The sequence below is a fragment of the Leopardus geoffroyi genome, chromosome B1 (assembly GCF_018350155.1).
Source record: "Leopardus geoffroyi isolate Oge1 chromosome B1, O.geoffroyi_Oge1_pat1.0, whole genome shotgun sequence".
Classification (NCBI taxonomy): domain Eukaryota; kingdom Metazoa; phylum Chordata; class Mammalia; order Carnivora; family Felidae; genus Leopardus; species Leopardus geoffroyi.
The window spans coordinates 173,386,542-173,458,630 of record NC_059327.1 but is presented as its reverse complement, the minus strand read 5'-3'; the positions used below and the strand labels follow the sequence as shown (position 1 = coordinate 173,458,630).

The following is a 72,089-nucleotide window of genomic DNA, read 5'->3' as shown; positions in this document are numbered from 1 at the left end:
TTCAAATGAGGAGTCTCCAAGAATCAGGCTTGTGGAGACTGGATCCAGACATCTCCTAAAGCTCAGGTTCTCAAACTTGGCTGCACGTTGGAATTCCCTGGTCACCTTTTTACACTACTAACTCTGGCACCCCCCTCCCCATGCCCAAGATTCTGATTTCATTGGCGCGGGGTGAAGCCTGGGCATTAAGAGTTGTAAAAGCTTCCCAAGTGAGTCTAATATGTAGCAAGTATGAGAACCACTGACCTAAGCAATCTAATGAGCAAAGGTTGTTACTATCTGTGGTATTAATTAATGGTATTAATTATTTATACTTGGAGTGTGTTTTTACTGGAAGAAGTTACAGCTGTGAATGATAAAGGCTAACATGCAAATCACTGAAGTCAATATATGGAAGATATTTTTCAGTCAGACCATAGGCTGAAAAATAAAATGGTATGCAAATTACATGAAAGCAAATACAAGACAATGACATATGTGTGTATGTGTGTGTGTGTGTGTGTGTGTGTGTGTGTGTGTGTGTGTAAATAAAAACTGACAAGTATCCTGAGGTTGGGCTGATAGTCATTGGGGACTTAAGCCTTATCTATAAGAGAATATATTGTTGTGTGACTTTGTAGTTAGGAACGAGGCAGGTTTTCAAATTTATCGTTTTGGAGATTTTGTCTTTCTTTGTTTTTTTCTTTGTTTCTAAGAGAAGTGTTTTTGCTCCTTTCAGCTACAACCTCCACCAGGTGGATGCTGACTTAGAGTAGGCAGAGTCCTCAGACAGTTGAAGATAATGTGGGAAAGAGGAAATAAACAAAGACTAATTTAATTTTATCCCAGACATTGGCATAAGCACAAAAAAAGAAGTCATTCTTTTTCCCGAAAGAAAGGGCACTATTTGTACCTCTAGTGACTGTCTTGTTCTGAATCATTTCCCATCTGTTTTGTGGGAGAGGTGCAAGCTGACTTTTTCCCCAACCACCATAGATTTTTTTTTTTTTTTAACTGAGGCAATATTTGAGTGACTAAAAAAAATGCAGGGAAAACCTCTTCAGGTTGCATAAGTGAGCAAAAATGTGACAGAGGGGCTTTACTGTATACACTTATAAGATCATAAATTATAGGGAAATTAGCTAAAATGTTTGCACAGGATTGCCAGTCCCGGGATGTTAGTTATTGCCAAGGCAGAGTACTTTGAAGACATTGCACACTACAAAACTGAAGGTGACCCAGAAGACCATAAGAAAAATAATAATACAACTGTCACTTATTGAATGGATATAATATTCTAGTTATTATTCTAAGCACCTTGCCTCAATGACTGTATTTTGCCCTTATCAAGCGATATATTATGATCAGCCTGATTTTACAGATGAACATGAGATCGAGTAACTCACATAGGGTCACGTGTCTAGTAAGAGGCAACGTGGTTCCATATCAAAGTGCTTAGCCACTGTAGGGCACTGCCTCCCAGCAGTAAGGGCAGTGTCCCCTCCCCCCCCCCCCCCCCCCCCCCCCCCCCCGCCGTGGGCATTGCGGCACAATGGCAGCAACGATGGCAAAAACAGCTCCGTGGGCATATTTGCAGAGCAAAACTGGTTTCCTTACTGGCAACATGTCTATAATATGTTAATAGGAGTCAAGAATCTGAAAGAGATGGAGATCACATAACTCGACCTTGGAGTTCTATTTTCATAGATCGTATTGTGGAATATGCTATGGAAATGCTATTTAAGGAGACTGAAGGGTTTCCTCACGGAGAAAGGTAATGATTGAGGGGATATGGCGGTGATTGGGGTACACTTGCCCCTCAGGGGCTCAAATGAGGGAGACCCAAAGCTGGGTATGGGGAGGGTGAGGCACTGGAAAGTAAGACAGAACAGAAACGGATACCGGGAGGAGCTAAGACAAACAGCTGGAAGCAGCAGCTGCGGTCAATGCCGAGGGAGGGTATCAGTGGCCAGTAGGTGACTATGACTCCACACGACGAGTGGAATGAGCTCCCAATGGCCAAAGCCAGAAGACTTTGAGCAACAAAATAAAGTAGTATTGGATTATAACCCGAGGTATAAAATAAATATCCATGCATCCATATCTATATAAACCAATGACTGGATAAATAGGGAGAAGACAGAAATTGCCTCTGCAGAAAAATTCCAAATAATTTATGTAGGTACTCCACTTTTGAAGAAGGAGCACATAAATCTCCACTCCGTACGTGTAGGTGGTACATAGAGACGTCTTTCCAAAAGGTAGAGGAGGGAGAGGGAGGGAAGAACAACTACCCAGTGATGAAGCTGACAAACACAACCTCCACTGGGCTGTCAAGGTCAATACCAACAGTGACAAATCGTGTTAATAGGATGTACTCTTGACACAACGTAACAAGAATGGCACTTTACCTCTGTGATCTACCTCTAAAGGTGCATAACCCCAGTCTAATTATGGAACAAAACATCAGACACTGGACAAATTCCAATAGAGGGATATCCTGAAAAATACTTAATCTGTTCACCTCAAAACTGTCATCAAAAGTGATCAAACACAAGGAAAGTCTGAGATACCGTCACAACCAAGAGGAGCCTAAGCAGACATGACAAGTAAATGTAAGGTGACATCCTTGGGGAGATCCTGGAATAGAAAAAGGGCATAAACCAGAGAAATCTGAGTGAACGATGCACTTTGGTTAATGATAATGTATCAGTATTGTTTTCGTTAACTAACAAATGCACCATCAGAATGTGCGATATTAACTAGGGGAAAATAGGTGAAGGGGCATGTGGAAACTTTGTCCTACCTTTTCAATTTTCCCGTCACATAAAACTGTTCTTAAAAAGTAAGGTTTAGCTCCTAAAAAGTCTGAGTTTTCAGTTTCACCCACCCCCCTGTCTTATGTTTAGGCATGTTATGAGTTGAATGGTTTCCCCCTAAAACTTTGTATGTTGAAATTCTAACTCCCAGTACCGAAGACTATGACCTTCTTTGGAAAGCAGGTCTTTACAGAAGAAATCAAGTTACAGTGAGAATGTTGGGGTGGGCCCTATTCTAATATGACTGGTGTCCTTATAAAAAGAGGAAATTTTTTGACACAGAGTTATGCACAGAAGGAAGAGACACAGCATGAAAGTCAACTACCAGCCAAGGAGAGAGGTCTGGAACAGATCTCTCCCTCACAGCCTGCGGAAGGAACCAACCCCACCTCGATCTCAAGACTTCTGGCTTTCAGAGATGCGAAACAATAAGGTTCTGTTGTTTAAGCTACCCAGCTTGTGGCATTTTGAGGTAACAGCCCAGGCAAACCAATACAGGGCTGAAGAGAAGGACTTACACTGTACTGGCCCAGAGCTGAAGAAACAGGAGCTGATGTCGAGGAGCCCAGTTAGAAGGATGTCGCAGTCTTGGCCTGGGTGGCTTATAAACAACAAACCTTTATTTCTCGGTTTTAGAGGCTAGAAATCCAAGATCAGAGCACCAGCATGGTGGGGTGCTGCAGACTGCCAACTTCTCCCTGTGTCTTCACACGGTAGAAGGGGCAAGGGAGTTCTGTGGGGTCACTTTTATAAGAACAATAATCCCATTCATGAGGGGTCCACCCTCATGACCTTCCAAAGGCCCTACCTCCTAACGCCATCACGTTAGGCATTACAATTTCAGCATAGGAATTCGAGGGGCACACAAACATTCAAACCGTAGCAACGAGGCAAAGACCAAAACCCTGGAGGTTGATTTCCCAGCCTTATAAAGGAGGGTGGAGGTTTGGAGTTATCTTGAAACTTTTGCCTCCCTTGCACACAGCATCCCAGACACAGAGTCACTAGAATACTTGGACCCTACATGAGACAGCCTCAAACCCTAGGAGAATTTCTGTGATAAAGCTTGCACGCAGCACAGAGGGCCACCGTGAAGTGAGACCATCTGGTGTTCAGTGTCCCAAAGACAGCTCAAGATCAGCAGCAAGGATGGTGATCATCAACGAATGACAAATGGCCTCCTTCCTCATTTTTAAAGTACTAGGTAAGCCCCCAGGATCATTTGATAAACTTACCGAAGAAGATGGTCTCCCCCAAAATATGCTTTTGATAAAATTTTTCAACCCTTGAAAGAAAAGGCTCAGATCAATGATTTGATTTAAAATGTGAGGTTCTTGATCCAGTGGTTGGGGTGAAATTTGAAACGATCAAAAGTTTTTAAGGAAATCGAAATCACCTACAATTCCACTTATCCTATAATTCCACTTATCCTATATGGTTCCAGTTACTCTCCATCTGTCCAGAACACAGGTTGGTTCTTGCAGACAATTTTACACCGGACAGAAAGCTAGCGCCCGCTTACAGGCTATGACATGCTTTCTCTAGGTTCTTTGTGCTAGTACATTCATGGGAAGTCCAGAATCAAGGCTCAGACTGGGAGTTGTTGCCTGAGGCTTTGGCCAGGGCTCAGCTCCCATCAGCCAGGTACAAGTCATTTCTCACACCTTCTCTCTCTCTCTCTCTTTTTTTTTTTTTAATTTTTTTTTTAATGTTTATTTTTGAGACAGAGAGAGAGAGAGAGAGAGAAAGCAGGGAGGGGCTGAGAGAGGGAGAGACACAGAACTTCAAGCAGGCTCCAGGCTCTAAGCTGTCAGCACAGAGCCTGACGAGGGCTGGAACTCACGAACCATGAGATCGTGACCTGAGTGGAAGTCGGACGCTTAACCAGCTGAGCCACCCAGGCGCCCCTCACACCTTCTCTTTTTATCTGTGCCAGAGTTCATGTCCACTCTTATAGAGAAAATGCAGAGAACCCACCAGGACCACCCTGAGGCCACCCTATGGAATTCCAAAATGTGATGTCACCTGGTTTCTCCTATCCCTCAGGACCACCGGATTATTACTGATCGAAGGTTCATCCTTATCCCAGACTTCAACAGTGTTCTCCATCTTCTGAGAGGGTAGGGGCCCGGCACCCATGCCTCATCATTTTTCCCATCTGTCAGCACATAGTTGTTCTCACCATTGGAAGTCAAGGCTGAAAAATCTGATTTGGTTACACCTGGCTTACTAGCACTGTTTACTGGTGTGCACAGCAGATTTGACTTACGATAAGTATGTTGACAACATCAGTTTGGTGCTTTGAAGTGTGGTGGGGGTAAGGGGGCAGCTGCTGCATTGTGTTTTAGAGAAGAGGGTAGAACTTTTGTCTCTGTGTTTCACATGAGAAAGAATTAAATCCACGGTTTGATTGCAAAGGAACAGTAGAATCAAGCCAGATAAAAGTCACCCAATCAGGGGCGCCTGGGTGGCGCAGTCGGTTAAGCGTCCGACTTCAGCCAGGTCACGATCTCGCAGTCCGTGAGTTCGAGCCCCACGTCGGGCTCTGGGCTGATGGCTCAGAGTCTGGAGCCTGTTTCCGATTCTGTGTCTCCCTCTCTCTCTGCCCCTCCCCCGTTCATGCTCTGTCTCTCTCTGTCCCAAAAATAAATAAACGTTGAAACAAAAAAAAAAGTCACCCAATCAGACATTTGGAAGAACCCAAGCCTTTTTCTTTTCCAGGAGTACCTCAAGTTGGAGTTTTGGAAATGAACCAAGTGCTTCCAAGGATGTCAAAGTGAGCCTTCCTTGTGGACCCTCCCTCTTCCCCCATCGCTCTTCCTCTTTTCACCCTTCTTCCTTCCCCATTTCTTTTTTCATCAGCCATTCCATTGTCATTTGTACTGGAGGACAGCAGGGGAAGACCAAAGCTAAAGCAGTGCTCTACTCCACCTCTTATAAGCTGAGGAGCAAATCCTCTTAAAAACGGGTTCCATTTCCAGACCTCTGTTTCAGCAAGGGCTCTAATTTCTGATAAAGGCAGAGCTTTCTGAGATCGTGGGATAGCCCAAGGAAGGAGATTTAAAAACCCTGACAACCACCAGTCTTGTTTCATGTCATGATTGCACCACTGGTTTACCCTGATGTTGAATCAGCATTCTGCAGACCACGTAAAGTCCAGGTCTATCTTCGCAAAGTGAAAGTGCTGAATTATATTGAAACTGTAGAAAAAAATAAACCAACCTTGCCTCAAGTCTCTAAGTATCCGCTCTGAAAGTTTTGTTTTTATCTGGAATTACAGTAAACTCATTTCAGAATGGTTGAGGAATGCGGTATTCTGAGTCATTTACTCTTCCACTTAATTGCAAGTTACCACACTTACTATCAGGCCCTTCTTTTTTCCCCTGGCGTTTGCCTAGCCTGGGCTAGGTCTCATATTGGCTCCATCCACTTGCAGGCCCAGACATGCCTCAGTTTCTGGTTGGGGCAAGAGGTTAGCGGCTTCAGACACACCATGGTGCATAGGACCCCATAACTCAGCCATAAAGTCAAGCATTGGTATGCACCCTGGGTGTTCTGGAGCCCCTTAGAGTGCTATTGCCCACTCTTTGTTGGGGAGGAGGGTCAGGCAGGTCTGGGTTCAGTTTCGACCTTGGCCTCAACCACACCAGCTGCAATGCTATGGGCCACGCGGTCTAGTGTCCTGGCTGACTCCCAATTGTTAAATTATACTCACTGATGCCAGTTGGTGCCAAAGCTGGTCTAGACATGGCTGGGTACCCACTGTCCTTTGACCACTTATGCCTTAAGCCACTTGGTCTCTTTCCCAGTCTGGCTTCCATATCCAGAGTAGCACTCCGGATCACTCCCTATATCTGGAGCAGCCTCACATCTTGTCTCACCAACACACCCTGACCCGGGGCTGTAGCTTCCCCCTCATGCCCAGACTTGCTCCTATATGTCGCATGCCCTCCATGGACATCTAGCTTTCAAAGAATGAAACACACACATATGACTTAAATATGTTGACTTAGTCATCTTCTTGATTATTTCAAAGGTACCTCACAAACTGTCGTGCTTTCGACTCAGCTTCCCGAGTACCAATGCTTTTGAAGGATTGAAGATCCCAGAGTAGAGTTAGGAGAATGATCTAAATGGTTCCGATTCCAAGACACTCTGGAAAATTGGGTGACCTGTAGCAAATTGCTTAACTTCTTATCTGAAAAGAAGACGATTCTACTTACTTCATGAGCTTTCCATAAGGGTTAAAGATTCTGTATATAAAAAAGGCTTGATTAATTAAAGAATTCCTAATATCAGCCTGACATTGCATTCCCATACAAACAGAGATTTGGGCTTATTTAGCTATTTACATCCTGATGGGAGGAAACGCAAATTACCTAATTGTTATTCCACTATAAAGTTCTGTATGCTGGGGTCCCCCTGCAGACTATTAGCTTCTTGAGGCCAAGGGTAGTATCTGGCTCTCTACATACCTGTGCCAGCACCAACACAGCACCTGCCGCATGAGTGTTTGTTGAGTACATGACTTCCATCAGCTGGTCACTCTCGGAGCCAAGCCTGGGACCGGGTCTGCACTGAACACTCCTGGGTATCTCTGAGGCAGGAGTTGTGCCAACTTTGCAGGAGTGACAGTAAGAGGGAAGAACTGCTCCTCTTCTCTTCTGCCAACTACTCCCTACTGCCAATACCATTTAGACAGGGTGAGGCTAATTGGTAGATGTGGGTAGGGCAACAAAACCAAAGGACATTTCCTGATCCTTCCTGGTGCCACTCACACAATTATGCTGTGGGCTGGGCCACCTGGACCTCAACTAAGCAGCAAGGTCAGCTGAGTGGCAAAGAGACCCACTTTTGAGGGCACCCGGGTGGCTCGATCAGTGGAGCGTCTGACTCTTGATCTCAGCTCAGGTCCTGATATCAGGGTTGTGAGTTCAAGCCCCATGTTGGGCTCTGCAATGGACCTGAGGCCTACATTTAAAAAACAGAAAAGAGATGCTTTTTTCCTACCAGTTCGGCCTCTACCACCTGACCCTCCTTCATCAAGGCACTGTGTTTCCAGGAGGCCCAGTAAGTGCAGTACTGCTTTCTAAAAGACAAAGGGAAAGGGGCACCTGGGTGGCTCAATCGGTTAAGTGTCTGAGTCTTGATTTCGGCTCAGGTCATGATTTCATGGTTCATGACATTGAGCCCCAAGATGGGCTCTGTGTTGACAGTGGTGGAGCCTGCTTGAGATTCTCTCTCCCTCTCTCTCTGCCCTCCCCGACTCACTCTCTCTCTCTTTCAAATAAATAAACATTAAAAAAAATGAAAATAAAAGACAGCAGGATGTTAATGAGGTCTTCGTTCATTCCTTCCCTGGTTCATTCAGTCATTCATTCTACAAACATTGATTAAATACCCACTGTGTCCCAGTCGTTGTGCTAGATTTTGAAGAGGCAACATCCAGGTGCTCAAAGAACTCTGGGACTCCTGGAGCAAACAAACAAGAAAATAGGCAATGATTATCCAGTGGGGTGAGAGATGGAACAGAGGGGAACAGAAGGCTCTGAGCACACATGGGTGCCTGTGGACAGGAGTGTGTAGCCTGTGAGTGGAGGGTGAAGCTCGAGAGAGTTTTAGCCAGGATGGGATTTAACTTCTTGAAGGGTGAGTAGGCATTAGGCAGATAAATCATGAAAGTTGGAGGGTGAAGGGAGAATATTCAGTAGGATACAGGGACAAAAACAACAGTATGTACAAGAAAGAATACAGGGTCTGGAAGAAGCAAACAGGGATCTGGTGAGGATGAGCCCAACAGATGGATCAGGGTGAAGTTCCAAACTCCCAGGGACAGGGAAAAGAATGTCCCTCAGTGGAGTCTCAGGGTACTGGAAAGGTAGGTGGGAGGTTATGTGAAGCCTTTATCCACCTCTGGCTTTATACACGAGGAAGCCAAGACCTGGAGACAGGAAATCATTACGGTCACACAGCAAGTGATTGGCTTAACGGGACCTAGAGTTGATCCTCTGGATCTATAGGAGTGAGAAGAAATCAGCTTCCTCAAATGGTATTATCACTCCAGCCCCACCCCACCCCTGTTGGAATCCACATTCCCACACCCCTTCCTCTGAAGAGCTGCCTTGTCTTCAATCAGTCAAACATATGGATGACAACCAATGGCTGCTAGAGGTAGTGATGAAGATTCAGAGGATCCTTAATAAAAGAACTAGAGGACTTCCCAGCTGCCCTCACAAAGCTTATCAGAGGTCCTTCATAGACCATAAAAGTTCAAAGCCCAGACACAGTGTCTCTTGAATGGCGTCCTTGTGGATGCAACGTCGCACCTGCATCTTTTTCCTTTGGGATTCATTCTCTTTTGTATTGCTTTTACTACTCAAATATTCCTGCTGATGTTTATGCACCCTAAAGAAGTAGAAATCTAGGTAGCATCCACTCTCTACAGAATTTTTCTTGCTCCTTTGTCTTTCTTTTTAAAGAAGTTATTCCCACCTTTCCAATTATAATGAATCAGGCACAAGACAAAGTAAATCATTCTGGACTCAGTTTTCTTTTTTTCTAATTCATAAACATTGTGGTTGAATAAAAAGTAATTTTAAATGAAAATACATCTCACCGAACAGAGAGTGCGTATCTTTCAGGCATTGCTTCTCTTTCCTCGTATAAACAAGCAATATGTGAAAAATAGCAAAATACATCATAAAGATGTCTGCATTATGCATTACAATTTCTTCCTAAAATACTTTTTCTTTCTTGAAATTAGGACTTCAGAATCCTTAATTTCCTTGGTTCAACAAATTGTGAAGACTAATATATATTCATTAATTCATTTATTCTTCCACATGGGATCGGTTTCATAATTTGTGAAATGTGCAAAACGAAGATGTGGTGCCCCTTGTCCCCAGTTATTAAGGATTTAAAAAACAACAAATACAAATCATTAAACCAAGCAATAAGCTCACCTTTTCTGAGCATGAGGCCCTTTGTAACTACACAGGCTGCACGCTCGTAAAGCCCACCAAATTATGGGCCAGACCCTGGACCACAATGGTGAACCGAAGAGACGTGGTCTGTGCCCTCTCTCTGGAGCTTACAGATGAAAGGAGTGGAGGGAAGAATCATTTGAAGTTTGATGAGGACTAAGATAAAGGAAGTAGTGCGTCACCAGGGAGTTCACTCATCTCAGGTCAGTGAAAAACTCCCTAAGCTGAGGATGGATGAATGACTTGGATTCAGCCAGTCCACGAGTAGAAGGAAAAGTGTTTTTGGCCAAAAGAAGAGTATAAATAAAAGACTGGAGGGACATCTGGGTGGTTCAGTTAGGCGTCTGACTCTTGATTTCGGCTCAGGTTGTGAGAACATCCTGGAGAGTGCGACACGCTTGAGGAAATGTGAGGAGTGTATGTGGCTATAGCAAAGAGAACATGGCTGTGGGTGGCTGAGGGCAAGACAGAAACAGATGAGGGCCAGCCCTGAAAGGAGTTTGGATTTTATCCAAAAGGCAGTGAGAAGCTCTTACGGGTGTCTCAGTCTTCTCTTAGTTGCACAGTGGGCCAGGAAAGGAAAGAAATCAACAATGTTGTCTCTGGAAGAAAGACAGCCCCTCCTTCCTGGTTCCTGATGAAGAGTAAGGCAAAAACAGGAAGTTAGCCTGCAGGGTTGCATTAGCAGGAAGTGCTGGTTTGACAAGTCGTTTGGACTTTGCTCCGGACCACTGTCTTCCTACCATGGAAGCTGGTACTTCTTCACAGTCTGAGCAGCAGATCAGAAGAGTAGGGGGGACAGATCCTTCCTCTTCTACCCCCACAGCTCTGTCAGTGGAAAACGTGTTCCAGGCTACTGGCTTGTCCCTTAGCAAAAGTGCCCACATGCTCAGTAGGGTGGGAACCAGTGCTCTCTATGAAAGCTTCCTGGGACTTATTTGGCACCCATTGTGCATACTGGTGGTTACAAGTTTATTGGTGTGCCTTCCCTACTCAGACTATGGGCTGCTGGAGAGCAAGAAATATGTCTCTTTTTTTGTTTTAAGTTTTATTTATTTATTTTGAGAGAGACAGAGACAGTGCAAGTGGGGGAGGGCAGAGAGAAAGAGAGGGAGAGAGAGAGAATCCCAAGCAGGCTCCATGCTGCCAGTGCAGAGCTGGATGTGGGCTCCAACTCACAAAACCATGAGATCATGACCTGAGCTGAAACCAAGAGTTGAAGGCTCAGCTGAAGGAGTCACCCAGGTGCCCCCAAGAAATGTATCTTATTCATCTTTGTATTCTTGTTTCTTACAGGGTAGGCAGTAAATGTATTGATAGATTGAATTAAATTACACTAACTGTAATTATACCCAGGGTATATTATTAAGTCATTTTAGGGAGACTGAACTTGAAAACTATTAAACATATATACATTTTATAAGGAAAAAAAACTTTGGGTTCTGAACCATTGGCATTAAAATATACTTTTGGAGCCCAATATTTTTTCTAGTTTGGGGGCAGTCCAGAAATGACCAAAGCACATGTCCACTGGATCACAAGCTTCTTGGCAGATAAGACTATGTGTTTTCAACTTTGATCTCCCATAGCACATAGCATTTTGTAATTGGCTCATCATTATTTGATGAATGTGTAGATCATATACACACATGGATACACACCAACTCATGCATAGTTTTTGCACCATTAAAGGGTTTTACAGGCAGTTTGCTTTGTTTAAATGTACAATAAAAGTACACACAGGAAAGCACACCATAGTGTACATGAGACATATTAAAGGCATGTGAATGAGTAGTTATTATGCATCAAAAAATCATAAAGGTAGATGATAACATCAGTTAGATAGTTGAAGCATTTCTCCATGTGATGCTTGACAGAAAAATACATAAGGAGGGAGATGGGATTAAATGCTACATATCTTTGAACTCTAAAAAGAAGTGTGAAATGATTTAGATAAAATGTTACAACTGTAAAATCAATTCAGACAGGAAATGTTCAAGAATAAGTGATTTTCAAGAAGTCTCATTTTAGGATCTGACATAGAAGTAGTCGAACCAAGGGAAGAATGGCCCTGCTCGGGAGTGTTACCAAGGAGCCAACGGGAGGGTGTCTGGTGAGGCACTTGTAACTAGAGAGCCAGCCGGAAGAGGAGGGGGTGGAGCTTCTGAGGAACCAGACAGAACTGGGATTTTCTCAGCTGCGCTTGCAGTTTCACTTAGGTTCTGTTCCAAGTCATCTCTAGCATTTCATAAAAACAGACGCATTTTTTTCTTACAGCCCTTCAGTGTCTAGAATACAGATCCCTCTGCTTGTCACTGACCAGCTTCTCCATCCTTAGGAATCCCTTCTACTTCTCCTCCTTTGTTCCTGGGATCTGCAGTTTTCACCAGACTCTGCTAAACTCCCCCACCACCTGATAACTTCCTCCTGTCTCTCCATTCCTATGGCCCCCTGAGGCCCGGGGTAATGGGCCCCTGGAAGGGGATGAGCACAAACGTTCCTCTAAGCTGGAAGACACCTGGGAGGTTGTGTGATGACAGAGGCCAGCCAGCAGATTTGCAGTGACTTCCACGACATCACAGAGCTGTTTCAGTAGCGAAGTCAACTTAAGACCCTTACTCTTCCATCTCCTGACGCCACCTCTCCGGCTTCTCTGTGTCTAGTTCAGGAGAAGCAGGTACGATTGGTTTTCCAAAGGGAGTTTTCATCAATCCCTTGCATTAGAAATTGAACTCTAGACCACTCTCAAAGGTAACCTTTAAACTCACCTGCTGCGTTTATTTCCCTGGGAGAAATGATTGTAATGCTTCCTTGTCTTGACTGATCCGTATCCATGCATGCGTATCATTTTTCTGTTGGTATAATCAGAGCACATGTTTCTCTGGCTACTTTTGGTTCACTTGGACAGTCGTGTATAAACACTTCCAGCTTTCTAGAGCAGCACTTTCTATGATAGAACTTCAATAGAACGTTCCAGTAGAACTTCCTATGAAAATGACAATGTTCAAAACCTGCATTTTGATGGTAGCCACCAGGCACATGTGCCCCTTGAGCACTTGAAGTGGGACAAGAGTAACTGAGGAACTGAATTTTGTATTTAATCTTAATCCATTTAAATGCAAATGTAAACATCCATGTAAAGCTAGTGACGCTAGGATTGGCCAACACAATTCTAGAGTCATCATACCTCTTTCTTACCGTGATATGTAATATTCATTGTATTGATATCTTGGTTTATTTTTGTCAATTCTCTGAAACGCTTTTCATTTTTACTGTTATAGCAGATATAGTATCATGTACAGTTATATATATATGTGTGTGTATATATATATATATATATATATATATATTGCCATAAAAACCATTGCTCAAATGGCATTTTTCTTCTTTCGATATATTGTTTAATTTAACCTTCTGTAAATAACATTATAAGTGAAGCTATAACTACCTCTGCAAATAAAATTACAAGAGTGTTTTGACTGAGATCATCTTCAAAATCTCAGAGAAGCCCCCAACTAACTCCGTTATCGTCCTATTATATACCTTTGGGAGCAAGAACTCTCTGTCCAGGATCCAGGCCTTCCACTCCTAAATCTTCTGAAGAGGCCTCACTCTCATACCCCCCCTTTTTTTTTTTAATTTTTCTGTTCTCCCATCATCCCCCACTCATGTTGTGGGGCTCCTTTATCCCAAGGTAACTTTATTCTCTTTTATTGTTCTTAGGAACAAAGATGCAGGTCACACTGATTTAAGGGATTTGTTGCTAACCCAGGCAGGCCAAATCCAAAGCACAGAGATGTTCCAAAAGTTCAGAGTCTGGGACACAACCCACAGCACCAGTCCCAATTCTCCACTCCTGGATAAGGAAGTCGAGTGGCTGCAAATGCAGTGTTTGGAGCCAGAGAGATCTGGTGACATTAGCATCCCTGAGCAACCTCAGCTCACTATGATGCTTGCCACCTTTTCTTAGACCCCAGTCTCACATACCAGTTATCTCCACAGACAGGCAAGAAATGCTGCAGAGAACATCCACTCGACCCCATTGATTAGAGAAAATGAACAGACCACTCTCCAGATCACTTTGATGGTGAAAGGTGCGAGCCCTTTGCAATTCCACTCAGATTTTCAGGTTGGACGAAGCCAGCACCAAGGAAACACGATACGGAACCCCATATTCATAAGACACTAGGAAGAAAACATCTCAGGTAATGCTTCACCAGAAAAGGAAGAATGGGAAAAATAAGGAAATTTGTCACAAGATCATACAAGATAATTAAGTTAAAGAGATATTTTTAAACTGTGAATAAGCACAGGCATGGTAAAGAGAACATTCAGTAGTCATCAGGAACACAAGACAGCTGTCCTTAGAGACAAGGACAGCTTGCTACAGTTATTGGTTCATAGGTGGGTTGATCACAGCAAAGGTCAAGATTATTTCATGATTTCAGTATCTTCATGCTTGTCCCCTCAGACAACCACCATGTCAGAAAGCAGACTGAGTTAGCCTACGGGGAGCCTAACTTACGGAATGATAACCCTGATCAAATAGAACCTAAAGACCATCTACCCCTGGAATTCTCACTTGCATTATGTCCTTTTCCTCTGTGACTGGAGTTAGTAGCCTTGGATCATACCTTTTATGAGTCTTATAGGTAAGAAGCTGTTCCAAAGAAATCCGGCCTTGCAGAGATGAAAATTTGGAGGAAATTCCCTCTTTCATAATCTATGGAAATCAAGCATGGAGTCAGGAATAACAATATACTGGGAACAGAAAGGGAGGGTATTGGGGAACTCAGTTGTAGTCTGTCACTTGATCAAGTCATTGGAACTTTGCTGGATGTCACCTTCCCTTTTTATAAAATAAGTATATTGGGAAAGATAAGTGGTTTTTAAACTTAATTTTGACTAAACACGTAGTTTGAAACTTCATTTGACAATGTGAATTAATTGTGACAAGGAATTCCAGGGGAGAGCACAGGGCAAAGTGAAGGTGTCCTTGGCAAAACCAGGATGGGGCTGGAGCCCCTCTACTCACCTTTCCTATATCCCCCTAGAAGCACTCCTAGGAAGACACAGTCTGAGAACCCCTGGATTAGAAGCTCCCTGAGTTCCCTTCTAGCTTGGACATTAGGAATAGTGAGGTGCTGGATACAGAGGTCCATTCTTCAACCTGTTCTCAGTCTTCCAGCCCGTTCCCTCCCACACTCCCATTTAACTTTTATTTTTTTTTATCTTAAAAATTTTTTTTTGTTTATTTATTTTTGAGAGAGACAGACAGCACCAGCAGGGGAGGGGCAGAGAAAGAGGGAGACACAGAATCTGAAGCAGGCTCCAGGCTCTGAGCTGTCAGCACAGAGTCTGACGCGGGGCTCAAACCCACGAATTGTGAATTGTGAGATCATGACCTGAGCTGAAGTCGGACACCCAATGGACTGAGACACCCAGGTGCCCTACCATTTAATCTTTAATATGTGTTAATACATATAATATACATAAAGTATAGCTTTATAGTATACATAATATACATAAACTATAGCTCCTGATAACCAAAATTCAATATTTTAGGGTTTTGATACACAGTGCCTTAGTCCCTTTGGGTGGCTATAACAAAACGCCATAGACTAAGTGACTTATAAACAATGGAAACTGATTTCTTACAGTTCTGGAGGCTGAAATGTTCAAGATTCGGTGTCTCGTGAGAATAAGCTTCCTAGTTCATAGATAGCTGGCTTTTCATTGTGTCCTCACATGGGGAAAGGGGCAATAGAGCTAGTTTCTAGGGCTTGTTTCATAAGGATGCTAATCCCATTCACTTTCCAAAGGTCCCAGCCCCTAATACCATCACCTTGGGGTTTGGATTCCAGCCCATGAATCTAGGGGACACAAGCACTCAGACTATAGCACACAACAAGAACCACACCTCATTTATGGATCTTTGAGACAACTGATCCTGATCCCATTAAGGCACTCCACAATGTCATCAGGGATCCAAGAACTTTCCAGCAGTGCTCCATTCTTAGCAGGTGGTCCTTTTTCATCCCTGAATGTGTTGTCTTCTCACGGCAAGATGGCTACTGCTCCTCTGGGCCCCATCTTCATACTCCAGGCAGGAAGATAAAAAAAGAACAAAGAACCAAAAATATTTTCTCTTTTAGAATAGCTCTGCCTTTTAGATTGGGAATGGCATGCTCCCCAGGAACTTTCACCTACATTTCATCCAAAACCAAAAATGTCACATGGCCACCTCTCACTGGAAGGTGGTCGGGGAGAAGGATGGTGGAAGGGGATTGGTCAGCTGACCAGTAGAAAGAGCCACAGAGCTGATGTACCGGAAGGCAAAAGAGGGGACTTCCGCTTCTAGGAAGCCTCTGCCTTCATCAGAGGAACTGGAGATGGTGAAGAAAAAAGCTGAGGAGACAGGGAAAATTTCCTCTGCAGATTATAGGGAGCCTCTCCTGTGATTCTAGATTGATCTCTGTGGGGGCAGAGATAGACAAGAGAACCTTATTACTCATTCCTGACATCTTCATGGGGAGACACACCCCTTGGTATAGCTGCAGCCTTCCTCTACGAGGTAAAGCAAATCTCTCCTAATCCAGTCTATTAGCTTGCTCCTTTGTCTCGCAGGTGTTACAGGGGCAGGCCCTGTGTTGACCACCTGGTTATTAGTGCTGCCTGAGATTGGCTGTGAAGATTGCCCAACTTGAGGATCCAGTATTAGGAAGCCCACTATCGCCCTATACCTAAGCCACATCCTAACCCAGCCTTCACCAGTAATTTTCATCTTCATTTGCTCTACTCCTTTATTTTATCTCTGAGTTGGTCTTGAACCGAAGCAGTGAAAAGACGTGTTCTTTATCCAATCTCCTCTCTGCACGTCTAACCAGTGCCTAGAATAGATTGAGGACTTACTGAATACTTTGTCAGATGAAAAAATGCTCCACCATTCCTTCAGGACTTCTATGATTATGTACATTTATGTTCCCAGGGATGAGTATCTAAGCAATGGCATGCATGTAAAACCTTTGACGAGTAAACAAGAGCATAGAATTATAGGAGTATTAGTGTTACTAATGAGATACCCACAACAGCACATGGAATTTTTTATTGTACGAATGAATTTATACACATTTATACACATTCCAGCTTAGATTTTGCCACAGTATAAAGGAGAGAACCAGAAGCTAGGGAACTTGTTCTCTCATGGCTTGTAGTTAATAGTTAAGCAAGAAAATCATTACCAAGACAGCATAAAAGCACGCCAGTAAGAATATTCCTTGATAGCAAAATCCTCTTCTCATGTTAGTATTAAAGGCAGGACTGACCTTTGTGTGGCAGACAAATGATGATGCCAAACTTCTGCTTTATTGATGTTAGATTCAGGGGTCTAATTTGTGAAATGACTGTATATAGGCAACATTTCCGTGAAATTCTTCTGAATTGATGTTTTAAAATAATGATATTACCATCACTGGATGCAAAAATGTAGGATTCTTCTAGTCACAAAAAGTACGGAAAAGCAGCTGAAAATATGACATCAGTAGAGAGTGCTGTTGAACAACTTTCCATATTTATTTTCCCCTCTTCCTCAGTTTCAGCCGAGCACACTGCTGCCCAGAATGAGGACTACCTATTGTAGCCTTCCTTGAAGCTTGGTGTGACCTCGTGACTAACTTCAAACCAAAGGTATAAAATAGAACTAGTATGTGAAATCCTACTTCCTAGAATGCAGATGTGATGACTGGTGCTCCAGCAGCTATACTGAGCCAGAAAGTGACTCCAGAAATAGAAGCCACCCACTGGCAGAACAACAAGATAATTGAAGCTGGAATCCCTAATACTGTGGAATGCCAAACCAGCTTTGGACTGACTCTCTTCAGACCCCCTAAATACAAGGGAATGGATAAAATAACCTGCTATCCTTTTGAATTTTTCTGCTCCTCTGTCTTGCCTCTGATCCTAATGAATATATAGGCGAGCGTTCAGAGTCGTACTTCATCTAAACAGTCTCTGGACTCATACAAATCAGATATAAATGCAGGCTGTGCATTAATCAATCAGTTAATAGTTATAATACTGGGTAAGTTACGTCTCAGTTTGCTAATTTGTAAAATAGGATGAATAAACGTATATGCTTCTTATGCTAGGATTAAATCTAATAATGCAAGTAAAGCACTTTGTACATTATCTGGCACAAGTAAATGCTAAATAAATGTTAGCTATTAGACCTGATGTTGATGGTCTAGGAACTAATGTAATTGGCCAAAGTGAATGCACTTTCAACCCTGCCATTGGACATTTTATGGTGATCTTTCTGATATATCATCATTTTTAAAAGTATTGGATGATTTTCCTGTTTCTTCTAAGACATCTTAAATTTGACCTATGGGTAAGTTAAGATCCTGAGACAAAAGGGTTACTATTTCTACAACAATAACATGATCGACATTCCTTTTGTAATATGCAATGGATTTTCCAAAGAGCTGGAAATAGGTAGAGGTTTAAATGGTATTTGGCTCTCCTGACTGATCGCTAAAGCCCATAAAACTATTTGTTATAAATTCTCTTAGCAATTGTACTTGAATCACTTGAGTAGGACATCTGTTAGCTGATTGTGGGGAAACGTTACACTTAAACATAAAAGGTTAAATGAAAATCCACAGAATAGGCTATTATCATTGATTTTTGATTGATACAGGCAGGAAATTAAGGCAGTTAGCAAAAGGAAGCATTGTTCTACTGAGAGAGGAAAATCTGTAACTGCCCAGTGACGTGCCATTGTGTCAGCTCCAAGATCTCCTGGGTATTCTCTTAAATGACAGAGAGACAACTCCCAAAATAGCAGTGTTTGACAATGCTCAGAACCAACCAAAAATATCATTATTCTGGAACAACTAAGAGAAACAAAGATGCCAATGGAAAGCTATGAAGTCAGGAATCACAGTTACATGTAAAATATTTAAAATGTGTAAAAATAAATCACAATAATTTACCATTATTCATATTCATAATATTTTCAGTAATAATAAATTGACTAGTCAGCACTCTGAAAATATCCACAAGGAAGAAATCCCAAATAAAACTGGGCTAACCTCCAAGCTCAACCCTAGGTCCTAGACAAATGCATCTCAGTCTTCAGGCATTTAGTCCAGGATGGGAAATACACACAAATTCAAATCAATGATAGTGGTGGCCTGGAGCTGTGTGTTAAGAAGAGTAAGGTTGTAATGGTTTGTCTTGACATTGTAGGAAAGAAAGCAGTGATTGGTCACTGATATCTTCTACAAGTGCAGAACGAGGATGGTCAGTCCATGTGCTGGCTCTATTTGGTGTTCCCGGTCCAATATTATCTTCTGGTCCTACCAGACCAGATGATACCCCAGGTTTCACAGCTAAGCATCTGCCTTCTTCCCCTGGGCCTGAGTTCTTGTCTGACAACCTGCCTCGTCACAGAATGGAGAGACCTCTCTCCATGGATGGACTCTAGAATGGAAAGTCTCTCTAGAATGGAGAGACAGAGTATTCATTGTTTGCCAGTAATACAAACTCAGCTCAAATTAGCTGAACCAGAAAGAATATGTATTGGCTCAGTTAACTACAAAGTCCAGGGGTACAGCTAGTGTCCAGCACAATATCCAGAGCCTTCATCGTGTTGTCAGAAATGTTTCTCTCTTCCTTCCTTTATCTATGAGACAGACAGCCATCAGCAAAACTAGACCCAAATCTCCCTGCCTTGGTAACCACAGTGGAAGGTACAAATCTTTCCTGGGGGCTTTTGAAAACAAAGCCAACACAAGATTCTGATTTTTCTTGATTCAGTTACGTTGACATACTGAAACCACTCAAGCCAAGAGGACTGTGCACCTCAATTGGCTAGTTTGGCTTCAGTGTCTGCCCAGGTAGCTATTAGTAAGAAAGGGCTCTGTAAAAAAGGGGATACATACACACAAGTGATTTCTTAAGAAAAAGTATCTGTGGACATTGGGAGTCTGGAGATTATCTTAAAACCACTTATGGTCACAGATCCTGAGAAAGTCTTCACCTGCCAAGGAACACATCACCCAGGATTGGGTCACTTTAAAGGCTCCTCAAGTGATTCTGTTAATCAGCCAGGTTTGGAATCCTTTGCATAGGGAGTTCTCATAAAGAGGTTTCATAGGGAGGTTTAATTTTCTTTTGGCACAGTAAAGCTTATCTTGAGTTGACCAGAAAGAGCAACTTCTACTTCAAGTACTGAGATCCAGAAGAAGACATGAATCCAGAGAAGTGAGTCTGGCACGGGTGCCACTTCTGTGGAAGAAACATTTGCCAACTTGGAAAATAAGGCTGAGACGATGAGTGTGTTACTGACAGCCTCTCAGGGATGAGGAGGGAAAAAAATCAAACAAGGCCATCCCAGTTCTCTGATAAAGTACATCGTCCACCCCTACTTGGAGTTAGGACCCCGAAGGACTACACACCCTGGGGGAAAGGTAAACTGGAAGTAAATCAGCCCTCACACAGACTTCTGCCCAGTTTCATATCATCCATGGGGGAACAAATTTCTGTTAATACATACTTGATTGAGGTGATCGCAGATTGTTTAATACACTCATGTGATGCCAAAAAAAAAAAAAAAAAAAAAACCCAAAAACCAAAAACCAAACAAACAAAAAAATTTGTCTCATGATGAAGATAACACTATTTCAGACCTCATATGATTTCTGCAAATTTTTAAAATATGATGTTTAGAACACAATCAAGAGTAACTAGTCACACAAAAAGACGAAACACTATGAGCAAGAACCAGCAGAAATAATAGACAACAGAAACAGACACAGAGATATTCCAGATTCAAACAGATATAATACAGATTATTAAAAAAACTATGTTTACTGTGTTCAAAAGATAAAAGACAAGTTTTAAAGTTTTGGCAAAAATCTATAAACTATAAAAATGACACTGCAGATTTGAAAATCAAATAAATAAAAATTATAATACAATGATCAAAATTAAGAACTTGGGTTTAATAACAGATTAGACAAAGAGAGAGAGAGAGAGGAAATCCCAACAGGGTCCACGCTGTGGGCACAGAGCCCGATGCAGGACTCAGTCCCACATACCGTGAGATCATGACCTGAGCTGGGATCAAGTGTCAGATGCTTAACCAACTGAGCCACCCAGGCACCCCTGCAAATAATTTTTAATAAAACAGAATATATTTAATTCTAATGTAAGATTTTAAAACCCGCAAGATGCAAAATTATATAGATAGATAAGTAGTTTGGTTTTAATGAATTAAAAAAGCTTGGGGATTTGGGGAGGAGCTCCTGGGTGGCTCAGTCAGTTCAATGTCCAGACTCTTGATTTTGGCTCAGGTCATGATCTCACTGACAGTGCAGAGCCTGCTTGGGATTCTCTCTCTCTGCCCCGTCTCCACTCATGCACCTTCTCTCTTTCAAAATAAATAAATTCAAAGAAAAAAAAAAAGCTTGGAATATGAATCAAAATGGCCAACTCAGTGCTCATGAATATTTTTCCATTCTGACCAATATCTCTAAAAACTGACAGGTGAGTGAGGCTTGGGGGAAATGGAGAGGGTTGGGGGGAGGTAAGTTCAAACCTTAATAATGCTCTAACGAGCATGCTACCATCAAATCAGAACTTTTAAGTAACCCTTGAAATATGGAAAGCAGAGAAGACTGCATTGACAAAGCAAATTACAGCTGAAACCACGTTCGGGGGCGATCCTCCTGCCTCTAGGAGTGGCTTGCTCCAGACCCAGAGGAAACAGATGCAAAGAAAGGGAGGGAGCTCTGGGGCAGACATGGGGAGATCATAATAACCCAGTCCAGGTCACCAGGCTGGTAGGTCCCTCCCACCACTAAAGCGTGCCAAGAAGTAGGCCTGTAGGGTTGTTGCCTCAGGCTAGAACAGTGAGGGTAAGCACTTGGATGGAAGAGGCAGGAAAAGGCCTCAGGGTGTTGGCAATACCCAGAAGGAACAGGGAGCCCCTAGCCCTGGAGGATGAGTGAATGGTGTTCCCCACTCAGCACCAAGGCACTGACTCACCCCCAACTGCCAAAGGTAGAAAGAGAGAACATCCAGAAACAGGCAAAACCAGATTTTTCTTCCTTTTTGTCACATAGGAAAATTTCAAACATACACAAATTAAAGAGAATGCTACAAACAAACTGTGCTCACTGCCTGGCTTCTGGCTTCAACAACCACGAACATTCTGTCATTCCTGTTTTATGTATGCCACTAACACCAATACCCTTCTTCTTCTTCTTCTTTTTTTTTTTTTTTTTTTTTTTTCTGGAGTATTTTGAAGCAAATCCCAAGTACCATATCATTCTCTCATAAATACTGTGTGACTCTTAGGGCACCTGGGTGGCTCAGTTGGTTGAGCGTCCAACTTCAGCTCAGGTCATGATCTCACGGTTTGTGAGTTCGAGCCCCACGTCGGGCTCTGTGCTGACAGCTCAGGGCCTGGAGCCTGCTTCGGATTCTGTCTCCTTCTCTCTCTGCCCCTCCCCACTTGTGCTCTGTCTCTCTGTCTCTCAAACATAAATAAATGTAAAACAAATGAAAAAAAAAAAACAAAAAACCGTGTGACTCTAACCTATAGAGAACTTTTTAAAAAACAAATCCATGGAAACATTACCAACCCCCGGAGAAAAAAGGCAATAACATTAATATCAGCTAACAGCCAGTTGTGGCAGATTGTATTTTTTTTTTTTTTTTAATTTTTTTTTTTTTTCAACGTTTATTTATTTTTGGGACAGAGAGAGACAGAGCATGAACGGTGGAGGGGCAGAGAGAGAGGGAGACACAGAATCGGAAACAGGCTCCAGGCTCTGAGCCATCAGCCCAGAGCCCGACGCGGGGCTCGAACTCACGGACCGCGAGATCGTGACCTGGCTGAAGTCGGACGCTTAACCGACTGCGCCACCCAGGCGCCCCAATGTATTTTCCAAACACAATGCAGCAACGGCTCCCATCTTCTGCAGGATGAACTTGCCAGGCCCCCATTCCGAGGGGGAGTCTAAATCTCCTCCTCTTGACTCCGGGTCCGGCTTTAGTCACTCACTGGAGCGATGGAATATGACAGTGGAAATGCTGCCCGGCTCCGAAGGCCAGGTCAGAAAGGTCTCCTAATCCCACCTGGTCCTCTTGCAGTATTTAATCTAGAAACTCCCTCTCAAGATGGCCCCTCTCAGAATTCAGCCGCATGATGGGCCGTCTGTACGTGTCCGCTCAACATCTCCAGCTGAGCCCAGCCTTTCAAGGCTTCCCAGTCAAAGCTCCAGACATGGTGGAGGAGAGAAGACGTCTCTTCTGTGCCCTGTCCGAACTTCCGGTCCACGGAACCTACGAACATAACGTGGTGGTTGTTTTATACTGTTAAGTGATAAGGTCATTTGTTTCATATAAGTAAAAATCAGAAACCCTAGTTCATGTTCAAATCCCCCCCCCAACCCCCCAGTATTTCAGAATGTGCTTTATGTTTCACCTATTCAAATTAGGATCCAAACAAGGGTCACACATTCCTTTTGGCTGATATTTCTATTAAATACTGTTTAATTCACATTAATTTTCTTTTCCTTTTTCATTTTTATGTAATTTATTTGTGAAGAAACTGCGTCTTTCATCTTATAAAATAACTTATAGTCTGCTTTGGTTGATGTATCGACATTGATTGCTATGTTCCTCTCTGACTTATATTTCCTATAAAGTGATGGTTAGATCCAGCAGCACTGGTAAACTTTTTTTGTAAGGGGCCTGATAATATTCTAGGCTTTGTGGACTGTTCAGTGCCATCCTGGCATAAAAGATGATATGTAAATGAATGAGCGTGTCTGTGTTGAAAAAAACCTTTATTTTCAAAACAAGCAGCAGCCAGATTTGGCCCATGGGTCATAGTTTGCTGGCCCTGATCTAGAAGAAACATAGGTTATCAAATACAAAAATGCGTGCACAATCCAGAATCACCAAATATTTAAGGAAAACCAAAATTATGAAAGAAAACCAAACTAAACAAATCTAAAAACCAACACCTGAAGAAACAGTATAAATAAAATAAGCAGAAGAAAATTTTGAAAGAAGTACTGTACATGGAATATTATAAAGAACTAAGAAATGATAATATGTTCCCTAAGCAAGAAAAGGCTATTGTGATGATAAGTATTTAGAGATTGTAAAAATGAATAATACATTATCGAAATATAAATCTCACTAGATGTGCTGAATAACAGAAAAGACCCAGCAGGATGTAACCCTTAGCTAGCAGAGTGGGCTGAGAAATTGTTCCAGAACACTGTACTAAAGAAAAGAGAGGGGCGCCTGGGTGGCTCAGTCAGTTGAGAGTCTGACTTCAGCTCAGGTCATGATCTCGCAGCTCGTGAGTTCGAGCCCCGCGTCGGGCTCTGTGCTGACGGCTCAGAGCCTGGAGCCTGTTTCAGATTCTGTGTCTCCCTCTCTCTCTGTCCCAACCCACTCGCATTCTGTCTCTGTCTTTCTCAAAAATAAATAAACATTTTAAAAAATTAAAAAAAAAAAAGAAAAGAGAAATCGAAATAGTAAAATAAGAGTCAGGAGATTTTAGAAGTTACACCCAGAAATTCCATCATCCACCTAATAGAAGTTACAGACAAAGAGAACAGAGGCGGAGCTGAAGAGATAAGCAAAGGAATAATAATAGAAAACGTTTCCTTGAGCTAAAAAAACAACAAAAACAAATGTGATTCTTTAAATAGAAACGGCCCACCGGGTGACAACCAGGATAATTACGGGGGGAAAACCTCGAACACAGACACATGATGGTAAAGTTTCAGAACGCCTGGTATAAAGATTTTGCTGTCCCCTCCACACATGTGCAGTCTCACTCAGTGACTCTGGGTTGGAGCGTGAAAATCTGAATTTTGTTTCTTCAAGTGGTTCCAAACACACTGCTCCAGGTCAACCTAATTGGCAGACAAAATTGCCAACTGCTGCTTTCTAGAGCAATCATCTGGAACCCAGAACCAAACCACCCTTTTCTAGCCTGAGGCTGACTGTATAGTCTTCCAGACCCCTCCCAGGCTAACAGTCCTATTGTCCTTCCTTGTGCCACATTCCCCGCCTTAATATGCCATTGTTAACCCCCTCCCTTCCACCACCACAGAGCAGGACCCTCCTTCCACCTGGTGCCGAGGGACCAGTGTTGTTTATTCACAACTCCTCCAATGCACCCTAGCATCTCCAACATTTCCGGAGTGCCCTGGTCCCTGATTCCTATCCGTTTCTTATTTTCAAGATACTGGTTCTGCTGGGGTTCATTTATTCGCTTAGCACACATCAAGAGATTCATGCATGCCGAGCACTGTGTCAGATCCTGGGGAAACAGCTCAAAAGACCTGAAGCTTGCCCCCTCCCAGTGCCTTCCCCCTGGCACAAGCACTTCTAGTGGAGGCAGATGTAGGAGGGAAGAAGTGGTCTACCCATGTGTCAAGTGATATCATACAATGTTTCTCCAAAGGCTGTCCAAGGGCCACCGGAACCTGGCTTGGCCAAAGTTCTTAGGAAATTTCAGATTCTCAGGCCCAGTCCTCTGGATAATAATCCTGTGAGGATGTGGCCCAGGAAACTGTATTTTAAACTAGTAATTCATATGACCATAAAAATGTGATAACCCCTGGCCTTAAAGAGTTCTGACCATCTCTGATTTGGTTTGGAAGGAAGTTGGGGAGGGTGAGAAAGGGTGGGTGGGAGAGAAGCCGGGTTGGTTGTTCGGAGGAGTCACACCCTACAATGTCTGGCCATGCTCGGAGGCTGGGCTTTATAGGACAAGCCATAGGGAGCCAGTGAAAGTTTTAAGGGAGGGTGGGGGTGGGGCAGCATAGTATAATTTTTAAAAATGACTGTTAACATTACAGCGGGATGAAGACTAGAGGCGAGTTGGGGGCAGTGAGGGGGTGAGCCTGGGGGCAGAGAGACTAGCACCAGTGAAACAGGATGGGGACCAGAGCCGGCTCACTGGGAGGGCAGGCGGAGAAGGGGGAGCTGGAGGTCCATTTGCGAGATACACCAGCCGTGCTGGGCGACCAAGACCAAGGCTGCACTTGCAGCTCCGGTCCCCTGGGCTTGTCCCCGCCCCAGTTCTCAGACCCAGTCACTTCCTGCCTGCCCTGACCTGTCACGTTCACAAGGCCATACTGGGTCTTGTCCTAAAATACGCCAATTATTGGAGGGAAAACACACATAAAGCCTACTCCTTTTGTGGCTTTATTTTCATTGCCCTAATTGTTAGAGAGCTTATCTAATTAGCCTTGATAAATTAATTGCCCTTCATATTTTGTTATTACAAAAATCTACACACCCGTGTGCTGCTTTCCTGGGAATTCTTGGTTTTACAGCCCTCTTGAAGGTTCATGCCTAAACTACCCTTCACGTTCCCAACATCCTCGGGGCAGCAGCTCCACGAAAATGCAAGGGCAGAAGTGACCAGCTGGTCCTTCTCGGACGCACCTAAACTTTCGTACGTGGGGCGGAATGTCAGGCGCCCGCTTGCACGCTCCGCTCCAGACGGCAATGACAAAACCGCACGTTTACAAGTGAGTGCCGAGGGGGTCACACAAAGGGTTACTCAATTCATTTCCGCGTGGCTGAGAGTTTTGAGGTAAGCCCTCTCGAGCTTCCATGGGTCACCTGGGACTTCAAAAGTAAATGATTTAGAGCCGTAGAGTGAAATAATGGTTATTGCTGATTAATCCTGATGCACCCTTGTGATACAGCAATAAAGCAGGTATTATACAACTATATGCTTGATAAAATAAGTTCTGTATATGTAGGAGGGATGTAAAACGATGTTAACAATGGAAATAAATCATATATTAGCAAAACACATTATGTGTGATAATGTGTTATGTGTAAAATTTTATGTGATAACAAAAAGATTTAAATAACTGCTTACAGTTGCCAAAGCACTTTCTCATTTATTACCTCACTTAATCCTCACAAAAATTCCTTGAGGTAAACTGTCTTACTAGTTCCATTTTATAAATGAGAACGCTGAGGACCAGAAAGATCAAGTGACTGGCCCAAGGACACACAGCCAATGAGACAACATTTCTATGTATCCACTGGTATGCTTTTGGCTGCAAGTAACAGAAAACAAGCCAAAATGAACTCAACACTAGAGGAAATGTAGAAATTCCTGTAACAGAAAAAGTCTTGTGGGGCAGTGGGCTTCCAGCACAGTTTGATTAGAAATCCTGCTCTGTTTTATTCTGACTCTCTTGGATTCACCCTTTTTTTGTGTGTCAGCTTTGTCCTCAGGCTCTTTTTCCATTTAGTAGCAAATGCTGAAGCCGGTTCAGGTCCTGCCACACTAAGGAGAAAGGACTTCTTTATCCAATCACATCAGGGGCCAAGGGAATGCCACATGCTGATTGGCTTAGGACGGGATACATATCCATGCGTGAGCCAATGACCACGTCGATCGAGGCCACTGCCCAGAGCTGGGGATTGGATCGGTCTCCTCCCAACCCCACGGTTGCTATGCCGCGAGGGAGGGGTGGAATGGGTGCTGCAGAGTCGACCCCAATACCCACCACACGTCAGAACTTGAATTCATGACTTAGAACTCTGAATCCTTTGGGTTTGTTCAGTTTTTGGTTTGGTTTTGTTTTTGTTTTCCCCTGGATCTTACGTACTGTTATCCTTTACTCCCAGCGCCGACAACTCTAACTAAAACTGCTATTTGTGTGTGTGTGTGTGTGTGTGTGTGTGTGTGTGTGTGTGTATAAATGTGCCTAAAAAAAGTCCTTAGGTGACCGGAAGCCCTTTCCAATTGGCGAACCGCGATTGGACATGCCTCTTGACCTTCTCCGACTCAAATTCTTCCACATTCTTTTCCCCGTTCACTTGTGTTTCAAACACATTTTTGTTTCTTTGTGTCAGAGCCCAGCTAGGAAGACAGGAACCACTCTGAATATTTAAAACAGAGGAAATTTAATGCGAGGAGATGAAAGAAATGGAGAAGCCAAACAAGGGATTGTGAGGCAATCCGGAGACCAGCCACAGCAGGAACTTGCCGCCGCTCCTGGGCTGGAGAGACAAAGGGAGGAGGTGGTGCCACCCAAGCCCAGGGCCCGGGATTGCCCAGAGGAAGCTGGGACTATGACAGGCTTCCGGCCGGCCGGGAGCTGGAGCCAAGGGAGAGAGGCAGCAGCTGCCAGAGACGCCACCTCAGTACAGCGGGAGAGGGAGAAACACCCCGACTTCCCCTTCCTCCGGCTCTCCACGCGCCCACCAGACCCTCCTGTGGGCCAAACCCGGTTAGGAGCCGGCTGACAAGGGGCCTGAGAACGTGAGCCTGGAGCGTCAGGCCCCCTGAATCCAAACCAGGGGAGAAAGGGCGAGGAAAGGATCTCAGGTCCAAGATACTCAGAACCAGCACGTTTGCATGACAATGCCCTCTGCCTTCACTGTGGGAAAATTGTAGAAAATACAGATATACAAAGAGAAAAAGGTAAAAATCAATATTTTGTTAGGTTGGGTTTTTTTTTTTGTTTTATTGGTATAGAATAGACATACAGCACTGTATAAGGTCAAGGTGTATGGCGTAATGATTTGATTGACATATGAAATGATAGCCACAATAAGTTTAGTTCACGTTGATCGTCTCCTACAGATAGAAAAGAAAAAAAGAAAAAAAACTGTTTTTTTTTCCTTGAGATGACAACTATTAGGACTTTATTAACAACTTTCCTACATACTATAGAGCAATGTTAATTCTAGTCATTATTTAGTACATCCCATCCCTAGGACTTATTTATCTTATAACTGGAAGTTTGTACCTTTTGACTACCTTCCTCCAATTTCCCTACCCAGCATCCCTGGCTTCTAGTAACCACAAGTCTGGTCTCTTTTTCTATGAATTTCTGTTTTTTCTTTCTCTTTTTTCTCCCTCCCTCCCTCCCTTTCTGCCTTCCTCCTTCCCTCCCTTCCTTCCTTTGTGATTCAACGTATAAGGGACATCAGACAGTATTTGTCTTTCTCTGTCTGACTTACGTTACTTAGCATCATGCCCTCCAGGTCCATTTGTCGTTGCAAATGGCAGGATTTCCTTCTTTCTCATGGCTGAATAATATTCCATTGCATATATACTCCATATTTTCTCATCCAATTCATCCATTGATGGACACTCATTATTTCCATGTCTTTGTAATTGTAAATAATGTGGCCACAAATATGGTTCCAAAGTTCTAGAGAAGCAGAGAACACCATCTATTAATACTTAGTATATTAATAATGTTGTTCACCATTTTTCTTTCAATGAGCTTTGCATTTTGCACTTACTCCCAGGATCTTTGTTTGTTTGCTTAAATGCAAAGTGTAGATATGACTTGAAGGATTATTTTGTTATTTTTGTTTTTATTGCGGGGGGTTCTTTTTGGTGAATGTGAATTTGTGCAAGTAAGTATATATGTGGGTATGCAATGAAGAACAAATTAGAAAATATTTCTTTTTTTTTTTGGAAAGAGGGAGAGAGAGGGCAGAAGTGAGTAGAGGGCAGAGAGACAGAGACAGAGAGAGAGACAGAGAGAGAGAGAGAAGCGGGGCTCACCCAAAGCGGGGCTTGTGTTGACCCTGAGTAGGGCTGGAGCTCACCCAGTGTGAGACTTGAACTCACGAACTGTGAGATCATGACCTGACCTGAAGTCAGATGCTTAACCAACTGAGCCACCCAGGCGCCCTAGAAAATATTTCTATTAAAAAAGAAAATATTTCTATTGATTGTCTTCCTTCCTGAGTAGAAACAAATATTTATATTTTTTATGTTTTTGCCTAACAATGCAGAGAAAAGTAAGTGCCCTGTGTTTTGAATATGAAGACATCCAAGACTTGGTTTTAATTGCAGTGTTAAATTTGTATCTGAAAAAAAAAAAAAAAACACTTTAAAAAATTAGGCTGCAATAAACATGGGGGTGCAGATACTTCTTTGACATAGAATTTGAGAGGCAAGTGTTAGAGGGCAAAGTTAAATCGACCAATCTCAGAACTGCTGAATGCTGCCTACTTCTCATTATTCATTGTGTTCTGGTCCTTTCCCTGCCAGAAGGCTGAGCATTCAAGTAGTTTGACATTTTGTTACATATACTCTGAAAAATTTATCTTCTCCGCTCTATCAAGTCAAATGTCAAAAATAGATTTGACAACTGTGTTCAGAAGCTTTATTTCTTCCAAGAAATGATTTTGCTTCTTTTCTCAGATAACATGAACTATGATTTATCAGGTCTCCTCTTTGCCCAGGCTACCAGGAAACTCAGTGTTACCTCTCCTATTAAGACCAGCAAATGCTAGCCTTTATGATGGGCACATGCCTCCTCTCTCTTCCCCACATTCCAAATTATATTGTTTCATGTCAGCTCCGTGGGGTACGTGTTTGAGTGAAGAAGACGGAAATAAATTTAGGCACATAAGGAAGAAGCCCTTGACTTATTTCCCCAGAGGGTTGCTGGGGCATCACTTGGCCTGTCCAACTTCGTCCACTTGAAGCCAGCTGGCCAGCACTGGGGAATCATCTGCCACAGTGGAACAGATTCTGTCTACCGCCCTCCCCGATGGCAGATGGCCACTCTGTACGAATCCACGTCATACATCATGGCTGAGTGAGACACCACCATCCACTGGACGAATCACCAGCGCCCTTGCTCCAACTCAGTCGGCTAGGAATTATATGTGTGTGCTCAAATAGACTCCGGTTCAATAAGTTTTCAGCTGTGGGTTGCCCTACTGAGCATCTTGACAATGGAAAGGGGTGGAGCAAGAGGCTTCCAGAGGGATTACGGTTAGATTTTTAATTAGATTGGGCATTTTAATTAGGTCGGGCAAAGCTTTTGCAAAGAGGTGAAAGCATTGTCCCTTCAAGCGAGTACCTCTCTGGCCTGTTTTGCTTCCTTGATTCACAAAAGTCCCTTTTGAAATGTTTCTCTTGTACTTTGTTTATCTGAGGCTGACAGTCTGGCATCAGGCCCAGTTTAATATAATTTTTACTGTTGCTATCGCATCCCCAATTCTATCAAGACGGTTATTACCGTGTTGTCTAAGACACCTTGCCGTGGCAATGAACAGACCAGGTGCACACCCACACTCACCCCACCCCACCCGTTTCTACTTCAAATTTCAGAAATGAACTCGATGCTCGCTCCCATCCCATTGAGACAACAAGAGCTTGTGACTCTATAGCACAGCAAAGTAGGTATTTAGCAATTATCTAGATAATTTGATTGGGATGGGCAAACGATTCATGTAATTTAGGTTCTAGAGTATATCTGTGGGTCTAAAAAACATGGACAATCCTCCAATTGCTTACAATTGCTTCAGAGTTCTATAAACACATAGGCTGCTTTTACAGCAAATTTGCTTCCCTAATTATGTTTTACATAATCTAATGCGTTCATATTAATTTGTATTCTCTAAGCATTTACCAGCCCAGAGGTATGTTGCCTGGTAGGCTGGAGAGGAAAACTGACCACAGATGATCATCAGGGTAGAGCTGAAAGTTGGCAATAGTAGTAAAGATCCAGTGCTGACAAAAGTAAGGAACCACTACAGCATTTGGTTTGGAAAATGATGTGTGTGTGTGTGTGTGTGTGTGTGTGTGTGTGTGTGTAAGTTCCATTCTTGGTTCCAGTGCAGAGTTGGGTCAGACCCTTAACATGGCTTTAGAACATGGGCATTGATGGTGAATGACGGTAATAATAACCCACTTCAGGGGCATGGACATTGGCCAGTAGACATACACCTCTGGCTTTGAGTCAAGACTCAAGGTGGAGCCTGGGCCTGGACTTGTCCAGGAGGCCTATGCCTTCAGCAGATAGAGTCTTACTGCAGAATTATATCACACTAACAATGAAACTTACTGGAAAAACAAATAAAATGCTTTAAATGTTTAAATGCACTTCCAAGTATTCATCCTCCAAATATTTAGACTCTGAGCCGACTGGGCCAAGAGCCCAAGCTTCCTGTGCACACTGGATGGTTCCAACAATCTCCCCAAGATCAGCAAATATATAACAACTTAAAATATCATCCTTTTGGAGCCAAAAAAATTATTCCCCAGGTACTGCTCCAGGAAATCAGCTAGATCTCTGTCCAAAGTCCTCTGTAGTGTCTACGGGAGTTGATTAATTTTTAATAAATTTTTACCAAGGCCTCCCTAAGACCATGGTCTGTGTCCACTGTGAGCTGCTACACAAACAAGAGTGGGATGGAGATTTAGGAGGAGAAGTGGGTAGGAGGAAGGGAAAGGAAGAGGAAGAGGGAGGCAGAAAGAGTAACAAGCAGTTTGTTGAGGAAACTGGTCGCCATAGAAGGCTTTGATGCCTGAATCAAGTCTTGAAGAGGAAGTTGGAGAAAACCAGGAATTTTGTTTTTGTTGCTTAAGGGAGGGGGAGAGGAGGGCAAGGGCAGCAGAGATTGATTTCCTTTTGCATTTAAATTTCTCTAAATTCAGTAGTCATAAAATTCATTTTCCTTTTCTCAGGGACATTCATACAAAAATTCCCCCTTTTGAAGCCTCCACAGCAAAAAAAAAAAAAAAAAAAAAAAAAAAAATTATCTGATTCTAGAGGCTAGTCATCTCTTCTTTAACTAAGATGCTCCACCAAATTAAATAAATACCCTTAATATAGATCTTGATTCTAGAATATTTTATTAGTGCTTAGTTCAGTCTTCCCTGTAGACTAGGTAGAACAGTGAAGGCAAATTTTACATGCATTTAACTTTTGTAAGTTTGATTATATGAGAGAGAGAGAGAGAAAGAGAGAGACAGGGATGGGGGGAGGTGTTAGCTGAGAAACAGTATACCAGTTTCTGGCACGGCTCCTCCCTGAGAGAGCTTCAAGGGCAGTTTTGATTATCTGTGGCCTTCATCTTGTGGCTGGCTTCAGAACCTGACCTTCTGATCAAACACATCGATGATGAATGATTATCCCTTGGTAAATGGAAAAATTAAAAAAGAAGTGCAGTCATTTCTCTGATATTTCTCAATCTGTACCCTAACTAGAAACTTGGCTTTCTAAATTTCTGTGCCCAACTACAAAGCCCACCACAATGTCTTTTGCCTTTTTCTTAATTTGGGGTACAAAACTGAGGTCCACAAATGAAAAAGCCCTTCCTTCCTTCCTTCCTTGCTTCCTTCCTTCCCTCCTTTTCTTTCCCTTCCTCCCTCCTTCCTTCTTTCCAGTATTTGTGGAGTATCAACAATGCACCAAGTTCAGGATTCAATCAAAAAGGGAGTCAAAAGACCTCGTCTTGACTTGGCCATGTTTTACTTGCACTATGACATTAGGGAAACTACTGATCCTTCTGGGTCTCAATCCACCAAAAAAAAAAAAAAAAAAAAAAGTGAAAAAAAAATGGCTCCAAAGTTCTAAATTTTCTCCCAGTGATAAAATTCTGTGAAATCAACTTGGAAATATTTCCTTAAAACTTAAAAGAAATAGTACAAACTTTCCTCACGGCAACCTTATCTATTCCTGACAAGCACTCTGTCCCCGCAGCTCCTGTCCCTCAGCTTTGTCCTTCCGGGCTGCAGCCGGTTTTGACTACCTCCCTCTCCCTCCGGGTTCACCATCACTCCCCCCCCTCCCCACCCCCTTTGAGCTCGGGGGCTTCCAAGGTTTCAACAAAATGAAGAGATGTCTCCCAAGGTTTAGTTTCCTGTCATAGATGCTTTTCTTCAGGCCCCAGGAGGGTGATTCAGGCTTCAGTTTTTTGATGAAAAGTGAGAATAACCACGTTATGGACAAGAGATATGGAAGTCAATCTGCTACAAGATTAATCATACTTTCAGATTGTGCAAATGCTTCATTTTCAATGACTGCATCATTTGTAATGTGGCTTTTGTGTTCTATCATCGGGCATGTGAACCTGTTCACACTTAGTTGGTGGATTTGGCATAATAGTGTTTCAAGCACCAGTGGTCTTTATTTAATCTAACCTAAAAGATAATAATAAAACACTTGGTTACTCTAAAAGGGAAAATATATATTTTTTTAATTTTTGTATTTAAAAAAAATTTTTTTTAACATTTATTTATTTTTGAGACAGAGAGAGACAGAACATGAATGGGGGAGGGGCAGAGAGAGAGAGGGAGACACAGAATCTGAAACAGGCTCCAGGCTCTGAGCTGTCAACACAGAGCCCGACACGGGGCTCGAACTCACGCACCGCAAGATCATGACCTGAGCCGAAGTCGGACGCTTAACCGACTGAACCACCCAGGCACCCCAAGTTTTGTATTTTTAAGTAATCTCTACACCCAACATGGGGCTCGAACTCCCAACCCCAAGATCCAGAGCGGCACACTCTTCAGACTAAGCCAAGCAGGTGCCTCTAAAAGGGAAAAATATTCTTGTAAAATGCTTGAATGTCTGTGATATCGTATCAGGGAATGTTGACCAAATACTACTTTGGGTAAAAACCTGCTTCTTAGTTCTATTCAACCAATAATTACATATTTGTGAAGAAGCCCTATTCTGCCAATAGGTGAACTCAATTCACTCCCTGAGCATTAAGGAGAATATAAAAAATGTGGAATTTCCTGAGATTCGGGGAGATGTGGTGGAAAGCCAGAACACTTGAATTTGAATCCCACTTCTGTAACTTACGAAATATGTGCTCCCAGGAAAGGTACTGTGTCATTTTGAGCTTTCTCTTCCCCACCAGGACATTAACGACGCCTGCTTTATCTCCCTCATAAAATGTTTGTGAGGATAAACTGATGGAATGGAAGAAGAATGGATTACAGTCACAGAAGGCTTCCATTGCCAACACTTCACACATGCCCTCACTGAATCTTCACAAAAACGCCATTTTATATGAAACCACATCACTGCAAGGTTAAGAGGCTTCTAATAAAAGGTGGAGCTGACATTCAAGCCAAAGCGGAATCCGTGCCTTTACCTCCGTATGAAAATCAATTACACAAAGGTAGCTACTAACATTTTTTGAAGCATAAGGGGAGGAAAAGACTTTTCTTTTGCCCTCCCCGACTCGAAATGGAAAAGGGGCGGGAGGAGAAACGCCTGCGATATTTTGAGTGCGCATTACATGATTAAGATGACTCTATGAGGCTAATAGCATGAAAATGTTTCACACTTTGTGGCTTTCTTACAAAGTTATAATGCTTTTGACTTACCAGGCTTAAAAATACCACGCACTTATGCAACAATCCCACATTTCCCTCTTGAATTTGCATTCCAACAAATGAAAATAATTTTTTAATATCATGGCATTACAAATTGCTGGTCTCAAGGGAATCCAACATCTTTTGCTTTCTGCCTGCTTCATAGAAGCAGGCAAAAACTTGAAAACCAGAGACACCAGCAACCTTCCAGCAAACAAAGGCAGTCATTATGTTTTCTGCACTTAGGAGCTTTTCCTCTGCCAGGCAGATACAGAGAGTACTCATCTCCTTCCAACTCGCAAATCTCTTGACTTCCTCCTTCTCCTTCTCTCTGTCTAGGGCCTTTTGAGTGAGATGGCCAATAAGCCCCTTGTTTCAAATCTCTGCAGGAACAAGTGGATGCTACTCTCAGTGTCCACTAAACCGTAAGTCCTTTGAGGATACGGGAAGACATCCACCAATCTCAAGATCGAAATGCAACAAGGGGAAGTCCGCAAGCAAAGGAGGGGGCTGCGGACCACTGCCTTCTCTTACAAAGATGGTAGAATCTCTGGGGATAGTAAGCAGTTTACTCCTGCACAGTGTATATACGTAGCAAGGGTTCAAGAATAATATTCTTTATTTAGTTTCACATTTTAAAATGTTCTTTGAGTACAAAAAACAACACTATTAGGAACTGTGTACTTTGATACATATTCTGTCTCTCAGCCTGGCAGTGATAGGATTCGAACCCATGCCCAGCAGACTCCAACACTCCTGCCTTTTTCTTTCTCTTTCTTTCTTTCTTTCTTTCTTTATTACCTCTATACCCAATGTGGGGCTTGAATACACAACCCCAAGATCAAGAGTTGCATGCTCTATGGACCAAGCCAGCCAGGCACCCCCAACTCCTGCCCTTTTCTTAACAATAGAATGCCCTGAATGGATTCCCAAGATCACAGAGTAGCCATTTATGATTATATTTTCTTAGTTATTTCATTCCACATTCTAAAACAGGTGTAATTATACATTTTCAGTAAAACAACAACAAAAGATCTAAAGAGAATGGGAGGGAAATTTTTTTTTTCTGAATGTTTTAGGTTTTAATCCCAAAAAGCAACACATGTACTCTAAGCACCCCTCTCCCTCTTTGATTTTACGATTCCTGTAATGTTTCCCTGGTCACAACTGCCAGGAAGGGGGTAACTGGGTAAACCCAGAGAGGGTTACCAACAGATGGCCAAATCAACAAGAAAAGATCAATTTGAAAATAAAATGATTTCAGATGTGTTGACTACTGGAAAATCAGGGTGGTTATGTTAGCACATGTCCCAAATAGTTTTCTCCAGCCTGCAAGTTGCTTGCATTGTCCAACAAAGTAGGAATGCCCAAGGGAATAGAACCTTGTCACCTCCCTTGCCTCCTCCCTTGCCTCCTCCCTACTCCCACTGACAATCCAGCAGAATTCAGCCCCAAAGGTAGGAGTTTGGTGTTGATGAGTCTGGACTGGCCCTGGGGCATCCCAACAACCCTAGCATGTCTATTGTCACTCCTCTGGCAAGGCTGTTTTCACAAAGAAAACATTCTTAATCATTCAGTAGGAACTGGGCTATCAAAACCAATTACCCACCAGTTAGACAAATGAATTCTGCTAGACAAGCATTCCCTTCCAAGCATGAGGATGGCTTGACTGTGATACAGGGTAAAGTGTCCATTGTCATAGTCTTCCCTCAACAGGTAGTGGGGCAGGGTGCTTGATCCCCAAGAAAGTCCATCAAGAAAAGGAGGACAGTTTCAGGACATTTATTGCTGCCCAACAAGTCCAACTTAAGTTGAGAGTGGTTAATATTCACGAAAGCAGCACGGGAAGTCACTGTCAGCTCAGACGGCCTAAAACACACAAGTCAATTAAGTAGTCCAATGAAGGTGACACGAGGCATGAGTGATGCCCCAAGATGGTGACACACCCAGCATGGCTGGATATGAAGCAAGCCTCCTGACAGTTGAATGTGTTGTGAAATACTTGTAAATTCCTTGGATAAGCATCTCCCATTCCTGTGATAAATAGAGACAAGTCAGGGAAAACTACTAGACCACTAAGCCAAAATACAAATTGATGGAGAATGGTGGCATCCACAGCAATGAATAGCCTTGGAGGTTCTTTGATCTGTGCAGTACTATATTTGGCTCAAGGCCCCATTAAAATCAAGCAGTTTATGTTTGGACCAATAAATAGAGCTAATAAAAGTCATCCTTGGACTGGGACTCTTTGAATGGGTGGCACACAGGTCATTTATGGTATTTGGTGACTTTGAATGTTGATGGTACTGCTACTATGTGTATACAGGTCCCTCGGAACCCTAGATGAGAAGGGTCTGTAGCAGCCAGGAGAGCAATAAGAGTATGAGCTACTCCAAGCCCCAGCATTGACATTTCATTTGACAAATATGCATTGAGCATCGAGTAGGTGCCAGAGTTGAAACAAGAAGGATACACATATGAATAAGAAGTAGACCCTGCTCATGAGACTCTGGATTAGAACAAAGGCATTTATGTATGCCCCGCAACAACATAGGTAAGACCGTGATGGCGGCCAACCAGAAGGAAGAGCAATTCGTTTCACATGGGGAGATTCTGGAAGACTTTGCAAAGGTGCTATTTAACTGAACCATAAAGAAGGAGTAAAAGAACCAACAATAGAAAAGCATGGTATTCTGAGCAGACACAAGCTAAGCAAGACTTTGAAGAGCTGAGGGGCAAAGGCAGCTAGAGAGAGTGCTAGAATTCCAGCAAGGAGGGGGTATAAGGCCTGAGGCTGGAAAGGTAGGTCAGGCTGGGGGGCAAATGGTCTGGAATGACTTACTATGCATGGACTTGACCTTAGTTTTGTAGGCCAGGGGGTTGTACACATGTTATATTTTTGCATTTTACATTTGTTTTTAAATTTTTATATTTCAACAGAACTTTTGTCAAGTGATCCCTGCATGAAACTGAATGCATATAACCAAGAGAAGTGATGATTTATTGGTACAAACTTACTTTTATAATCTCAGCCTTATTACATTTTGCTTCTTCTTAAATTAACCAATGGGAAAAATGATCATTGTTTGCACATTAGTGAAGATTTTTTTCCGAGTGCAAGTGACAGAAAATCCGATCTCAACTAACTCAGGGAAGAAACAAAAAGTAGGGAATGAGAAAGATTTATTTACTTTTAAGAAAGAAATTTTTAATGTTTATTTTTGAGAGAGACAGTAACAGACCGCAAGCAGGGGAGGGTCAGAGAGAGAGAGAGAGAGACAGAATCCGAAGCAGGCTCCAGGGTCTGAGCCGTCAGCACAGAGCCTGACACGAGGCTCAAACTCAAGATCATGACCTGAGTCGAAGTGGTTCTGGGATTCAGGAGAGGCTAAAGGAATAGATCAAAGCTTTTTGCCCATTGTCATGCAGTTCAGCACCCTCTCTCCTGGCTGCTCAGTTCTCAAGAAGGGCTTCCTCCCTGTGATGGGCCCCAGCAGCTCTGAGCTTACAACCATCTTTATCAGTTGCAATCTCCTTCCTAAGAGAGCCAAACACAGTCTCAGAATGAAGCCTCAGTGGCCTGGCCTGGCTCACATGCCTATCCCTTCACCTGTCACTGTGGTCTGACAATGGTGCCTACTGAGTGGCCCTGGGCGGTCCTGCGTAAGCCCAGGGTCCCCACGGACTGAGTGTGGAGGCAGGTGGTGCCTCAGAGGGAAGCAGAGGTGCTGCTACCAGAAGGAAGGAGGGATGCCCAGCAGGTAAAAAAACAACACAGTTGACTCTGTTGTGCAAATATAACGTGAAAACTTTAAATCAGGGATAAGGGATGTCAATTACAGGCTTATATCAGTCTTAATACTCAGTTTGCTTCTGTATTTTATTTTATTTGCACAGTATTGAGAAAATCCTGATTCACAAAAGGGAGTGGTTGCAAATAGTAACCGTTTTTTAGACAGCATGCCTGGAACACCCAGGATACTCTTCAGTTAGATTTGTGCCAGAGTTGAAAGTAGACCGAAAGTTTGAGTAACAGGAAATTCTATTTCAAAGTTTAATTTCAGAAACCATGAAGAGGCTCCTTTGCTAATCTGAGTGTTCTCCAGGAAGATGCTTCTCAAATATAAATGTAATATATGATGATAAATCCAACAATATCATTTTTTTAACTCCAATATCTCAGTAACTAAGCTTCAAAGTTTGAATACAGTAAAATACATGTTGTTTTGCTATTGGAGTCACAATTTGAAGTTTCAACCAAACTGCTGACATGTTATCAGCAAGGAAGCACAGTGATATTATAACCCCATATTGACAAATTGGACACATTCGGCTTATTAATAAACATCAGCCATTGGCGTGCCTGGGTGGCTTAGTCGGTAGGTTGTGTGAGGGACTTCAACTCAGGTTGTGATCTCCTGGTTGGAGAACTCAAGCTCCACACCCAGCTCATTGACTTTAGCGCTCAGAGCTGCTTCCGATCCTCCGTCCTCTTCTCTCTGCCCCTCCCCTGCTTGCGCTCTCTCAAAAATCAACATTAAAAAAAAAAAAAAAAATCAGCCAGTAATGTAACTCTTATATCAGAGTCCTATTTTGCAAAGTTTCCTTTTGAAGAAAATATTGATTTCTCATCTCAATTGAAATAGTAATAATAACACCTTGCTCTGACACTGGGGATTACTATTACCAGAAAAAAAGTAAATTTGGGAGCTCACAACCTATTATACTCCAAGTAATGTTGAAAAGCTAGGTTTGGGGTGCCTGGGTGGCTCAGTCAGTTAAGTGTCTGACTCTTGATTTCTGCTCAGGTGATGGTCTCATGATTCATGGGATGGAGCCCCGTGTCAGGCTCTGTGCTAATGGTGTGCATCCTGCTTGGGATTCTCTCACTTTCTCTGTGCCTTTTTTTCCGCTTGTGCTCTCTCTCTCTCTCAAAATAAATAAACTTAAGAAAAAAGGAAAGGAAAGGAATGAAAAGAGAAAAGAAAAGAAAGGAAGAAAAGAAGAGAAAAGAAAAGAAAAGTTTGGTTTAATGATCATGTCTTACTAAACTGACAATATAGAGAGTATTATTAACCACTGTTTTAAAAGATACGGCTACATCCTTAATAGCTAGCCTTTTCTATGTAGCTTTCCAGTGTCTTCTCTAAAATGGCATTCAGCAACGTTTCCCTAGTATTTTGCCCCACTGCAGCCATGCTACATTATTTTATTTTTCTTGGTGTGGATGACATGATTTCCTTCCTAGACTGAAAAACTCCATAAGGCTGGGACTCTGTCTCATTGCATGCTTTCTCCTCATATAGCACAGTATAATGTATACTAAGAGCTTAGTATAATGTCTGATATGAGGCAGGACTCAATAAATGCTCAGTAAATAAATACATTTAAAAAATTAATGTGGCTCATTTACAACAAAGTTAAAGCGGAATTTTTGCCTAGCCGTTGTGTCAAATAAAATTCATGACATTAAATGGTTTTGTACCCCCAAATGAATGGCAGACAAAATCAAAAACCAAAAACGTACCTCCTTTAGAGGAATGCTAACTGAACTTCCCTGGCTCTTTTGGCCACATGCACACTCACACTTTTCTCCAGTCATTCATCCAACGATTCGCCAGCACCTCCTATGTGCTGGTATACTATCCAGTTGCTGAGGATGTTTTAAGAAGGCACTGAACACAGTTCTTGACCTTAAGGAGTGTAGTCAGGGAGAATCATAAAAACAAATCATCATAACGCCACCTGATACGTGCCATAATAGAGATATGAATATTACATGGCATTGATCAGGCTTTTTCAGGTTGCCAGGAAGAGAGATGTGCTCTGGTGACTCGGGTTAACGTGGTTCATTGCAAGGATACCGGAGGAAGTGGGGAAGAGCAGGAAGCAGTTTTAACAGCTGCCTGGCGGAGCTGGGAATGTCGTTCAGGACACAGTATACCTCCAGCCACCTGTTTTTCTTGACATTGCTTCAGCAGTAGGCATCTGTTGCTCCCTCTCTAATGCTCTGCCAGTATAGTGACTCAGCTGCGCTCTGCCTCTGCTTTTCTCTGCTCACGCTGCCAAACCCTCTCTGCACTTCTTTTCCTCCACGCCGCTGTTCCTGTTTTGTCATGGCTCCCAGCGCCATGTGGACAGGGCTTTCTGACGGTTCTCAGGGTGTCTGCCCATTTCCACCCTACCGTTTCATTACTTCCCCCTCTCCCACACCCAGCAGGTCCCAAATTCTAATTGCGTGAAAGAGGTTCTGTTCCACTGGCCAGTCATCGTCTAGGAAACTGACCACCGGGGGCGGAGCTCTTGCATCAGCCCATTTCATTGGCTACTTGGATATTCCACGAATGGTTGCCTTTGGGTCAGGCGTCAATTCTCAGTTCAATCTGCTGTAGCCAAGGAAGCGGGGCTGAGGTTTACCTCATGTGCAGACAGCACCGTCTGCAGCCGCTTGCATCACAAGAGGGTTGTAGCTGAGGCTGGCAATCTTATCATTTGACCCTCCTCCAGTACAGTGTTCCAGTACAGCACAGTATATTGTTTACCATATTGAGTTTATGTCAACTGTTCCGCTTTGCTGCAAATAATGTCAGTTATAATCGATTTTTGAAATAGACTTTTAAAAGTTATTTTAAATAGCTAAAAGTTAAACACAACTTGAATCCCCCGAAAGAAGAAAAATAGTTGGACAAATTATAAGAAGGAATATTATACAACCTTCTAAGAGAATCATAAATTTGGAGGCTATATCATGGCAAGAGAAAATGCTTATTGATGTAATGTTAAATAAAAATCAGCACACACAAGTTATATAGTATTATTAGTGAGATAATTATACACTCACTTATAGAGTTGAGAGAGAATAAACTGGAAAGACAAGGTGAGGGGGGCTTGGCATGGTGAGATGATATACGAGTTTTACATTTGCATGCATTTTTTTTGTATTTCCCAACCTTTCAAAGGCAAAAGAAAAATCCTCAATTTTAAGATACATAAAGCAGTATAAATGGCACCCTTTCTTAGTAGGCAAAGCCCCCATGTTGGTTTGACAAGAAGTACAAGATACTTTGGATCCCACTTTCAGAAAAGAAAGCGAGGTCTTCTTTCTTATGCACAATGCCTAACAGCAGAGAAAACCAAGATGTCAGTGAAGTCAAGAGTACAGCAGGGTAACAGGATGCATGTTGGCTGACTATGCGTTCTGTGTTGTATTCTTGGAAGGATGTCGTGTATTTGCTATTATACATAGCAAAATGCAGTCCTTGCTCATCCTGATCACATGTTCATGGACCACAATGGAATGGGGTTCAGGAGGTGCAGAATGGGAGACAGTCTGTGAACAACTGTACTCCAATGGAAAAAAAGTACTAACAAGATAATACGAAAGAGTGTGGAGGCCCAGAAAAGATGGCCAAGTTTGCCCGTGAGAGTGAGGGAAGAGTTTAGAAACTGAGTGGCGTTTGAGCTGAGCCTTAAGTAATAGTAATCGACTTTTCAAGGGGGCCAGGAAAAGGGCACATTTCTTCCCTTCCTAAATTCTGAACTAATTGAAAAATAATATAGAGGGATTAGGCAGATGGGAAACCAAACTATCACCTTTACTTGATATGGTTGATATTGAAGAATTAAGGCTTGGGAGGCTGGGTGGCTCAGTTGTGAAGCATCTGATTTTGGCTTAGGTCATGATCTCACGATCCGTGAATTCGAGTCCCATATCAGGTGAGCTTGAGCCCCACCTTGGGTGAGCACAGGCCCTGCTTCTCTCTCTCTCTCTTATTCCCCTTCTCTCTCTCTGCCCCTCCTGGGATTCTCCCCCCCACCTTTCTTTCTCCCTCCCCCTCTGCCCCTTGCTTACTTGCACCCTCTCTCAAAAAATGTATATATACATATATATGGCTTATGGCTGCAGGTAAGCAGGTTTCCAATTCTGAATCCAGAATTACACAGATTTATCCATGCAGTCACAGGATTGCACAGCAGAGGCAGACTTCCTGACAGAGGGCAAGACCCTTGTAAGACCTACAACATGTGGTCCATGAGAGACTCAGAGCAGAACACATATCTTCAGCAGGCAGGCTCACGCAAGAAGAAAAAGGGATGAAGAGGCTAGAATACACAGGGTTGAGTAGTAGGTTGAATGGTGGTCCCTAGAAGATATGCCCACCCAGAATCTGTAACTGTGACTTCATTTGTAAAAAAAAAAAAAAGCTTTGCAGATGTAACTAAGTTAAGGATCTTGGGATGAGATCATCCTGGGTTTAGGTGGGACCTAAATCAAATGGCAGTTGTCCTTAGAAGAGGACAACAGAAGAAATACAGGAAAAGGCCATGTGAAGATGAAGGCAGAGCCTAGTGGGATGCATCGACAAGCCAAGGAACACCAAAGACTACAGGCAACTGCCAGAAGCAGGGAAAGAGGCATGGGACAGACACTTCCTCAGAGCCTCAGAAAGGAACCAACACTGTCCACACCTTGATTTTGGACTTCTGGCGTCCAGAACTGTAAACGTACACATTTCTATAATTTTAAGGCACTCTGTGTGCCCATTTGTTACTGCAGCCCTAAGAGACTAATACACTCTGTTTCTTGTCCTGAACACAGCCATCTGGGAGCAGAGAGAAGTGGGTACCGCCCAGATTATTCCCCTAGCAGAGTTGCCTCCACATAAAAGGAAATACTATGAATGGGGGAAGACGTATCTTCCCCTAAAATAATAATAAATGCCTCTAACATTTTTTGAGTGCTTGTCATACCGCCTATTGTTTTGAGTGGTTTCAGAAAGAATACAATAGGGGACTATGTAAGGAAAGGGAATTCCAGGCCAAGGGGAAAGCTCTGTGGGGTTTTCCCGACCCACACACTTCCTCATCTACTCCTGCACGACTTCCATCCATCCCACAGACATTTGGTCCAGGGCTGCTGTGATTTCCAACTTTGGGTCTTCAGGTTTCTCCCATTCTCTAATCATAAAGATAGGAAGGTGTTTAATTATAAAATTTCTGTAAATACCACATAATGTTTATGAAAACAAAAACAGAAAAACAAAAAACATCGCTGTATTAGTCAGGTTTCCCCAGAGAAACAGAACCAAAAGCTACTGATTTAAATGTTAATCAGATCTAAAAATGCCTTCATATCTACATCTAGACTGGTGTTTGACAATACAACTGGTGCCATACATAGCCTTGCCAAGTTGACACATAAAATTAACCCTCGCAATGGGATGTTTTGTTTTAATTTATGTTTTTTTTAAATTGTGGTAAAATATACATGGCATAAAATTTCCCATTTTAACCATTTTTAAGTGTATAGTTCAGTGACATTAAGCACATTCACATTGCTGTACAGAACTCTTTTCATCTTGCCAGACTGAAACTTGGACCCATTTAACAATAACTCCCCATTTTCCTTTCTCTCTAGCCCTTGGCAACCGCCATTCTACTCTGGCCCTACAAATTCAACTACTCTAAGTACTACACAGGAGTGGAATCATACAGAATGTTTTCCTTTGTCACTGGCTCATTTCACTTCAAGGTGTCTTCAAGGTTCATCCACATTTTAGCTTGTATCAGAACACCCTTCTTTTTTTTTTTTAATGCTTGTTTATTTATTTTGAGAGTAGGGGGAAGGACAGAGAGAGGGAGAGAGAGGGAGAGAGAGAGGGAGGGAGAGAGAATCCCAAGCAGGCTCTGTGTTGTTAGCACAGAGCTCAACCCAGGGCTCAGTCTCATGAACTGTGAGATCATGACCTGAGCTGAAATCAAGAGTCAGACGTTTAACTGACTGAGCCACCCAGGTGCCCCAGAATGCCCTTCTTTTTTAAAGCTGACTAATGTGCAACTGTATGTATGAACCACATTTTGTTTCTCCATTCATCTGTCGATGGCCACTTGGGTTGCTGCTCCCTCTTGGCTATTGTGAATAATGCTGCTATGAACATAAGTGTGCATATATCTTTTGGAGATCCTGCATTCAATTCCTTTGAATACCTAGAAGAGGAATTACTTTATCATATGATAATTCTATTTGATGTTTTGAGGAACTGCCATACTGCTCTCCACAGTGGCTGCACAGTTCCACTCTGCTCTAGTCAGCATTTAAAAACTGGTAGCAGAAGATAAGATTAACGGTTGCTTAAGAAAATACGTATACATTAATACTCAAGCTGTAGCCTATAGCCACACACCCCAAAGTGAACAAAGCATTCAAAAGGTAAACAAAAGACATTATGGGCCCTGCAGGGGACTCTGCAAACTCCATGGGCCCTTTCATCTTTCCTAAGAGAATTCCAATTGTATTCAGTTACTCTCCTCTTCCTTAGACCGGCATGTGCCTCAGCTGAAACTAACCCCAGTTCTAGGAATGGGTCTGACTGTCTAAGGAAAATACTGGAAAATGCTTGGAAAATTGTTCCTCATTCTTGAAAAAGCATCAGAGGAAGTAGTTATTTCCCTTCTTCCTCTAGGCATTGTCATTTCTGCATATAGCTCTTGGAATTGCGATAGCCAGGCTGCCACTAACCTGAGGATAAAGCCAACATTAACCATGGAACAGTGGAGATATGGAAAGAATCTAGGTCCTTGGCATTAACATCACTGAATTGCTGAATTAACTGAGTCTGGAGCCCACCCTATACACTTTGGTCTACTTGGTGACAGAACTAGTTTAGAAAAATATTTGGTCTTTCATGAAAAAGGAATCTGGTTATAAACATGTGAAAAATAAAAAACAAAGGAAAGGATAAAAAAGAACAAAAAATAAATTGCTCACAATTGCATTGTATCTGTCAGGATTCTTGGTTGCAAGCAATAGAAACCAACTCTGATTCATTTAAGTACAAAAGGAACACATTGGAGGGATTGAAAGGGGCTGACAAAACCAAAGGAAGGAGAACCAGGAGTCTTTCCCAGGGGATCTGGAGCCAACCTCATCCCAATCTACATGGTGCCACCATTGGCGTCAACAGCACCATAACCACTGCCACCACCATTCTTCCACTGTCATCACCTCCGCCCCCACTACGATGATCTGCTTTCTGACTGTCCAAGTGTCATACCATAGCTGGGAATTGAGAAGGCAAGTCAGGAGGCTAGGGCGCAAAATTTAAGGAGGCACATACTCTCAGCGTCATACAAATGCAGATTGGCCCCTGCATGACTCTGAAAATGAATGCCTCCTTAAATTTTACACCCTAACACCTTAGATGCCTCGCTCACTTGCCAGGTTCTGTATCACACGCCCAAGTTTTGAAGTTCCAGTTGGAAGCCTGGGAGCCTTCAGTGTCCAAGCCTAGTTCATGTGACCACAACCCTGGTTGCTATGCAGTGAGCAAGAAAGCACTCCCCTTTCAGCTTCTACAGGCAACTAAGACAAGGCACTCTACCAAAACTAAACACAATGGAGAATTGCCCCCAAATAAGAACCACTCAGAGATGATCACAGTTAAACACAGTTTGGGGGCAGTTCCTTCAGATTTTCTTCCATGTATACATATCTTGTGGATGGGTGCAAAAAATGATTTGATGTTTCCTACTGTAGTTTTTTGTTCTTAGACAATATCCAATATTCTAAGGTGGAATCTACCTCATTTTCTCCTAACCAGCATCATACCCTGATATCTGAACTATATCACCCCTGTAATATGAGACTCAAAAAAATATTATTTTAAGTCAATCATATGTTAGATTTATACTTTTATTACCAACATTTGATCATTGGCCAATTACCCACACTGTTTATACTTTTCTAAAATCATTACGGTTTGCCTTTGAAAGTCCTGTCCTAGATACTTAAGCTGTAGTAGGTAAAAGGATTGGCAATCCCCAACCCCACATACCCACGAGCATGCTAATGACAATCCTATCAAAGGATCAAAACACTACCAAAAACCCCAAAATCCCACAGTCTGGAATTCACTAAATGCACTGACTGCTTTTACTTTAACAGTGGCACTTATAGAAAGAGGAAAAGGTTTTTGAGGTGTAAGCAGTTTAACAAGGAGAAAAAATAGATATTCAACCAAGTCATAAATGGAAAGAAACTGTAGACCATTGTCAATTTCAATTTTTGCCTTTCAGGGAAAAAAATCCTTTTTTTTTCTTAAAATTAAACTATGTTTCCTTTAAATTTACCTAGTCTAATTTTTCTCAAAGCCTGGTCAGAAGTCACTTTTTTTTTTTTTTTTTAATTTCACTTTCTTTAACAGTAAAAAAAAAAATTACCCAGGCTCTCTCTGCAGGTTTACTTGCAGTTTTACTTTGCCTTCATAAAGCTGATTCAGTTGACAGTTGCTAAGGTGATGGTCTTTTTACCAGACATTTTATTTATGGAGAATAGTTAAAGGACAGGCACCTTTTACTTGAGACTTTCTGGAAAACAATACTTGCATTTGCCCTATATGTCACTCCAGGTCAAATTTTAGAGACCAGAGAACTAATAGATGTTGTGAGACTTAATTAAATTAAGGACAAATGCACTCTGTAAACAAAAGCTTTAAAGTCTCCTAGCTGGTGGCTATGTTTTCATCCTTTTACTCTTTATTTGGCTGTTTAAGACTGTGAAACTCAGACCTCATTAGTGGCCTGGAAGATTTGAAGAAATATACTTTCTTCCATGGCTCAAGAAGCAGATGTAAGTAGTCAAAATAAGAATCTTTTAAAATTTAAAAGAATTTTAATTTGTCCTAATTTACTTGAAATCCCTTGAGCCAAAGACATTACCTCCAACCGGGTGAATTCATTTAACGTTTGCACAGATGTTTACCATCTATTGTTGTTATCATTACTGTTATATTAAAGAATTCATTGCAAACGGTAGAAATATCCAGAAGGATAAACCCAAATCTACTTCCTGCATGGAACTACTTGCCCTACATTCACCATTTCTAAGCTGTTATATTTCTTGAAGGAAATTTATGAATAGCTCACCACCTTTAATCCTCATCTTCCTACCTCAAAAGCTGGCAGTATGAAGTTGACAGGCAGAGCTTTTCAATCTATTTATCCTCAGTTACAGTCATATGATATGATGGGACCCAATGAGAAGACTTCAAAGAGCTTCTGGATAGATTTGCCTCATTTCTAAAAGGAGACACAAGACAGAGACATTCCATTTTTCTCTTCTAGACCTTCCTTCAATGTCTACTTACAGAAAACTGTCATGGACCTTTTGTTGAAATGTGGACAGAAACAAAGATGCTGGGAATGACAGAGTGGAAATTTGAATAAAAGAAAATCTAGGACCATGATGGCATTGCTAAGCTGTTGAAATAACCCTGTAATCACTTTTCCTCCAAGCTTCATATTTTGTGAGATAAATGTGTCTTTGTTGCTTAAGTAATGTAGAGTTGAATTTTCTGTTATTTAAAAGCACTGGATATAATTGTGACAGATTACAAAAAATGGCCATAATTCTTCATCCCTTCCCCATATCTACAGGCTATGTAATGCAATCCTGATGGAGGGAGGCAATTTCTTCACCCCTTGAATCCGAACTGGGCTTGTGACTTGCTTTGGGCAATAGGATGTGGCAGGAGCAATGTTGAAAAGTTCAAAGCCTGGGCTTCAAGAGTCTTTGCATATATATTTTTTTCACTTGTGGAATCCTGCTGCCATTGCATATAAAGAAGCCCATGGTGGCCTATGGAAGAGGAGAAACCCTCTAGAGAGTGATTCATTTTTGCCAGCCACCTCTGTTGAGCCATCAGGCCATCCAGTTGATCACAGATATGCAAGTGTGAAGATCAGCCAAGCCAGCCCACATAAGACCTTCTGAGCTTCCCAGCCAAAATTGCCAAACTACAGAATTAAGAATTAAATTAATACTTATTATTTTAAGCCACTATGTTCTGGGGCCATTTGTCATGTAACCAAACTAACTGATAAATGGATAAAAGTAAAAATATAGACTGTTGTCAAGAACAACTTCTCTTAACTGCATGTTTCATTAAGCAGTCTTTAAATATACAGTTGACTCTTGAACAATGTGAGGAGTTAGAGGTGCCAGTTCCCCGTAAAGTTGAGACTCTATGTATAGCTTTTGACTCCTCCCAAATTAACCACTAAGAGCCTACTGTTGACCACAAGTCCTACTGATAACATAAGCAGTTAATTAACACATATTTTGTATATTGTATATATTATATACTGTATTCTTACAATAAAGTAAGCTAGAGAAAAGAAAGTTATTTAGAAAATCATAAGTAAGCAAAAATACATACAGTACTATACTGTATTTATCGGGAAAAAAATCCACATATAAGTGAACCTGTGCAATTCAAACCCTTGTTGGTCAAAGGTCAACTATATATCAGCCTTGGTATTGGAAATGGATACACATAAATGCTGCCAAAATTAGGGCATTAAGTAGTACATGTGAGATTTTTGCACAGTTGTGGAAATGGAATAGTTGAAGGCAATACTGGCATCCTACCATCATTTCCTGTTTTTGATCTGTTATGATGTTGTCCTCATTAATTAGAGATAGAAGGGATTAGAAAGAAAGGACAGGTAGTATATAAACCACATACAATCTGAAACCATTTATTTTTGGCATCAGAAAACCGTATTTGTATGCATCTACAAACCCAATATTTCCTTCCTACTCAAAGTGCTCCTTGGGCTGGGATTGAAAGTAGGTTGCTTTGTCCATATATTCCCTAATCGAGTGCAGAACTAGGCAACTTAGAAACCTCCAGGATGGTGGGGACAATCAACCTGCAACCAAATGAATCATGAAATCTTATAGCAGAAACTAGCCTTAGAGAATACCTAATTCAACTCCTCCATTCAATGTAGTCTTCTCTGTAGTATTCTATTCATTCAGCAATTATTTACTGGGTACTTCCTAAATGCAAGTCACTATGCAACAGAGAATTCAAGAAGAATGCACATCCCTGTCTTCGAGAAGACCGCCATCCTGGAGAGAAGATAAAGCACTTACATAAATGAGGTCCAAAAGCAAACTGGGAAACAGATAAACACTAACCTCGGGTCCAGGAGAAGAGAGATCTCCCATCCAGTAGAAGAAAGGGGTGATATTGGAGATGAGCCTTGAAGGATGGATATAAACTGAACCCTCAGCAATACAATGGGAGGAGGAAGTCCCAGATGGAAGAAATATCATGAGCATAGATATGGAGATGGGAACTAGCAACAGAGTATGTCAGGAGCATCAGACACTGATGATAATCTTTAAGCGTTTATTAGGTGAACATTCTGGATTCTTACCTTTCAAACCTGTTCTTCTCCTGTCTTCCTCACTTACTTAAATGGCATGTCCATTCACCCAGCTGCTTCAGCCCAAACCTAGGCGGTATCCTTGATTTGTTTCCTTCCCTCAAACCCTATATGCAAACCTGAATAAGATCAGCTCTAACCACAAAGATATGTCCGGAATCCAACTACTTCTCACCACCTCTATCACCACCAGCTAAGTCTAGTCCGTCTTTTTCCATAGCATTCTCCTAATTTGGCTTGTTACCTCCACTCTTTAATTCCTTCCAGTTTACTCCCCACACAGCAGCCAGCAGCCTAAGTGAGCTTTGTAAAATGTAAATCCATCCATAGCATCTTCTCCGCTTGTTCCTCTCCAGTGGTTTCCTATCACACTGGAAGTAAAAGCCAGACATCTTACCATAAAAACCAAACTCCAAGGGCTTGTAGGATCTGACCTTTACCTTGTCTGATCTCATCTCCTACCGCTTTCCCGCTTGGTCCCCATGCCTCAGCTACACTGACCCTTCTTCAATTACTCAAAGTCTTTCCCTTCTTAAGGTCTTTGTCAGCTCTGTTCCCTCTGCTTGGAATGCGGATCCATTGTTTGTCCTCTCACTTCATTTCAAGCCTCTCCTCAAATGTCATGTCCCCAGAGAAGCCTTCTCTGGCCACCTAAAAGAGTCCCCACCTCCGTCAATTCTGTCTCCCTTTGACCTGCTCCATTTCTTCCTGGTATTTATCATTCTCTGAGATTAAGTATGTATTCATGTGTCAACTTATGTTTTTATCTGTATTAGTTTCAGCTTGTGGTAATAAATTACCACAAACTTGGTGGTTTAAACAACACAAATTTATTATCTTAAGAGTTCTGGAGGTCAGAAGTCTGCAGTGGGTCTCACTGAGCTAAAATCAAGGTATCAGTGGGGCTGTGTTCCTTTTGGAGAACTTATTTCCTTGCCTTTTCCATCCTGTAATGGCTGTCTGCACTATTTGGCATTTGTCCCCTTTCCATCTTCAAAGTCAGCAACAGCAGGTCAAGTCTCTCTTACGTGGCATCACTCTGATGTTCATTCTTCTGCCTCCCTCTTCCATATTTTAAGGGTCCTTGTGATTGCAGTAGACCCACCTGGATAATCCAGACTAATCTTGCTATTTGAAAGCCAGTTTATTAGCAACCTTCATTTTATCTGAAACCTGAGTTCCCCCTGCCATGTAACCTAATATATTCACCTATTCCAGGGATTAGAACATGAACATCTTTGGGGGGCCATTATTCTGCCTACCACCCACCAATAGAATGTGAGTTTCTTTGGGGCCAGAACCAGATCTCCATCCTTCTCATATACCTGGCACATAGCAACATGTATTGCATATATTTTGTTAAATGAATTCTTGAATGCAACATACTATTCTAAGAGCTTTACATGTATTATCCTAATTTCGTCTGCATAAGTACTCTATGAAATAAGAACAATTTTTATCCCTATTCTACATTTGATAAAATAGAGGCACAGAGAAGTTAAGTAACTTGCCTTTGGTCACATAGTAAGTGCCAGAGCCAAGGATATAAAATGAAGCAAACACTAAGGCCTTTGCTTTCATCACTGTGCTGTGGCCCCTTCATAAGGGAGTCATGGGAAAGGAAAGGTGGGGACCTCCTAGAATCTGCCTTGAGTGAACTAAGAAGTAAGCCTAAGTAGTAAACACAGGGAAAATGCCATTTTCACTGAGACATGGCTATTCAGTCTCTGTCTTTATGCTTTTAGTGAGGACAAACTCACCAATCTGAGGGGGAATTTATTCTAATCTTTCAGCCAGGTCTTGTTTTGGCCCAACTAACCGTAGCTACCACGGTTTCCTGAGGATTCCTTCAAGTTAAATGCAAACTCTTTCATTTCTCTTGAGTAGGTCTCCTGCACAGAATCTCTGTCTGCTTTCCTCCTCTGGTGAACATCAGAGGTGAGCCTTGAAGAAACTCGGGAACCACCACCATCTTTGATTTGAGGCTAGATTAGAGCCATCTCAGCAGCCAACTTCTACAGCCTTTCCCTTGGATCTCACCCTGGTCTCATTCAAAGACCAAAGACCCCTCCACACAGACAAGACAATATCCCTGGCCCCTTAACTCAGCACCCAGAATGCTTCAGAGGAGGGAGAATAAATGATGGCCTTTCATTATCATTTCCCTCCACTCCTCCCCCAAATTTCCATCTCCCAGGCCAAGAGAGAGGGTGGGTGAGGCTTTGTTCTAAGAGGATCCCATTGTATGTTTGATGAATACCAGGGCCCCTCCCTCAGGAGACTGGGAAGGAGAATGAAGAGTGGGTGGCCAACAGACAGTACTCTTCTTTTTCTGGCAAATAATCCAGAAAATGGATAATTCCCACAAACATAATTAAGTTAGCAATTCATGTGTAATTTGGCAATATGCTTGCTAATCAAATAATGACTTAAATTGCTTGTGGGATTTTTAAAGGAAAATTTACTTCATCATTTAATAAAGATGTTCCTTGGAGGCCAATTTTTTTAAAGAATTTTGAGGCAAATAAGACTAAGGTCAAAGTATTATCTCTAAGCCTATGTCACAACAGGTATTCAGAGTACATTATTTCCCCTTTAATGATCCAGCTACCATCCCCACACAGTCTCTGTCTCCCGTCTCTCAATCTGTCTCTCAACCAACTCAATCATACACACACCCATTTATATAGATACTTACTTACACCTTCCTCCTAGTATTTCTCAGTTACCTGTGAATTCCAACAGTGCTTTGCCTGCATGCTGTCCTGCTCTTCACTTCCACATGTAACTCCATTTGTATAATGGCACCACTGGAATCATCAAATGATATCCATGTAGACTGTTGGTGTCAGTCCCTGTGTGTAAGTTGGTATCCCAACTCCGACATCTACTATCTATGTGACTTCAGGCAAATTAGTTAACTTCTCTGAACCTCTGTTTCTGAATCTGAAACTGGCATAACAATAGTACCTAGCTCATGCTTAATACTGAGCATCAACTTTGCACCTGACATTGTTCCAGGTGCTAAAGATACAGCAATAAAAAAGATGAAATCCCTGCTCTCCGGAGACTTATATTCTAGTGGAGAGGAAATGAATCTCAAACAAACAAATAAGATAATTTCAGGTAGGTGCTATTAAAGGTAAAACGCATTGGGACGCCTGGGTGGCTCAGTCAGTTGAGGGTCCAACTTTGGCTCAGGTTGTGATATCACGGTTCATGGGTTTGAGCCCTGCATCGGGCTCTGCACTGACAGCTCAGAGCCTGGAACCTGCTTTGGATTCTGTGTGTGTCTCTCTCTGTCCCTCCTCCATTCACACCCTCTCTCTCTCTCTCTCTCAAAATAAATAAATAAATAATAAACATTTAAAAAAAGAGAGAATACATTTCCTTTAAAAAAAATAAATAAAGGGTAAAACACAGTAATGTGAAAGAAAGGTAGAAGGTGATAGCCAGCCTCAAATATGGCTACTGATGATCCTTGTCTCCTGGTATTCCTGCCCTGTGTATCCTCACCACAGTGAATAGAGCTGACCGAGATAACCAATAAGATGCTCTGGAAATGATGGTATGTGGCTTCCAAAAGTAGGTCAGAAAAGACACTGCAGTTTCTACACTGCTCACTCTTGGATCTCTCTTGGGGGAAGCCAGCTGCCATGTTCAAATAGAACATTCAAATAGTCTCATGGACAGTCCTATTGAAAGAGGTGCCAGTATCTGGTGCCTACTGCTATGTTGGAAGCGATGACTACAGACAGAGAAAACTCATAAAAGTCACCAAGTCATACTCAGTCAGCCAAGCTGCTCTGGAATTCTGACCCACAAAAACTGTGAGACTAAATTTTTGTTGTGGTTTGAGGTGACTACAAGTTAAAGTAAGTTGTGACACAGCAACAGATAATGAATACAGGGAGCTTTAGCTAGGATGGTCAAGAATGGCTTCAGTGAACTTCACCGAGCTCTGGTTATTATGAAGATGAAATAAATAAGGTGTACCAAATGCCTAGCACCAGGTCATGCTTTTAGTACATGATCAGTAAACATCAGCAATGGTTATTCCTATTATTTGTGGTGAAATCAGTCTTTACCCAACACCCTCCTATTACCGATGAAGAGCTTGGGATCTAGAGAATTTCAGACATTTGTCCATATCACACAAAGTAAAAGTCAGTTAACTTCTAGCTTCTACTAGAACCTAAGCTGGACCTTTCTTATAAGCTTCTTATACACTCATATGTTTGTCTCTTTCCTCCTTGCACAAAATCTGTTGAAGTGAGGATGTGACAAGTCTGCATGCAGATTAAGGCTCTAGGGAGTCTGCTCTACTGTCCCTGGTTGACAGGGCATGGGACAGAGAGAAAGTGGGAGTGGTACATGCAGGAGAAGCTATTTGATGGCTTACCCGTAAGGACCCCTTCAGAAAGCGATGGTCACCACCAGACAAGCATTTCTGAATTCATGTGAAATGTTCTCTTCTTTGTTAATTGCTGTTGGGAACCCAATAGCAATAATTTGATGCCAATCACCTGAAAGGCCATGGGGAAGAGGAAAGAGACAGAGGCAGATTGTCTGCAAAGCCCATGAGCCTATCTGTGCCTCAGCCTAAAAGATCTTCTCAGCACAGCCTGGCTCCCATATGCTGCTGTTCTCATCTTTCTGTGGGTAAAGGATGCGGCCCACTTTCGTCTCTTGGTGGCTGCCACGCCCATTCTCTCCCTGGGCATTCTGTCCTCCCCTTCACCCCCAGGACCAGCTGTGGAGTAGCACATGTCCGCCATACCTCCCTCTTTCCTTATATCCTTCAAAGATAAGCCCACAGGCTCTGATTGTTAGAAAGAGTTCACGGCTAGTCACTATACAGAAATAGACAACAGGCAAAGAAAATAACCAATGTGGGACAAATTATAAAGATGACAGAATCTTTTGATGTGGCCATATCATTCCCTTCCTCAAAACCTTTAGGTGACTTCATGTCACCGACAGAATATATCCCAAGCTCTTTAAAGAGGCACACAAAATCTTCCAAGATTTTGGGGCGCCTGGGTGGCTCAGTCAGTTAAGAGTCCGACTCTTGGTTTCGGCTCAGGTCATGATCTCACAGTGTGTGAGTTTGAGCCCCGCATCGGGCTCCGTGCTGACAGCACAGAGCCTGCTTGGGATTCTCTCTCTCTCCCTCTCTCTGCCCCTCCCCCACTCACTCTCTCGGTCTCTCTCTCAAAACTAAATAAATAAAACTTAAAAAAAATTAAAAAAAAAAATCTTCCAAGATTTTGCTTGGGTTCAAGTCCCTACTCTGCACTTGCCAGCTATGTGCCTTCGAGCAAATTACTTATTTCTTTGTGCCTCATTTTCTTCTAATGTAAAAGGGGAAGTTGTTGTGAGAATTAAATAAGTTAATATGTATAAAACCTTAGGTCAGTATCTGGCACGAAGTAAGTGTGCAATAAATGTTATCTATTACTACTACTGCCATTATTATTATGACCACCTCTGCAAACTGACCCGTTGCTCTCTTCCTTACACTTGCTTGAAGATCCCTCACATATGGACCAACTTTCCAATCGCCTCCATGCTCTTTTGTTCTATTCTCATGTATCTAGATAGCCTTTACCCTCCCCTAAGACTGGCTCACCTCTAGGTCATTAGAGAAGATTCTACTTAAGCAAACCTACATTGGAAAGCATTCCGTGACCGTTTTCTCATCACCTCAAGCTAGCTCAGATACTTTCTTCTGTGTTCCTATAACATCCTATTCATAACTCTATCATTAAGAACATAAGTGTGTGTTTCAATCATCTAGAGCTGAATAACAACCTATTCCAAAGCTGAACGAATTAAACTAGTAGCCATCGTATTTGCTCATAATTCTATGGGTCAAGAATTTAGGCAAAGCTTAGTTGGGTGGTTCTTCTGCTCCATCTGGCATCAGCTGAGGTCATTCACTTAGCTAGCTGCTGAGCTAAGCAGAAAGCATACAAAGGTTTTAGTCACATGAGTTGTGCCTCAGTGTTTTCTCCCACTCTTGCTGCATGTGGCTAATTTGGGCTTCCTCACAGCATGGTGGTCTTAGGTAGACAGACTCTGTACATGGTGGCTGGTTTCAAAGAAGAAGCATCCCAAGAGTGGCAAAAGTGAGACGGTAGATCTCTTAAGGCCCGACCTTGGAAGTTATGCAACACTTCTTCCACCACATCCTACTGGTCAAAAGCTAGTGACAGGACAAGCTCAAATCAGGGAAAGGAATAAAAAGACCTTAGAGCCATCTTGAAGTTACCACCATAGGCTCCCTCTCCTAATAAGATTCTGAGCTCCTTGAAGGCAAGGAGAGAATTCTATTAGTCTTGGTATCCCCAACACCTAATTGGGAAGAGAGTTTGGTACAGAGCAGGCTCTTAACAAGCTGTTGCACTGAACTCCCACACAAACATGGGAAAGCTCTAGAGGAGGATGAGCTGGCCTAACAAAACCCTCAAGGCGGCTCTGACAGGAGCTGCCAGAGCCTCCCACCCACAACCTCTGCTTCTTGTCAAATCCATCTGCAGTTTATTCCTGGCACAACAAGGTGTGCAGGCAATGCCAAAGTCACTAATCAAGTACCAGTGTCTCTTACTTGCCTTAGCATGGAGAAAAGGCAGAAGTGAAAGAGGTTAGTATAATTGGAATGTGCTACATGCCTATCTAAAGGACAGATAAAATATGAAATGTGTCTGTGTAAACATTTCCAACTCCAGTGCTTTAGGGATCCGGAGCATCCCTAACCAAGAAAACTCTCAATTCTTTTTGTTTGGGAAAAACCCTCCCCCAATCCTCACGCAAACATGAAAAGCCAGTGGCTAGACCATGAGATTCACTTATTAATTCCCTAGAGAAAGCTCTGTTGTTTTTCCCATGGCTCATGGCAGCAGCCTGAGATTACTGCAAGAATGCCAACCTCCCAAGACCAGGTGCCAGGGGCAGAGACATAGAGAGGTGAGGGTATGAAAGTGAGTCAGCTCAACCAATAATTGTAGAGAAAACGTCCAGACCTTGTCTACAGCCAGAATTGGCACAGGCTTCAATTTTTAATGAGCAAACCATTGGGAGGAAAATTAATACAACTTTAAAATATCTGAGTAAGCAGATTTGCTTCTTTGTTTGTCTTAGTGGCCCATGTCCTCGCCAATGGGATGGATCAGATCCATTTCTAACCTGGGATCCCAGACAGCCAGAGCTACCTGAGGGGAACAACTACAGTCAGAGCTCACCTGGTACCCAACAAAGGTAGGGAAGCAGCTCCCTTCCTTCATTATAGCTGGGGACAACTTGGCAGATGCCAGCCATCCCGAAGACAAGCACTTATACAAGTTAGGCGTGCTCTGGATGGCTGAAAAAGTGTCCCATTTAGCAAATTCTGGAATCCCTGAGAGTGACAAGTATTGCCTAAATCACCATCTTGTCTTCTTATGCAGCAACCAAGGGTATGGAAGACACCACAGGAGAGGGGAACGTACAAATCCCCTTCCTTCACATTACAAGCTTGGAAGAATCCTGGCAGCTGTAACATGTAGGAAAGCAGGTTAGGAAGGGACCATGTTCCATATTCCCTAGGTTCTTCCCTTCCTCTCGCAAACTAGATTATGAAGTGAGAGACCCGTGCCAAACATTGCTCTTTCCACTAAACAGATATCTTGTAGGCACCTGCAACATATCAGGCCCTGTTCCAAGCTGGAGACAGCAAAGAACCTAAGAGATAGTTGTCTGCTCTATTGGAATTTTTGAAAAAGCAAACAAGAAGGCAATTTCAGATCACAATAAATGACATGAAAAGAAAAACTTAGGAGAATGGCAAGTGTGATAGAGAATGACTTTTTCAGGTAGAGAACACCTCTCTGTAAAGATGGCTGGGCTTCCAGTGATGACAAAGAGAGAGGCCATAATATAGGAGAGAAGAGCCTCAGGCAGAGGGAACAGCAACTACAGCCTCGAGACAGAAATGGACTTGATGTCTTTGAGGAACAGAATGAAGGCCATGTGGAAATAAGAAACACTGTGAAATAAAGTAGGTGAGATACATGGGCTCCATCATGCAGGGCCTTGTATATCCTAGTAAAGCAATTGGATTTTCTTTTACTCCACATTTTGCCTAAATATTATTGCATGTTCTTTAAAACTATATTGCTTCCTTTACCAGACACAAAGATGTTCCAAAGCAGACGTCCCCAAAATGTGGCCCCAGACCAACAATATTGGCATCCCTCTAGGAATTTGTTACAAATGCAAAGTCTTAGGCCCCAACACAAACTTGCTGAATCAAAATCTCTGGGAGTGGAGTCCAGCATTTTATGTTCGGTAAGCCCTCCAAGTGATTCTGATGGATGATAGTTTGAGAACCACTGCTCCAGAGAAAAGAACTTTCTAGATTGCTGAAACTTCCTTAAGTACAAACACACTGTTAAAGAAGACAACTACATGTATATTACGTATTTTCGTGTGATTCCTGTGTAAAATAAAAATGGAAATAACAGTACATAGATTCTGTTCTGATCTTTTCTGGACAATTCATGATCCTCATTATGTGGATTCTGATACAATTATGTTCTTAGGGTCTAGGAAAGCAAATAAAGCTGCTTGGCTCTAAAACTTAATTGCCCAAGGTGGCTATTCTTTGGAAGTTTTTGTGCTTGCTTTTTATAGTGGCTCTATAGCTTTCTTTGTGCTTAAGCATTCACTTTACTTAATAATAAATGTAATAAAAATAGTTATGTATTAAGAATTTACTATGTAACAGAGACCTGGCTTCGATAGCACTGTGAGTAGATATTATTACCATTAAAGAAAAAGAAAATGGGCTCTGAAAGGTGAAGTGCTATGTCCAAGGATGCAAAGCCAGCAAAGGGCAGTGCTGGTATTCAAACCCAAGTACACTAGTTAATTATCTATTACTCAGCAACAAATGAGTCCAAACTAAGCAGCTTAAAATAGCAAGCACTTAAAACAAACAAACAAACAAACAAACAGCAAGCACTTATTACTTCACATGTTTTCTTCTTATGAGGCAACCAAGGATGTAGGGACACCCCAAGGAGCAGGGAAGAATGAAAATCCCTTTCCTTCACTCTGAAAATATCTGAACACACATATGCACACACAGCAACAAAACAAAACAAAACAAAGCAAAACAAAACAAAACAAAACAAAACAAAACAAAAACAGAAAAGCAAGGAGACAAACCTCATGGATGAAAAACAAGAAAACACAGCCTTAGAGTACAGAGGCTCAGATATTAGAGTTTTTACATACTTCAAAAAAAAAAGCTATACTTAATTTGTTGAAAGAGATGAAATTCAACCTTGAAATTTTTATTATTATCTTTTTAATGTTTATTTATTTTTGAGATAGAGACAGAGAGAGAAAGACTGAGCATGAGCAGGGGAGGAGCAGAGAGAGAGGGAGACAGAATCTGAAGCAAGCTCCAGGCTCTGAGCTGTCAGCACAGAGGCCGATGTGGGGCTCAAACTCATGAACCATGAGATCATGACCTGAGCTGAAGTTGGACACTTAACTGACTGAGCTACCCAGCCCCACTCAACCTTGAAATTTTTAGCAGAGAAATGAAAACTGTTTTTTAAAAAGAGCCACCAAAGGGCCACCTGGGTGGCTCAGTCAGTTGAGCATCCAACGATTTTGGCTCAGGTCATGATCCCAGGGTTGTGGGATCGAGACCCATGTCAGGCTCTGCACTGAGTGTAGAGCCTGCTTAAGATTCTCCCCCTCTCTCTGCTTCTCTCCTCTGCTCACGTGCACTCTCTCTCTCTAAAACAAAATGAGAAAAAATTAAAATTAAAAATTAAAATTAAAAAAACTTTTAAAGAGTCCCTGAAAATGCTAGAACTAAAATGTAATAAACAATTAAGATACATATGGAATATATTAAATCTACATATGAATAGATTTAATAATCAACTACACATAGACAAAGAATTTTAATATGGAAGAAAATATCCAGAATGAAGCATGGAGAAGAAAAATTAAAAGGGATTATAAGAGACATAGAATAACACTTTCTAAATGAATTATTTTAAATATCCAAAATTTCATAAACTGATAGTTCTATAAAAACAAATTGCTATTTAAGTAAATCAGTAGAACAATGAAATAAGAAAAGGACGTATCAGATAGAAGCCCAAATTTTTATTAAGTTCATGGTATAAAATCAGTGTGCCAGATGCTATAAAAGTGTCAAAATGGTTATTCTCAATTTTTGTGTTTACCTTTTTTCAGACTATGGCACTGACATAAAAGAGTCATGAAAAGTTTTTTTTTTAAGTTGTTTTTTTTTTTTTCAGGAGGGAGAACATGAGCAGGGGAGAGGCAAAGAGGGAGAGAGAGAATCCCAAGAAGGGGATCCTCCCTTCCCACCCTCTCACCCCGAATGCGTGGCTTGATCTTATGAATTGTGAGATCATGACCTGAGCTGAAATCAAAAGTTGGATGTTTAACCGACTGAGCCATCCAAGCGCCCTCATGAAAAACTTTAATGTATGTTTGGTTGAAGTGCTGGAAGGTAAGGACAGAGATTATGGAACAGAAATACAACTTTAATGGTGAATAGCTGAGACTTGTCCAACACTAATTAAATACATCAATTGACAGATCCAAGTACCCAAAACTGGTTAAATAAAGGAAATTCTTGGTTCTTTATGATAAAACTGCCAAAGATTATAAACAAGAAGATATCTTAAAAGCAGCCAGAGGGGAAAAAAAAACAGATTGCCAGCAAAGGAGTGATGATTAGACTGACAACTAATTTCTCAACAGCAACACTGGAAGGCAAAAGACAATGGGATAATAGCTTCAAAATAAGAATAATAAAAGAAAGTAACTGCCAACTCTGAATTCTAACAGAATTATATATTATATATGACAATATGCAATATAATATACATATTATATATAGATAAATAGGTAGATAGATAGATAGATAGATAGATAAAAGAAAACTGTTCCAACAAACCAAAACCAGGAGAATTTATCCCCAAAGATCTGAACTAATATATATAGCCTTTAGGCAAAGGAAATGATTCCAGATTAAAAGTCAGAAATGAAAGAAGGAATGATAAATACAAATGAACATTGACAATATAAAGCAATAAAAAATAATGTCTTGTGGGGAATTGTATAGAGAATTATAATACAGTGCAAGAGAATTAAGTCAGGAGGGTTATGTTTTAAGGTCCATGCATTGTCCAAGAAAAGGGAAAAGAACCAATTAACACTGAATTTTTATAAGTGTACATATTGCAATGTCTAATGCAACCACGATGAGAATTTATAGGATTGGAATTAACATTTTAAAGTCCTCAATCAATGCAATGAAAACCAAAACTGAAAAGAATGGAATACAAAACAAGTAGTACAAATTGAAGAGCTGAGCACGATGGTAGATTTAAATTTCTAAAAATCAGAAAGTAGGTTACTTGCAAATTTTTAAATTCCCTGTTTAAAAGACAAAGATTATCTTACAGAATTACATTGAATTGCACGTGCTATTTACAAAAGACATGTCTAAAACATAAGATTTCTCAAGGATATAAAGATATTAATATTAGACAAACTATATATTAAGGCTAATAGCATTACTGAGGTGTTTGAGTGGCTCAGTCGATTGAGCATCTGACTCTTCATTTTGACCCAGGTCATGATCCCAGGGTCATGGGATCAAGCCCCATGTCTAGCTATCCATCGGGCTCCACACTGAGTATGGAACCTCCTTGGGCTTCTCTCACTGTCTCCCTCTGCCCCTCTGCCCTGCTCATGCTAGCTCTCTCTCTCTCAAATAATAATGATAATAAAACAAAATAAATTTTAAAATAAATAAAAGCATTCCTAAAGAGAAAGAGAGTGACTTCATAGTGATACAAATTAAACTCACCAAAAAGATACATGAGTATCTTGGACTGGGTAGCTTAGTCCGTTGAGTGACTTTGACTCAGGTCATGATCTCACATCGTGGGTTCGAGTCCCGTGTCGGCCTCTGTGCTGACAGCTCAGAGCCTGGAACCTGCTTTGGATTTTGTGTCTCCCTCTCTCTCTGCCCCTCCCCCAACTCATTCTCTCTCTCTCTCTCTCTCTCTCTCTCTCCCTCCCTCCCTCTCTCTTTCTCTCTCTCTCTGCCTGTCTCTCTCTCTCTCAAAATGAATTTTAAAAAGATATAAGAATTCTAAACTTGTATGTAACTAAAATACATAGCTTCAATTTTATTAACTTCTTTGAGATCTGATAGGTCAGACAAAAGTCAGTTCATATTTACAGGAGTACATATACATTTATAAAATTGATTTAACTGGCCTGTAAAAACACCACACCCAAGATCTGAAGAATATTCATTTATTTTATGGACCAAAATTATGAAGTTCTGAGCCTTAAAGTCAGCCCCAACGAATGTCACAGGACTGAAAGCACACAGAGTATGTTACCTCACCAAAGTTGAATTAAGCTAGAAATCAATAACAAAACAATATTCAGAAAATCACGTTTGGAAATTTTAAAATACAGTTCTAAATAAACCTACAGTTTCACAAAAGGAATCACAAATGGAAGCTAGAAAATATTTTGAACAGAGCAATTATAAAAATATGACAAATCAAAAACTTTTGATGCCGCTAAAGCTGTGCAAAAAGGAAAACTGTATAGCTTTGGACTTCCTTAATCCAAAAGAAGGCAGCTTCAAAAAAATCTATTTCAAATGTTACATCATGTGCTCAAACTCATCGATAATCAGGTAGATGCAATTAATACCTCAGTGAGATTCTACTACAAACTCACCAGAATGGCTCTAACTCAAATGACTGACAATAGCAAATGCTGATGAGAATAATTAGCATATATACTCTTGGTTGAAATGTAAATTGGTACAATCGCTTTGAAAAACTATTTGATGATATTTAAAATTTTTTTTTTTTTTCAACGTTTATTTACTCCTGGGACAGAGAGAGACAGAGCATGAACGGGGGAGGGGCAGAGAGAGAGGGAGACACAGAATCGGAAACAGGCTCCAGGCTCTGAGCCATCAGCCCAGAGCCCGACGCGGGGCTCGAACCCACGGACCGCGAGATCGTGACCTGGCTGAAGTCGGACGCTTAACCGACTGCGCCACCCAGGCGCCCCCTATTTGATGATATTTAATACACACACACACACACACATCTGCACTTTTTGTAACTCAGGAATTCCTCATTTACAGTAAATTACATTTACATTTACAGTCACAAGAAATGAATATACTTATGCATCCTGGAGGAGAGACATAAGTGTCTTAGGGGTCTGGGGGTACATAGAGGGGATAAAATCTCTGATAGGAAACATGAAGAGATGATAAAATTACAAAACAGCCTTTTAGTTCGTTTTCTCCTCTCCTGGGAGACCTTGAATAGAAAAGCTGTGTGACTGAATGTTTTCCAGGTACTTAGTCATCTGGGAGCATTTACCGTATGGATCAGTATCCTGAATATTGTATTTACGTTGAAAATCTGGCTTTTTTCTTTTCTAGCTGTGTGAATTTGGGCAAATTCCTTAACTTCCCTTGGCCTCATTTATAAAATGGAAATGATGTAAGGCTGATATTAGATGATCAACCTGCCTAACTGAGAGAAATGGTGACATGGTAACACACTTTTCCCTTCTCCCAAGGCAGGTACAAAGGAAAGGGAGTAGGGATTTGCCCAGAAGTCTGGGCTTTGGCCAAGAAGGAATCAAGAGATCTGTGAAAGTACATCAGGTACAAAAGTAGAAAAGAGATTTAGGACAATGAAACTGGGGGACAAGAGGAGATGGGTAAAAACAGATTAAGAAACTAGGTATAGATATTGAGAACAAAAAGGAAGGTTGACTTTACACTCCTCTCAGCTACCAGATCAGGATTCTTTACATTATCCCTGAACAGTGATTGTGGTCAAGTGGCTCTGGAAACGAGGAATGGAAGTGTGCCAGGACAAGAAACGAAATGAGGCATTATATGACTCCTTCTTTGTGTGCATACGCACCAGGCAAGTATTTTTCTTCTTTTGCCTGGACTCCCACTGCACCTTGTACATTCCTCTACTCCATCACATGTAAGGCGGTAAATAGTAAGTGACATTTCTGTCCACCTGCCACTACATTCTGAATTTCTGGAAAATAAAGACAGGGTTTTATTTAGTTTTGAACCCAAGCACCTAGCATAAGAGGCTTTCAATAAATGTTGAGTTAACGAATAGACTAATGAATGAGTGATGTAGTTCTGTTTGCTGGAATCAGAGTTCTGGAACTGGACAGCCACCTAGTGCACTGAGCCCACTTCCCACAGGGCTCTCTGGCCTCACACATACTTTGCCACCAGCAACGTCCTTCCACTCCTGCAGGGAGAAGCCTGGAGGATACATTCCTTGGCTTCTCTTACTCCACCCAAACTATCCCATCAGTCGACTGGTATTAACCCGAATGTTGCTTCTGTATTCTTCTCCAGATCTGGGTGAGACTAGATTCTTGACAATGACTATGACAAAATGAGATTGTTCCCCTCTGCCTCCATTCACTCCTTCTGGACCAATAACTAGGGTTAAGTCTTAAGACAGCCCATGTGGAGAAGTACAGTGCCAGATCCAGCAGAAGACATCTTACCCTCAGAGAAAGCCACAGGATTCGGCTGAGATGTGTCAGCCTGAACAAGGGAGGCACGTGGGGGAGTGATTTCGAGAATGATAAACAGGAGTACACGTTGGGGAGCAGAAAATGAAAGCAAGGGAGGGGGTTATTGACTTGGAACCCCCATAGAGTTAATATTAGTGTGTTTCCGAATGTCTCCTTGAGGCTTGGACATGATGATGCCTTATAGTAAGTTAGAGGCAGAGTCTGGAACGCCATGGCAGAAAACTGAAGAAGGGCTCAGAATGCTCAGGGAGACAAGAATGTTAGAACAAATTTATCATGTGAGACGTATGCTTCTTGGAAGGATTCGAAGAACATTATCTTCACTAGGCAATAAGGAATATCCCAGTGAAAGGCATCATCTTTGAGAAGCCTAGAAAATGACTTTCTGCTATAGGGCAGAGTGAGACTAGGTGACTTGGCCATATAACTGGGCTCCCTCATGTCAACAGGAATGATAAGATCCCAGAATAACAAAGGCCAAATGCCAGCACTTAACTATCAGAGCCAAAATAAGCCATAACAGGCAGGAAGGCCAGAGGGGTGACCAGTGTGCCTCCACCCACAGAGGTTTTGATGATGGTTAATAGACCATGGTGTTCTTAGGAGTGAGAGAGATGAGCAGCCAATAAGAGTATTGCATGGCTTGTAGATCAAGCTAAAAAATACAAATCGAGAGCTATTAAGGATAAGGCTGATGGGCCCACAATTTCCAGATCTGAGCCAGTTTTCAGACCCAAAGCCTGGGTCCCCTTGTGAAAGGATCCTGCAATACTTCCCACACTAGCCAACTTTTTAGGAGTTCAGTGATCTGGGGAACATCAGGACATTCCCCAAAAGGTAAAGAACAGGTTATTACACCCTGGAGCAGCATTGCCTATTATAGCGTATTGTTTCTCTAAAACCCAAAGGGGCTCACCAAGCATTGGATTCTTTAGCAGTAGTGAGCCCCTTTGGGTTTTAGAGAAACATAAGCTGTAATAGGGAATACTGCTCCAATGTATGTGTTGGGTGATTCAAGGTGTTTGTAGTTTTGAGTGGACCCAGAGCAAGAGAGGGTCTGCAGCAGAGCCAGCCTGCCATGCAAGGTACCCTTGGCGCCTATGATCTGGCCGACCCAGTGATGCTAGAGCTACCTGTAACAGATAGGGAGGCTTTAGCAACCCCTTATAGGAGAGTCCCAGGAGAGATTTCTAGGTACTTCTGGAACTGCCTTCTTCAGAAAAGAACAACCCACTGTTTGAAAAGCAGTTTCTGGCAGGCTATTGAGCCATATTAGACACTGATATTTCTTCCTCTGGCAACTGCCTTGATTTTTTTTTTTTTGTTTTTTGGCTCCTTTTTATAATGAAATTTCTTGAACGAATTATTTACATATTCATTATCTCCACTTATTTTTTCATACTGTTTTGAAACTACTCCAGATCAGGCTTTCCTCCCCACAATTCCACTAAAACTACTTTTGTGAAACTCACCAATGACTTCCATGTTCCAAATCCAATGACTAATTTTAAGTCCTCTTCATATTTGATCTATCAGCAGCATCTGACCCAGTTGGACACTCCCATCTTGAAACAGGCTTCTCCCCTTGTTTCCTGGGACATCACTCTCTCTTCCTGTCTCACTGGTTCCTCCTCATCACCTTGGCTGGTTCCTCTCATATCCCTAACCACTAACGTTGGAGTCTCCAAGGTTCACTCCTGGATTGCTTTTCCTCTCCATCTATACTCTATCTTCCTAGGTGACCTCCTCCCACCTATAGCTTTAATTTTTCATATGATTCCCACTCCCAAATTTATACCTGTAGCCCCATCCTCTCCCGTGAACTCCAGACTCGTGCATCCAACAACCTATTGAGCCTCTCTACTAGTTGGTCATTAGGCATCTTAAACTTAACCAATCCTAAAACAAAACTTTGGATCCTTTATTTCCAAACCTGTCCCTCCACCAGCCTTCCTTATCTTAGTAAACAACAGCTCTATTCCTCCAGCTGCTCAGACCCAAGTCTTTGATTCATCCTTACTTCTCTCCTGCTAAGTAGTAATCTACTTCGATCTTGCCAACGAATCCTTCAAAATATCTAGAACCTGGTAAATCCTCAGCCCAAGTCACTATCATCTCTTGCTTAGATTATTGGGTCCTGCTCCTCTGCTTCCATCTTTGCCCTCTTGAATTTATTTTAAAATTTGTAGCCAGAATCATCCTGTCTCGCTTCTGTTGAAAATCCTCCAGAAGCTTCTCATCTCTTTCAGCATAAAATTCAAAGCCTTGCAGTGCCCCACAAGGTCTACCTTTGCCTCTGACTCCCCTCTGACCTCACCTCCCACCACTTCCCCTGCACCCTCTCTGAAATCCCCCCTCTTCTTGGACACACTTCCTTCAGTCAGCCTCAGGGCTCACCCACTCACCTCTTCTCCAACTTCACTTCCGGAGATACTGCCCCTCACTATCTTCTGTATCTCTCTTTACATTTCTTCATGATATGTCTTGCTACTTGGTCTATTATACAATATATTAATTCTATTGTCTGCCCTGACTCAGTACGTCGTAAGTTCTAAGACAGCAAGAGCTTGTTTAATTTCTGTATCTCTAGCCAGTAGAATAGTGGTTGGAATAAGATAAATGCTAAACAGATTTTTGCTGAGTGCATGAATAAGTATCAGGTCCTGTGCTAGCCACAGGGGAGGGAAGGGGAAATGTAGACCAAAAAATGATTGAGACCTTTAGCAGTTTCCAGCATGGTACCATTCCCATAGCACAGGGTATACATATATATCTTCGTAGGCCATGACCGATAGTTGTAACCAGAAGAGTGTAATCAAGCATACAAAATCATTGCTTTTATTGTTTTTGCTTCCTCTGAACTCAGGATATTACCTTGTTTAGGATATTTGACATTGATCAATTTGCTAAAGCAAAGTCAGAGGTTAACACCCAAATCCACATGTATTTTCTGCTCACCTATGAATGGGAGAATTCCATGTGTCCAGGTCTGGTCTTAGAGGCTGCAAGAGTTTCCTAGATGCCTGAGTGACACCATCCACCCCTTTCCTGCCAACCCCCTCAAAAGTCTCCCCTACCCTGGTTCAGCAGAACCCGAAATTACACAATTTACAATCGACTGACCTCTGAACAAAGCAAGTCACGCCCCATGGAGAGCTGCAAACAAAAGCAGTCCTGAGCCAGATTCCTTGTTGACTCTGGTCTCTGGTTACACCCCAGGCATAAAAAGGGAGGAAATGTGGTCTTCAAAGCCAGTGCCTCCCCACTTTTGTCTGTCTCAGGCAGAATCCCTGCCCCCACTCCATCCTCCACATGAAGCACACACTGTGAGGTCAAAAACACAAATGCTGCCCGGCAAGGCATTTTCAGGTTACACGCTATATATAGCTAAAGTAACTTATAGGTCCAGGCTGATGCTCTCCGCCTTGGCAAGGGTTTAAAGCCTTAAACAATTCCTCTCAAGCATGCCCTGTTGTGAATCCTCTTCCTGTCCAAAACCCTTTCTTGGCCCAGACCCCAGGAGTCACCTATCAGAAGAATCTGGCCACTCCCAGATTGTGCTCTCTTTTAGCCTTCTCACAAAGCAGAGACTTTTTCCCAAGGGCCCGGGTCTGCCCCTAGATGTGAGGTCACATGGCTGATCTCTCATGAGCGATTACCTTATCCCTAGAATTCCAGGAAGGACTTTCCTCAGACCCTTCAGTTTCCTGGATTGGGAGTCTCCTGTTTGGGGGGTCCAGGGCTGGAAGGGACAAATGTGAGGCCTGAATGAAGCACCTCCCCAGTCACATACCACCGGCAGATTTCACTCATCCACCGTGACTCCTGTGTTCCTGGCCTCACTGCCCTTGTCGACACCACGTTCAGCACAGCCCTAGATGTGGGGCAAGGCCTAGTAATACTTGTCATTCCCAGTTTGGGCTGTTGGGTTCATCATCCACAACAACCAACTATATCATTTTTTCAGAGATCAAGACTAGGCCCAGAAAGTGGAAGCCATGTATTCTCAAAGAACCTGTGGGGGCCAAAGTTGGGGTAGGAGTCCCTGACTCACAGGCCTGGGCTGGGACTCCTCCTGTGGCATCAACCTCTTCACTTACATTCCTGAGTTTTTCTCTTCCTGTTCCTCTCTCTCTTGTCCTACTTTTAAATCTTTGTTAGGGTGGTATTTCTTCCAGGGTTTCCATCTGGACCCAACCCACAGGCACATCTAGGTAACTTACTTCGTGTTGCATCTAAAAAGCTCACAGGTCTGCTCCCCTAGGATCCTCAGCCCACTTATTGGGTTCAGACCCCTCCACTGCTTCCCTTCTTGTCTCCATACACATTAGACTATAAAGAACTTTGGAGTTCTTAAAACATGTTTATGTCCAGCACCTCACTGATGATCGCAAAAAATCTTGTGAAGTCATCTAGGAATGATGTTCCAGGGTGCATGGCTGGCTCAGTCAGTAGGGCATGTGACTCTTGATCTTGGGGTTGTGGGTTCGAGCCCCACATTGGGTGTAGAGATTACTTTTTTAAAAATCTTAAAAAAAGAAAAGGAACATGGGTCCCTTCCTTTGCTTTTACAGAGGCAGAGGTCGAAATGTCAGGTGAGGGGCTCGTCTACCACTACTCAGCAAACAAGCTCCAGAGCCAAGGGGCAGGGTCTTCATTCCCCACCTTCTGAAGGTCTTTCATTCGGTCTTGTCTCCCTCTGTGGAATGGTCCCCAGGACACCATTCCTACCCAGCTCTTCCCTCCACACATCTATTCCCTTGGCTTCATTCATCTGTCAACTTCCAAGTTGCCAAATGCGTGTATTTCTATTGGTCCCTAGACATCTCCACCCTCGGATGACACTTCAGGAGTCTTACACCTCCCTGAGTATGCCTCTGTCACTTACCATAGCATGCTGTCCAAGTTTAAGGGTTAAGTCTGAAATCAGACAGACCTGTAACCATATCCTGGCTCTGCCTCCTTCGTGCAGTGTGTGACCTGGGACAAGTTACTTTGCCTCTGAGAGCCTCAGTCTCTTCATTTGCAAATTGAAAGCATAACTCTCTATCTCATGGGGCCAATGTAAGGATTATAAAAGATGTGGTGGCACATAGTAAGTGCTCAGTAAAATAATAACCATCATCTTCATCATCATCGTCATCAATATCTTTTACCTAGGATAGCAGTGGGTCTCTTAATCCTTCTTCTACCTCCAAGCATACCCCTCTCTGTTCTCCAAACCATCTACAAGTTACTTTCCACACACTCCCAGAAGAAAAATTTAAGAAAAGTTTTGCTTCCATACAACTATAAACAAAGGAATTAAAAAAAACAAAACAACACAAAACTGAACTCCCACCCTTCCCTCTTCCCCCACAAAAAAACAGATCCTTCCTGCAAAGAGGTTAAGAGCCCAGACTCTGGAGTTCAAATCCTGGCCTACCACTCACTAGCTGTGCAACCGTGGGCAAGTAGCATAACTTTGCCCTGCCTCAGTGTTTCCCTTGATTAAAACAGGGAGAAAATCTGCCCCAAAGGGTTTATGTGAGAATTAAACGAGACAATCCGTGTAAAATGGTTAGCAGGTGGCCACACATCATAAACTCTCAACAACCGCTGGGTGTTCTTATCAGCAGTACTATTGATACGCTTTCCTCCCTTGGCCTGAACTAGTTCCACAGGATCTCATTACCACCACTCCCTCCTCACTTCCTGTCTGTCTTGTCATCTGCAAGTCACTTCCTCCATGAAGCCTTTCATGACTGATTGCTTCTGAATTCCCTCTGTGGTGGGTACATACCCTTTCCACTCTGGGCTATCTGCATTCATTTGCCTGGAGGCCTCCTTTACTACATCCTGAGTTTCTCGAAGAAGACAAGTCTCCTGCCCATGGCAAAACAGGAGAGGGGAAGAGAGGGAAAAGGCAGTGGGGAGAAGAGGGCAAGTGGAAAGAAATGCTGACGTCTGAGCTGTAGACTCTCCAAACCTTAACACTTAACTCTAACCCAAACTTATCATGCTAAAAGGCATTATATGGACCCATAGATTCTCAGTACTATCATCTCAAGAAATATTTTTCAATATTTAAGAACCCCGGGGGCACCTGGGTGGCTCAGTGAAGTGACTGACTTTGGCTCAGGTCATGATCTCATGGCTAGTGGGTTCAAGCCCCTCATCGAGCTGTCTGCTATGAGCACAGAGCCTGCTTGGGATCGTCTGTCCCCTTTTCTGTCTACCCATCCCCTGCTCTTGTTCTGTCTCTCTCTCCCCTCCCCACCCCCACCTTACTCTCAAAAATAAACATTTAAAAAAGAGAAGGATGCTCTCTTAAGACCATCCATGTATAAACATTTAAAACCCCCCATTTACATCATATTATATCAGTTCTGCTCCAACTCCACCCCTAACCCAGAATCTGAGGGAGGTTGTTATTTGGCTCAGACCCTTTCCTGACATGCTCTTTTTGAATGGTTTCTTGAAGAAATTAAATTAACTGCTATGAATTTATATATCAGATTTATTCTTCTTTACCCAAAGACCCTGGCCCATCTGCAAGCCACTTTGCCTTGGGAGAGCATAGCATGCAGGGGAACAGCCACAGAAGCCAACAGTGTGTCAGCCTGGACCCAGCAGCTGCAAGACTCACAACACACACACACAACACAAATCCTTGGCCTCAGAAACCAGGACATTTTACTTGCCGTTATATATGTTCCTTCCAGAAATTAAACGCCTCGTGGCAAATGAGAACGCAGTCATTTTTCCAAATCACCACCTCCCCTCCCAACATCTCCACCAAATTCACCTTCCTTCATATCTATTAAAAATGGGGGTTACGGTTTACATAAACAACTCAAAGTGAACGAGGAAAACGCAACATGTTCTGGAATTGATACTTCCGCATTTTACGAAATAAATATATCTCATATCCTCTTTTGTTTGTCATGACACCAAAAGAGAGAGAGAGAGAGAGAGAGACGGAGAGGGAGAGGGAGAGAAAAGAAAGAAAAAAGTCTAGATTCTGTTCGTTTGGATCTGGAATGCAAATGACAGGCACCAGCCTTCCATCTCACAATGAGTGCCTTGGAGAGATGGTGATGTGCCAGGGGTGGGGGAAGAGCTGTTTTTAAAGAACCAAAACAAAGTTACAGAAACTGGAACACCCAAATGTGTGTAAGTGTCTAAACTAGCCAAGAAACCAGGGTATGAAAGGCTGCGGCCGCGCTTACAGGGACCTGAGCGGCCCGGAAGTGCAGAGCCCTCTCA

General features: G+C 42.3%; 2 long non-coding RNA genes across 2 annotated transcripts; one reads left to right on the top strand and one right to left on the bottom strand.

Annotated features, from left to right (window-relative positions):
• The first annotated feature begins 27,884 nt into the window (after positions 1–27,884).
• Positions 27,885–34,700, top strand: LOC123596070. The gene is made up of 2 exons (XR_006711510.1): positions 27,885–28,274; positions 34,481–34,700. It is a non-coding gene; the product is annotated as an uncharacterized LOC123596070 (long non-coding RNA).
• LOC123596069 lies at positions 28,270–42,195 on the bottom strand. The gene is made up of 3 exons (XR_006711509.1): positions 40,468–42,195; positions 34,423–34,532; positions 28,270–28,430 (listed from the first exon to the last, which is right to left on the bottom strand). It is a non-coding gene; the product is annotated as an uncharacterized LOC123596069 (long non-coding RNA).
• Between the last annotated feature and the right edge of the window lie 29,894 nt (positions 42,196–72,089).